Below are 53576 nucleotides of genomic sequence, written 5' to 3'. Positions count from 1 at the left end.
TGCCTGGTCTTATTGTAGCTTTGTTTTGCAGTGTTTGGCTGGTATCCCAGGAAGGCCTGCTCTTTTCTCACGGGAAGAGATGGGTAGGCCTGAGGTAGACATGAGTGGGTGGGGTGACTTGAGGAAGGGAGAGAGATTATTATATGAGAGAAAAATAAAAGATAGACTATACTTCAGGGATTCCTATGAAGGTTTTATGACACAAATTTGAAAGGATAAAGGATGATATAAAACCCCATCTGTCTTCATTTAAGGACCAGACCTGATTTAGAAGAGAAGGCCATAGGCACCAGCTGTAGGAACAGACCAGAAAATCCAGAAACAAGGTCAGAAACCCCACTTGCAAAGAACAGCCTGGGGATGATAACCACAAAAATGGGGAAATATCTAATTTCAGAATGGACCATCTGTGATGGGCAGCCCTATTTCATCCTATGTTTAAACATTCATGACATAGGAATGCAGACCACTGACCACCTGTGACCCCCGCCCTACAACCCACCAATGAGAGTTCCCCTGGTTCCCTATATGAAGGCTTGTACACCTCTCTCTGAGGTTGCCATTTTGAAGAATGGTTGACCCTTACATGCCGATTGTTTCTGCAAAATAAACACTCTTTGTCTTCGCATACTATCTGAGTCTGGGGTCTTCCTTCAGCGATTTTCGGACCCTTACAAGTTTACTCTGTCAGTAGAAAACAAAGCTTTCATCTTACAGGGAGTAAACAGTCATTTACACCAACCCAAATATGCATGATCGTGGCTGGCAGCATATTCTGGTTGTGACTAAATAACATGTTCTAACATACAAGTGTTTTAATAAGCTTTTTAGAGTTATAGAACAAAAGATAATCATAACGAAAGCATTCACCAAGTACATTGGTGGGATTGTAGAGAGCCAGGTTACAGCAAAGCAATGAAACTCAGCCGTGATCACCAAATGTTTTGTGATGGAGTCTTAGCTTTTACGTTGCTAGAAGCTAGCGGTCGGCTATGAAGATATCCCTAAGATTGACCCAAAAGTGAAAAGGATGTTAGAATATCAGTGCCAGCAATGAACGGCATAAAGAGATTAAAGGTAGTTAGAAACAAACTCGCTCCATATCTGCAACATTTCAACTCTTCGAGGCCCTTGGATCAGTCAACCCTTGAATGATCAGATACAAGTAAAAGAGGAAAGAAATTTTCAAAGTTGAATCACTTTCAAATTAAAACCCCAATTTACTCAAAGTTCAGGATTTCAGTGTCTAAAGAGGCCAGCTGTGATCCTGGAGTATCTCTAGAGAAACTTTGCTCATCTAACTGAATTGAGAAAGCTAGGCTGACCCCACGACAGGCTTCATATTGACAGTTCAAGAAAGGCCTAAATCTCTGCTTCCGCGTACTCGGCAAGTCTAGGCAAGTCCTGCCCTCAGAAGCTGCCCTGACACCTGGCCTGAGGCAAGGACAATGGGTCAGCAGCAATTTCCAGGCTTCTTCAGCTACTTTCTTAGCAACAATTCCCAGACCTCCTTAGCAAGTTTCCAGCCCCCACACTCTGGTAATGGAATGTCCCTAGAGATGGAGCAAGATAAAGGTCATCTAACCTAGTATCCCCTAAAGTACTTTAAATCAGGACTGAGCTCACTTGGTTGTCTATCTTGGTAATGAGATACCCCAGCATGCTGGACTTCTGCAGAATAAAACACCCTTTGCGTTTACATACTAATTGAGTTCGGGGTATCATGGACCCTTACACTTGGGGTCTTGTCTCAGAATTCACTGGAGACCCCCTGATCCAAATAATGATTTTTTTTTTTTCCGGATCGGTAAGTCTGAGCGCCAGGTTGGTTCTGGTCTTGTCCATATCTTTTTCTGTTTCAGGTTTAATCTGGTGGCCAAGAGGGACAAAGCAGATATGTATTTTGTCACCCAGCCAGGGGCAACAGAGGACGCTCCCAACCAGAAGCAGAAGAACTTGCTAGCTCTCATCTGGATTCTGAACTGGCTGTGGGTTTATAGGCCTCCCATCCTCAGAGAGGAAGACTGGGACAGCTTTGTGGTTTGTTTTTGTTTTCCCAGGAATGTCCTTCTGTGTCTGTCCTTGTGTATTATGTTTGTGCTTTCTTTCTGTTCTTTCATACAATTTTTCTTTGAATCTTAGGATGGTACAGGCACAAAGCACCCCGCTGGACTTGGTTCTGAACCATTTTAAGGACTTTGCCCAGCTGCAAAAGACTCCGGTCTGGTTGTTCATCCCAGTCAACTAAACCATCTTTTTCAGGAATGAATGGCCAACCTATTAAGTAGGATGGTCTGAGGAGGGGACTTTCCATCTCCCAACCATTTACAGGGTGAAGGGTTATTTATGAGGCCTGCCGCCACCCCAACAAAGTGCTCCCCATCCTTCTTTCTCTAAAGGAGGGTCAAGCCTTGCTCCACTTTCTGCTCCGGAGGAGGATCTCTGTTCCCTTATGTTCCTGTCCTTGCCCAGAAAGCACAGGAGGTGGGGAGCAGCCTCTGACTACCCCTGACTCTCCTGGCTCCACTTGGGAGTCCACTTCACACTCTGCCCTATACTGCCCAGAGAGCCAACTCTACTACACAGCCTTATCCCTCTGGGCTACAGCATCCTCAGATGCTCGGGGGAGATAATTCATGACATATGTGTCATTTGCTGGTATTAATTCTTATAACTGGAAGTTGCAGAACTCCCCAGTTTTAGAAAGACCATTGGTTCTCACAGGTCTTCTAGATTCAATCATATGGCTCACCAGCACACCTGGGACTGTCAGGAACTGCTCCAGGTCCTCTTAATGACAGAGAGAGGATTATGGGAGCCATCCAAAAATGGGTTCCAGGAGCAAATGGGCTGCCTACTCAAATCCAGGCTGATATTGATGCAGCCTTTCCTTTGACTCGACCTGACTGCGATTTTAACACTGCTGAAGGTAAAGAGAGGCTTTGGGTCTACTGCCAGATTCTGATGGTGGGCCTCCAAGAGGCAACCAGATGGCGCACAAATTTATCTAAGGTGAACCAGGTGACGCAGGGGAAGAATGAGAGCCCCAGGAAATATCTTAGACTTTTAGAATCCTATAGGGGCTTACTACACTCCTTTTGACCCAGAAGCTAGAGAGCACCAATCAGCTGTGAACCAAGCTTGGCTTTTGTTAACCAAGCTGCCCCTGCTGTCCTCTGGAAGCTTCAGCCACTGGAAAAAAAAAAAAAAAAAAAAAAAAAAAAAAAAAAAAAGGCTTTGTGGCCTGCCTCTGGCATTCAAAAGCTAGCCACTTTTTGCCTTTGAATGGCAAGACTTAGAGATTTCAAGGGACAAGTGACTTGGGCACACCTGTCTCAAGGATTCAAGAACTCACCCACCACCTTTGAGTCCTCATTGCATGAGGACTTGCAGTACCAGTGGGCCCAACCCCAAATAACTGTGCTCCAGTACGTATTGTGAGGGTGCCCCCCTACTTGGAGACTTGCCAGGAGGCCACAGGAGACCTGCTACAGGAGCTGAGTCAGCTTGGCTATTGAGTGTTTGCTAAGAAGGCCCAGCTTTGTCAATCTGAGGTCACCTATCTGGGTTACATATTCAAGGGGGAGAAGCAAATGCATGCCGTCAGATGCTCTGGAAGCTTTAAATCAGGCCTTGGAGCTCACTTAGTGTGGGGAGCCGACAGAAGGCGGCTATCATCCTTGCAACCATCTTGAGCCATGTACCCTGACAAGAGACTTGTTTTCAACAGCCTACAACAGCTGAGCACACTCTGATAACATCTTGTTTTAGATACCCAGGATTTTCCCTTGGGTGTGTGTGACTTAAAGGTGTGACTTAAGAAGTGAGACTTATAAAAGGTGAGAGGCAGAGAGAAGAGGGGACTGGAAACTTGGAGGCACTAGGGACTAGGAACTAGGGACTAGGAACTCGAGACTTGGGACTTGGACTAGGAACAAGGGACTTGGAAAGAAAGAAGAGAGAGAGACTTGAGAATAAATGGGACTGAAACACACTCTGTCTGGTCTCCATTCTTCGCGTCTGCCCTCACTCACTCTCTTGCTGAACCCTGACCTGCTGACCGGAGAAGCAGTATGAGCTGGGACAATTTAGCCCCCAAAGTTTGGGGCAGTGCAGGCTCTAACAATTTCAGTCCCCAAGCTTTTGGCATTGTGGGTTCCAACATTTGGCAGAGCGGTCCTCGACAACTTAGTAGTCTGTCTTGGTAATGGGAGACCCCAGTGCGTTGGACTTCATCAGATTAAAACACTCTTTGAGTTTACATACTAATTGAGTTTGGGGTATCATTCTTCGACAAATCATGGACTCTTACAGAATGCTTTGCCAATCAAAGATGCAATCAAAGCCAAGCACCTTGAGGTTATAATGGTTAATTTCAAGCATCAATTTGGTGAGCTCTAGAATAACCTGGGAAATGTGAAGCTGGGCATTCCTATTAGATATTACCTTGATTTTATTTAGCCACCTAAATGAAAAGACCTGCCCACTGCAGGTAGCACCATTCCCCAGGCTGGGATCTTAGACTATATACAAAGGAAAAAGTCAGCTGAGCATAAGGATTTATCATTGACCCGTGCTCCCTTAACAGTGGATAAAACAGGAGCAGCTAGACTCCTGAGTACTAAACCCAAACTTGTTTAAGTTCCCTTTATGAGGTTGTTTTGTTTTTGTTTTTGTTTTTTTTTAATTTCAGCAACACTGTGGTAGTTTGAATAGAATGGTCCCTATAGGCTCAGAGTTGAATGTTTCACCAGGGAGTTGTACTATTTTAAAGGATTAGAGGTATGGCCTTGTTGGGGTGGCCATTATTCTTTCAAAAGCCCATGCCAAGCCCAGGGTCTCTCAGCCTGCATATCAGGAATTAGAACTCTCTGCTACTTCTCCTGCACACCATCAGCATGCCACCAGGCCTCCTCCATGATGATGATGGATTAACCTCGGACACTAAAAGGAAGCCCCAATTAAATGCATTCTTTTATAAGAGTTGCCATGCTCCTGTTGTCTCTTCACAGCAACAGAACACCAACCAAGACAAACAGAAAACAGAAAACATACAGCATTCTGGGGTTACTTTATATTGTTCTCTCATATAAGACTGTAGACTTATCTTCAATCCAATATTTTGCTTTAAAATGTGCCTCAACTTATGTATAAATCAAAGATATTACTTTTCCTTTAGAAGTAGGATTACATTAAAAAAAACAATACTTTTTAAGTTGATAGACACAAATACTGTAGTCATGACAAACCAGGCTTTCACATGCATTGAACCAGTGCCAAACATCAGCTCTGAAAACATACATACAAGTGGCATGATAGGGATTTATCATACTGTATTTAGGAATACATACATACATATATGCAACCTGCATAATAATTAGTGAAGAGAGGCAATGAATTTGAAAAAGAGGAAGTAGTGGTATATGGCAGGGTTTGGAGGAAAAAGTGGAAGAGAAAAACATATTTAAATTGTAATCTCAAAATTAAAAAAAATAGTAAAAATGAATTCATTAAACAATTTAGTAACTTGTAATATATACATTTTTATTTTTACACAAAGTCATATCTAAACAGTTTATACTGACAGTAAAAACTCTGTTCCAGGTATCCATGATTGGCACAACTTTTTTTTTTTTTTTTTTTTTTTGTCTCACACTGAAAATGTTTCCTCTTACTAAAAAGGAATTCCAAGGGTATCCATTACCAGTTGAATAGCTTGCAGGGAATTTGTGATTTCTTCCATAGTATCACGCCTCAAAACCCACTGTGGTTTAAGTCTGTTCAAAAAGATAAAAAGCATTAATGAACTGTTTTAAAGTGTGGGAGAGCTTCACACCATAGCTTATAAGTATCTATATAACCTATACATTATTTTAAAAATTGATGATGGCCTCTTTGCAGCTTATGCTGTATGCCTTCACCATTGCCTTTTCTGTTCATTTACCAGCCTCTCAAGGTTAAATCCTTGGTGAAACTGGTTAACCCTTTTCTCAGATCTTGTCACCATTCTCAGTTCTTAGTAACATCACCATCAATATGACCAAAGAGTCAACAGCCTGGGCAGTGTAATCCCCCTGCCACTCCTTACACACTTTCTTTCTGGACTTCCTTAACCATTGTACTGCCCTTTCTTACAGGCACGACTAGGTTTTGTCTTCACCAGAAACCGTATGGCCATTGGATCTTAGTGTAAACCTTAAACTTCCGTTCTGAAAACTCCACTCTGATCCCATCATGTCACGTGCCTTACTGAAGCACTTGAACCAAATTTTCCATCTCACCAAGGTACTAGAGAAACTTTTGACAGTTGATACACAACATATTTTAATCTTAACATGGAAAGCAAGTGATGTCATTATAATCAGCTTCCTAGCATGCTTTTTGAGCTACTTACCATGGAATTGTTTGTGTAACCAGGCAATGCCCAAAGCCACAGCAATGATGCTTTATTATGTACATAGACCTCTTCCACTCACCCAGTGTTCTGCTCAAAATGGTCATAGTACTTTGCTTCTGGTAATGTCAGTAAATACTTATTAATCCACTGTAGATGCATTTAACTGCTTACCTTGAAACTATCCTGGTCTTCACAGATCTTTCTGGTATAAAAGGAAAGTCTATACAGGAACCCTGCTTCTGCTTATCAAATAATCCCTGTGTATTCACTTTATGCTTAGGAACTGTAAATTTGTAGAGACGATAAATACGATCAATGACTTTAGATCTACTTTGTGCATCCTAAAAAAAAAAAATTACACATGTCAAAAACTGGTAAGGATTACATTTCTCTCTCCTAGAGGAACTAAATAATGAATCATCAATACTATGCTTTTCAAGAACAATGCTTTCTAATACAGCAAGTAGACTGACTTAAATTATTACCTAACTTAATATGCAAGTCAGTTACAGGAAGACGTATACTCCAAAAGTTACACATGGAATATAGACAGAAAAGACTTCAGCCAATACACATCACGTCCAGAGATCAAATCTTGTAAATTTTTCCAAAGAGGTCCTTTTTCTATCAGTGACACAATCCCAGGTGATGTGCCATCCCATGGAGAGGTTATGGCACATCTGCAGGGAGAATGAATTTGGTAACATGGGAGAGCTGAGCATGGTGACACAATCCTATTTGAAAACAAAACACCAAAACCAAAACAACAGCAACAAACAAGCAAGCAAGCAAGCAAACACGCAAACTTCACACTGAAAATAGTCTCTGGTATAAAATCTTCAGTTGTTTGCTAATCTACTCAGAAAAAGAAAGCCAGAGTCTAGGAAACCATAGAGGCCATGGTACCTCTATGTCAACAGCTGTAACTAGAGGCTCAGTGGTCTCAGTACTGGAAAGCCTGCCATCTAAACATGGTAACAGTAGCAGGTCAGGGTTAGGGTTAGGACAGTTACACAGACCCGGTTCCTGACATGCTGGGCTGTGATATTCTTCCTACGGAGTTGCTCACAGGGACAGAATCGATTCTACTTTCATTAGCTTTCCTCCTTTTAGACTGAGCTTCAGGGCCATGTACATGCAGTGCATGTGCTCTACTAATGAACCAGTTTCCCAGTCCTAGAGTCAGATTCTTTTGATTAGAAAGATGTGTGTGTGACATTTTTATCACTGAGTAAAGCAGGACTGAGTATATATAAAGCTTTACATTAGTGTGACAATTGAAGGAAAAATACACAAGTCACAGACATTGAACATCCAGGAGAACGGGGACTGGTGGACTCACAAAGGCACACTGCTCTGTCTTCAGCAGCACTGCTAGTAAACAGCACGTTCTTGTGAAAATGCTGGCACTCTTCTCAGCAACCCTGTCGCCAGGCTTCTCGCGGTACACCTGTAAAAGCTCCAGCAGTGTGTCCACACAGTGGTCAGCATCGTAAATGGATGAGATTGTCTTATCATACTGAAAGAGAACAGAATAGAATTAAACCTTTAAACAATCCGACCATAAAATACGGTTAGAGCCACATTTCTGAAGCACGTGCAGCAAGAAAAGAGACTTACTGATGACATTTTGTTATTTCTGAACGCATTTTATACACATGTTCCCAGCTTAATCATTTTTAGAACTTTGATATGACCCAGAGCCAAACACTCTTGGGAGAGAGAGAAAGTGAAAGAGAAAAAGAGACTATCTTGAAATAGATAAAAAGCTTTAGAACTCATTGTAGTATGACCCTCACAAAGTAACTTTCTGTGATTGGCACAGGGCAGGATAACAGGAAACAGAAGATTTAGTTGGCTCCTGAGTTACTTGTTTCTTGAGAAGATGAAATTGCTATAAAATAAAATGATACTTTTAACACTGAGTCTACTTTTAACATTGAATCAGTGGCAAATTTGTCTAATTGTGTCCTTAGATTTGCATTGAAATCTGCAGGGTAACAATATTAAAATAACAAAGTCTCACTGCTGACGCCACAGTCTCCATAGAGAAGCACCTCAGGTGTAACTTGTCTTCTCAGAGACAGGATGGTGGCTCAGAACACAACTCAGGTAGAAAACCTTTCCTCTTATTGCCTCAACGGTCTCTAACTTTAGTAAGTATTATTACTATATATTCTCTGTAAAATGACACAGAAACTACTTTACGGATTATAAAAAACTAAATTCATGATTCATTAGCATGTAGACAGTAAATGGTAGTCAGTATGTTATAAACAATATAAAAACTAGCATTTTCATGTTACAAGACTGAACATCTTTTTACTCCCAGAAACATAAAATAAATTTATTTAAAATAAATACATTTAAAGTCAGAAGCAAGATCTAATAATAAACAAGCACAAAATTTCATTTGCAGGGTCACGTTTCTTGATAGTGAATGTTTTATTATTAAAACAGAAAGGTACCTTTGCCACATTCAGCAATACTTGAACTGCATATCCAACAACTTCCATACAAGGAACACTACGATTACAGCTTCGGATCAAAACAAAGATTGTAGAAACGGCTCCGCTCCCAGCCATGTTCTCACAGCAGAGTGGAGACAATCTGGTCACAACCTCTGAGGGAGAAGCAATGAGTGAACAGGGACATTCAGAGCAACAAGACTGAACTGTAGGGACCTCTGTGTCACCTACTCTTCATACACCCAGAGGCGAAGTGCGTCCCTGCTCTCAAACATGGCATTTAGAGGACACTAACCTAGGTGCTTCAACGCATCCAGAATGGCTGACAAGTGTTTGCACGTGAGCAGGTGATGAAGTGCGCGCTCAGTTCTTCTGTACAGCTTGTTTTCCTCCTCCACATTCCCGTTCACCGCTCTAAGGCTTCCTCGGATAGCTTTAATTTCTGTGCAATCATTTTTCTTCCTCCAAGAATAGCCTCTCCATAATGCCTTAACAAACAGATGTAAGGAAGTCATCTAAAGATGTCAGCCAGTAAGGTTTTGAACCTTACTTCCGACTGAAGCTCCAACTCAGATTACAATCTTGGGCTAAAACTAGACTTTGGTTTACCTGAATTCTAGTAGCGCTGCTATTGATTCTTTCCTGTCTTCTGTAAAGGAGAAAGCGGTGTACTGCCTTCTGTATCACAGATGCAGCCCTATCCTGCTGGCGCCGACATGCTTGAGCTTCACGTTCAGCTTTTATGATCTTATGAAACTGTTCAATGAACCTCTTTTGTTGTAATCTTCTTCGAAACCATCTCTATTCAAAACATAAAGGTTTTTCACTTTTACCTCAGAATATGTATATGAGTTAATAGATATATAAACATATATGTTTATGCCCTCATAAACATACGTGTATGTATATACACATTTACATACAAAACAAATATTGAATTATCTTTTGGCCCTCCATCCTACTCTGTGGCATCATTTTCCTATTCCACTTCAGCAGATCCTTCAAGCTCTTGTTGGATATGTGTGGGCACAGCTCACAGTGTGTATGAATCCTGTCAAACTTGGCAACATTTTGCAAGTTGTTTTGTGCCTATATCTTATATGTAAATATATGTCAGTATACATATAAGAAAAAATTTCCAGGGGGTAACTACTATAAATTACAATATGGATATGAAATAGAAAAATAGGCTAGGTACATTACAACATTACAAATAGTAAATAATAACACAGGTAAGAATTTATAAGACTAATAATGTGGGAGAAACTAAATAACAGTAAACAAGTATATTCAAAACAAAGAATGTAATTCTATTCCCATTCACTAGAGTGGCAAAATCAGAATGTCTTTGGAGCCACCACGGGATAAGGAAATAAAGAAACGTGTACCTCCATCGTGGGGATGTGGATGAGTAGCTCCATCAGTGGACGGTCACATTTCTGGCCCACAAAACATGGACCAGTTTCTAACTTTACCTCCTCCTATGAGCTATCACCTAACAGTTTCATTATTTTGTGACCATATGTAAACACATCTAAAAATAAGTAACATAAAAAATACTCTTGGAACTAGAGAGATGGCTCAGAGGTTAAGAGCACTGGCTGCTCTTCCAGAGGTCCTGAGTTCAATTCCCAGCAACTACATGGTGACTTACAACCATTGGTAATGGGATCTGATGCCCTCTTCTGGCACACAGGTGTACATGCAGATGGAGCACTCAGAAACTTAAGGCAAAAAAAAAAAAAAAAAAAAAAAAAAAAAAAAAAAAAAAAAAAAAAAAAAAAAACCTTGATTATTTTTCCTTTTATTTGTTTGTTTTAAGAGCACATCTATGTAGCCTTAGCTATCCTGGAACTATCTTTGCAGACCAGGCTGGACTTGAATGCCTGTTCTGCCTCCAGAGAGCCAGAATTAAGGTGTATACCACCATACCCCTGACATAAAATGTAGTATCTTTTGTTTGGATTTAGAGGAAAAGTTAACCTGAATACAGATGACTGAATTAACATGCTCCTTAGCATCCCTCAGAGCCACGTGGAGTCTATAAGCTCGCTGGATTCTAAGAGCACACATGTGACAGTATGCAGCTGCTGTAAAGTGGAAAAGTCGAATTTTGGCTTTCTGTTCTGAAACCTGAAGGACAGAGAGAATAAAAATTCAATAAGGCAAAATACATAAAAAGAACTTTTTTAAAGAAGAAAATACATAGATAAAAAGTATACATAGATAAAAAGATATATGTAGTAACTTTATTTTTTTCATTTTAATTCAAGGTAATTATAGTTTCTTTTTTTTATAATTTCTTACTATACAATAATTCTAATAGAATAAGTTATACAACAAAGTACAAAAGCAGAATTGTGGGCACTTTGCTAAAGAGAAGCAGCATTTAGGCAGGTAAACAAGCTATCCAAAGAGAGTTGTTTAAGGCATATCCGTAGTGCTAGGGAGAGGCAGGTATAAGGTTTGTAAAGGTCACAGCACTCTAAGCAGAGATGCTCAGATACAGCGGTATTAAGCCCAACAAGTTTCAGTTCTCCAGGATTAGATAACGAAGCACAAGTACAGGGGAGCCTCTTGCAGTAAAAGCTTTCTACAGTGACCTTTGGATTATAGACTTCTAATTAAGATTTAATGACAACATTTCTCCTTTTAAACTTTAAATCTAATTATTATTTTTTCTATGTCAGTTCTATATATCCTCAGCCCCAAAGTCATAGGCCTTCCTAAAAAACAAAATGAATTCTTTCTTGGTGAGGATGTGGCTGTCAGAGGTAAAGTTCTTACAGCTGCTGGGGAGTGCAGAAGGCTACTCATGTGAAAATTACCCTCCTCCACACACAAAGTGCTCACACTTGTCAGTTCTTTAGCTAAGTGTTACTACTTTAAAAATTAAAAACAAACAAACAATAAACAGAAAACACGATTAATTTTGTATCTTTGGTATGACCATCTGTGGGAAGAAATAGGGACGTGGGACAACGAAACCTACGATGACCTTGTTAAGTGGCTCTGCAGCAGTTAACAGTTGCATTAGTTTTGACAGTATTCTCCAAAATCTTATCTCCAAAAGTTTACCATTATCTAACATCAAATGCTTTCATTTTACTCTAAAATACTTACTCTTTTCCTTACTAACCAGCCACGCACCAATGCCTGTAAAACAACCATAGACTTTTTCAATTTGATATACTTTATCCTTTCCCGCTTCGCAGCCACCATGGCTCGTACATGTCTCTGTATGATTAAAATAGCACATCGCTGCTGTAGGAAGGACTGCCTTCCCTTATAGCCTCTAAAGTGGGCTTGGATCACACAAGCGGCTCGATGTCTCTGTAAGGAAAAAGGTACAAATAGCATTAATAAACAGAAGGAAGATTTTCTTGGATTTCTCACTGTAAAGTGAGAGGCTATACTCATAATATTTTTTGCTTTCATAGTTTGAGAATGTCCCACTTCTTGGACATGGGAAAGTAATACCACATTACCCGTACAGGTCCATAGTAAAGAAAAGTACAAGCTAGGGTCAGCAGTTGTGAGGGACCTTCCCTTTCCTCCTGATTCTTCTACTTGTGTGAAAGAATGGAAAGAATGCTGTTACAGGGCAAGCACACTGGACCAAAGCACAAGCTAAAGTGTGATGTGTACAGAAGCCATCAGAAATGAACCATAGCAGAAGTGGCATGTAGCTTTAGGAGCTACAATGCAGGGTGAAGAGACAACTGAGGAGTTAAGAGCACTTGCTGCTCTTACAGAAGACCTGGGTTTGCTTCCCAAGCACTGACATGGCAGCTTACAACCTTCTACAACTCCAGCTTCAAAGGATCAACATAGTTCTGTGACCTCCATAGCTCCTGCATGCACGTACTGTACATGCATACACTAGGCGCGTGTGTGTGTGTGTGTGTGTGTGTGTGTGTGCGCACACACACAGAAGAAATACTTAAAACAAGACTACACAGCATGTCAACTACATTCCTTAGATTGACCAATGATCCAACAGCTTCAGAAACATTTTTAACACACTTAAAAGGGTGTGGTTAGAATCCACTTAAGCTAAGCTGGCTTTATAAACGCCCACATACCTGTAAACAATCATGGGCAAGTGAGCACTAAACAGCTTCTAGCCCTTAAAATCATCCCAGCAATAGCAACTACCACGGAAGTTTATTATCCAGGGCCTACCTGGCATGCAGTAACTGCCAAAAGTCACAGAAAAGACAAGTGTGGTTATGTAGCTAGAATGAATATTACATGAACATAAACCATATATGCAAAACTCTAATTCTGATACATAGCAACTATTTAAAAGCTATATTTAATAATAGGCTGTGGACTTTATAGTTACTCTAAAACTATGTAATTAAACAGATCAACTATGGTTTAGAAAGCATGTTATGAAATATTTAACTTAAACTAGACAAAATATATTTATTTCCTTACATTTTCCAAGCATATATTATTTCGCCACAATCATGAAAAATTTGACTTTGAGAATATTTTACTTAATACACACATACATACAGAGAGAGGGAGAGAGAGAGAGAGAGAGAGAGAGAGAGAGAGAGAGAGAGAAAGAGACTGACTCTCATGTACTGTTAAACTAGATGTAAAATAAATGCACAGTTCCATCTTGAATATTCTTTCTGTTTTATTTCCTAACATAGGTCTGTGTTTACACTGACTGAGTTTATTTACACTGACTTTTTTTTAATTGGATAAGCAGCAACCAACAGATTAAGAAAAGATCATTACCAATCCAACATCTGATAGAGGGCTAATATCCAATATATACAAAGAACTCAAGAAATTAAACTCCGGTCAACCAAATAACCCTACTAAAAAAATGGGGTACAGAGCTAAACAAAGGATTCTCAACTCAGGAAATTCAAATGCCCGAGAAACACCTAATGAAATGTTCAACATCCTTACTCATTAAGGAAATGCAAATCAAAACAACCCTGAGATTCCACCTCACACCAGTCAGAATGGATAAGATTAAAAACTCAGGTGATAGCAGATGCTGGCAAGGGTGTGGAGAAAGAGGAACACTCCTCCATTATTGGTGGGATTGCAAGCTGGTACAACCACTCTGGAAATCAGACTGGCAGTTCCTCAGAAAACTGGACATAGTATTGTCTGAGGACCCAGCTATACCACTCCCGGGCATATACCCAGAAGATGCTCCAACATATAACAAGGACATATGCTCCACTATGTTCACAGCAGCCTTATTTATAATAGCCAGAAGCTGGAAAGAACCCAGATGTCCTTCAGCAGAGGAATGGATACAGAAAATGTGCTACATTTACACAATGGAGTATTACTCAGGTATTAAAAACAATGAATTCATGAAATTCTTAGGCAAATGTCTGGAACTAGAAAATATCATCCTGAGTGAGGACACACATCACAAAAGGACACACATGATATGCATTCACTGATAAGTGGATATTAGCCCAAAAGCTTGCAATATCCAAGATACAACTCACAGACCACATGGAAGCTCATCAAGAAACAAAACCAAAGTGTGGGTGCTTCAGTCCTTCTTAGAAGACGTAACAAAATACTCATGGGAGCAACTATGGAGACAAAGTGTGGAGCAGAGACTGAAGGAAAGGTCATCCGGAGACCACCCCACCTGCATATCCATCCCATATGCAGTCACCAAAGGCAGACTCAGTTGTGGATGCCAGGAAGTGCATGCTGACAGGAGCCTGATATAGCTCAGAGAGGCTCTGCCAGAGCCTGACATATTCAGAGGTGGATGCTCACAACCAACCATTAAACTGATCATGGGGTTAAACTGACCAATGGACAAGTTAGAGAGAAGACTGAAGAAACTGAAAGAGTTTAGGGCCCCATGGGGGAAAACAACAATACCAACAACCCAGAGCTCCCAGGGTCTAAACCTAGAACACACAGGGAGGGACCTATGGCTCCAGCTGTATATGTAGGGGGAGGATGGCCTTGTTGGGCATAGACGGGAGAGGAGATCCTTGGTCCCATGAAGGCTGGACTCCAAGTGTGGGGGAATTTGAGGATGGGGAGGTGGGAGTGGGTGGGTGGGTGTCTCTGGGGGAGGGGGAATGGGGAAAGGAGATAACATCTGAAATGTAAATAAATAAAATATCCAATTACACTTACTTTTAAATTCTCATGAGCTCCTCTTGCAGACAGTACAGCTCTCCATGTCCTTTGAATTATAATAGCTGCTGCCCTCATCTTCAAGAACCTGAGAAGTAAATTAGAGATAACTTTAAATCATTTGATCTAGTCACTGCTGTCGTTGTCCCCCAATACCAAGGAGAAGGAACACGTTAGAACAGCAGTGGTGTAAGATAAATAGTACACTTCATACTTCAGCTCCTGCAGTCAGAGGCTTACAGACAATTAAAGACAAGTGGGAAAGCAACTGTTGCGGTAAATAAGCAACCCAAATGAGACCAGTCAAAGAAAACACAACTCAGTAATTATAAATATATTCTGCAAGCCTAGATTGGGCAGATCCTCCACTTCACTACTCTATTCTCCAGCTATGAGACCGTTATAACTTGAGGGTTTTCCAGACTCTGCATTTGTCCTTCTACCTCCGGCTTCCCAGAAGTCCTCCTCCATTGTCCTCCATTGTCTTCTGTCTCCTCCCTCTCTGCTCTCTCCCACCAAACTTTATTTCTCCACCCCCCTTTCTTCTGCCCAATCACTGGCTCCAGCCTTTATTTTACAAATTAAGATGGGCAGAAGGTTCACTAGAAATCACTTGTGTAATGACTCACACCTCCTCTGCAGCCCTTCACAGGAAAGGGGAATTAGTATCAAAATACAAGGCCGAGGCTATCTGCAACAAGTAACAATATTCTACTGTATAAAAGATAAGCTCTAAAATCTAGTAGGATAAAGAAATTTGTAGAATATTTTCCAATGTCTTAGTAAGAGAAGAATTCCTGGACGATGGAGGCAGTCACTGAAATGAACTCATCAAAGAAAAAAAAGGGAAACTTACAGGAAAAGAAAGACCGGTTCTACGACATGAACCTGACACTGAACAACGACTAGCTTGTCTTAGGAGCATGATTCTTAGAAAGTAAGGCTGAGCGTCCAGAAGAGATGCTCACCACTGGTACCACCATCTACCTTCATACTGATGGTAAGCATCAACTACAACTGACCCATTCCCCAACATTATTGGGAGAGGAGCTCTTCAAACATTGGAGGTCCCCTTCAGTGAATTCTAAGCAATTACTGATGCAATAGCTCATCAATTCTGGATTAAAAAACAAAAAGAAATTCTTACACAATGGCATTAAGAACAAAAGGACAGCTAGTAAAACTTTATAAAACAGAAATTAAGTAGGAACAGGCTCTTCATCATTAAGAATAAAGTAGATACAAAATAAAACACAGTATAACAAAAACAAAACCCAGACTTCTCAATCAGCAAAGTGTCTGCTGTGCAGGCATGAGGACCTGAGTTCAGATCCTACGTGCCGATGTAGAAGGCAGATGTAGCACTGTGCTGTGGAGACAGGCAGATTCAGAACTTGCTGGGTACTCACGCTGGCTAACTGCTGAGTTCAGTGAAAGACCTCGTCTCGAAAAGTAAGTGGACAGTGGTAAGCTCTGCCTCTCGTCACTCACACATAAAAGTACCCACAACAAAATGAACAACTGTTGCCAGAAGCGAAATCAACAAAGAACATGAAAATGAAAGCCAGACCAGTTTATTCACTTTCCTTCTGTCATCCCTTTGGATCATATACATACTTTTTACTAAACTATATTATCAAAGCTATATATATACATGCACATATACATATACATGCACATATACATGCACATATACATATACATGCACATATACATATACATGCACATATACATACTATGCCCAAAAGATATATTTTGTGCCATTATCAGAGACCGAACATACACACACAAACACAATTTTTAAAACCATATAAATTGAACATAGCAATTACTTAAAGGGTAATAAGCCATGTTGCTACTTTAGCTAAGATCCTTCCTACATCCCCAGAGTTGTAATACATTACCTCGTTCTCTCCAGCTTTGCAAAGAAGTATCCTTGAATAATTTTAACAGCTTTCAATAAAGTTACATATCTCTTGCGTGTTCTCCAGCACCTATACCAAGCTTGAATTCTGCAGGCAGCTTCCACTTTGGATAAGTATTTCTTAGCTTTACACTTTCTCCATACAGCCTATATCAAGCATAGAAATTTAAGTTTATAATAATGGTCTAGGACTGCAAACTAGAAAGATCTTAAGCAGTTACTGTTATGGTAATTCTAATAGTTAATATGCAATTAATGGAAACAAAACATTAATTGTAAATATCGACTTGGTTTCTCCTCTACCAGACTGACACATAGTGAGGCTTCAGACAACTGTGTTATTATAATAGTGTATGTGTAGTAATCACTTTATCATACATACTGTGCGGCTGGTGACCAGTCCGCCTCAGTACAGCCTAATCAGAAGTTGAAAACTAAGCTATGTAGGACTTGTTGAAAGCAGATAGATGCTCACTGTCCTCACTGTGTCTGGAAGAACAGAAATAAAATAAATCCTACTTTTTGAAGAAAAAAAGCAACAGCTTCCTCTCCACATTCATTGGTCATCTGCCTGAAGCAGGATTTTGAAAGGACAGCCATTTCTCATTTTGGCAAGTTGGTGATTGTGACAACTATAACTTATTCAAATGTAAAAACTATAACTTATAAAATGTAAAAAATGATTGTTACAGTAATAAAATATACAAATTATGGACCAGAGAAATTAAATAACAGTTGATACACTGTTCAAATGATACAAGGTCTGCCATAGTTGATATTTATAAGTATCTTGTGAAATGAAATATTCCCTAAACCCTCTGCTTGTATAAAATAGAATCCAGTTGACTTTTCATGAGATTAGTTTCGCTTTTCTGTCACAGTTAATGCTACATGACATATTCTAACTAAAACCCTAAAGCAGCCGCCCATTTGGAGCTCACTCCCTGTTCTCTCCCAATCCCTGCTTGCTTGATACCAAATTTCTCAGTTTTCTTCTTTCCTAGGATCCTGTAGACTTTTCTAAATACCCTTGTATTCTTAGGGTCTTCAGATCCATGTCTTAGACCCTCTTCCTCCTATATAGCCTTTCACCACAAGGTTCGGGTATCAGTAGGTGATTCAACATATACAAATCAATCTAAAGCACTTAGTGGTCTTCTGACCTCCGGACACAGTGCGCTGCCTCAGTGGCAGTCTGTGAGACACTATGGTCTGGTGCTCCACATGGAGCTCATCACCACTTCAATCTCCTTGTATCTGCTTCCTGTAGCCAGGAAGGATGTATCTGCTGAACTGCTAACTTTTTATTTCCTCTAGAAGAATGCTGAACCAGCACAACACAAAAATGTATTTCTTTGCTCAGTAAACAGCTTTAGCGTGAGTATTTGGCAGAGTGACTCTTGTGTGGCAGCCAGGTGCATGTGTGGCACATGACTTACCTGGAAGCCTCTTTCAGATTCCATAAGCCTCCTTGCTTTAAAGGCTCTAAAATGCTTCTGTATAATCACGGCGGCCTCGTGCTGCTGCTGAACTTGTTTTGCAGTATTTAAACCCTGAAAATGCATCTGAATAAGAGGTGTTTCTTCTTTACATGCATCCGGCAGATCCTGCTGTCTCTTATTTGCTCTGTATTTTTTTTTGTATTACTTTTGCTGCCCAGAGAAGCTGCTGGTAGAAACAACGCTGCCTATGCATCCTGTATGTGCTTTGTATTCTGACAGCAGCACTGTGTTTTTCTTCTCTGATGCGTTTTTCTTTTTGTAGTTTTATAGTTGTGTATGTTCGATAATGCCGCTGAATTCTAATCGAGGCGTGCTTCCAAATGTGAAATCTAACGTAAGTTCTGTGCATTCTGAAAGTAGCCTGGATGAGAGCTGCAGCCCTATGCATTTCTTGTAACTTCTTTTGTACCATCAGTCTTCGATAAGAGGACTGGATTGTAATAGCTGCCTTTCGTAACTGCAAGAATTGGTACAAAATATGCTTGGCATAAAGGGTGGCTCGGTATTTCCTCTGCACAAATATAGCAGCTTTTCTGAGAGCAATGAATTGTTTCCTTACTATTAAAGCTCTAAACCTACTCTGAATAAGGGTTGCAGAAGAATGCATAGTCTTCAAATGATTTCTGGTTTTCATCCCCCTAAAGGCAGCCTGAAGGATCACAGCAGCATGTCTTTGCCTGAGGAAAAGCTGCCTCTGCAATTTTGTAGCTCTGTGGGCTTGGTATTGCTTTTGGATCACAACTGAGGCCCACTTCAAATGCTGGTATCTCATACAGGCTCTGTGCATTCGGAAAGTGGCCTGAATCACAGTAGCCGCCCTATGCATCCTTTGCACCCTTTTCCTTACCACCCATCCTTTGTAAGATGACTGGATCTTTGTAACTGCCTTTTCCAACAGTAACTGTTGTCGGGAATACTTGGCATGAAGTCTTGCACGGTACTGTCTCTGAATCCAAATGACAGTTTTCCTGAGACAGAGGAACTTCCTTCTCATCAGGAGAGTCCTGAATCTCCTCTGAATGAGAGTAGCAGCAAAATGCATAGCTTTTAAGTGTCTCCTAGTTCTCAGTCCTCTGAAGGCAGCCTGAAGGAGGATTACAGAATGCCTCAGTCTGCTGTACCTCTGAAACTGAGCGCTTCCTTCTTTCAGTGCTCGGTATCTCTGCTGTACCACTGTCGCCGCCTTTTTCAACTGATGAAAATATGTTTGCTGTCTGTGTCTCCTGAAATATGACTGAATGAGTGTTGCTGCGAAATGCATCTGTCTTACAGTCTGTCTAACTCTTGCTCCTCTGACACCGGCTTGAAGGGTTTTAATAGCCTTCAAAGTCATCAGGTATTTTTCATGCTGAATTTTACCTAGATAATACGCTGTGTATCTCACCTGAATTACAACAGCTGCTGTCCTCATCTTGTGGTATCTGACTCTCGCCTGATGCATCTTAAACGTGGCTTGAATAAGTGTGGCTGCCAAGTGCATGTGCTGAATGTGTTTCCTTACTCTCATGCCTCTATAAGCAGCTTGGACTTTAATTGCTGTTCTCTTTAAGTTAAGGTATTCCTGATGTTGCTGGGTTGTCATTTTAATATTCCGATACCATCTCTGGATTATAATAGCCGAAGTTCTGTAGGTCATGTATTTCTTTTGTGTTCTGTAGGCTCTAAATTTAGACTGTATAGTGACTGCTGCTTTGTGGCATTCACTTATCTGTTTTCTCACTTTCATACCACGGTAAGCTGACTGCAAAATTATAATAGCTGCTTTGGTTTTCAAGTATAAATGGCGCTGCTCTTTTCCAACTTTGTAAGCCCTATAGCACGCCTGAATCTGGCGAGCAGCCGTTTTCATGATGCTCCACTTCCTGCGCTGAACATGCATTCTGTAGTATGACTGTATAAGGGAAGCGCATTGGTGCTGCCAGGCAATCTGTCTTCTCAGTGTCTTTCCCCTCCATGTAGCCTGGAATACCAGAGCTGCATGACGGAGCTTGATGTACTCCAAGTGCTGCCTTTTTCCTGCAGCCCGTGCCCTGACATGCTGCTGGATGACTACTGCAGCTGTTCTTAGTAGTTTATACTGTTTCTGAGCCCTGGCCATTCTAAAAGCTGACTGGATCTTCACTGCAGCCTGATACTGCCTTCTGAGCTGCTGCCGAACCTGCCAGCCACGGTAGGCAGACTGGAGAGAAACCACAGCCTCTCTTGTCTTTAGAAATCGAATTCTCATGTCATAACCAATACTGTGTGCCCTGTACCATCTCTGAATCTTTACAGCGGACTGAAGCATAGTCTGGTATTTTACCCTCTGACTGTGGCCTCTAAAAACCCTCTGAATTGTAACAGCACCTGTAGACTGCTGTTTGATTTGACGACGTACTCTGCAGCCTCTGTAAGCTGCCTGCAAACAAATAGCTGCTCCTTTGACCTGCAAGAACTTCTTCCTTTGACGGACTTGTGCTCTGTAGGCACAGTAGAAACTCTGGATGACAACAGCCGCCGCGCACATCTTCAGGTAGCGCTGCCTCGCCGTCCTCATTCTGAAGTAAGACTGTAGAGAAACAGCAGCTTTGCTTTGCAACTTCATCTGCTTTCTGACCAGGTATCCTCTAAAGTATGATTGCAGTTTGATACAGGATTCACGCACCTGTATGTATTCTTTTCTCTTTTGTGCAGCTAGTTTTTGGGAACGGTACCACCGCTGGATAAGTAGCGCAGCCGCTCTTACCTGTAAATATTGCTTACGTGATTGTTTCATTTTGACAACTGACTGCAGCTTTATTGTAGCATTTCTGAAGCTCTGAAATTTCTTCCTGAATATATAAGCCCGATAATATGACTGAATCTTTATAACAGATATTACAGCATGACGAAATGTTTTCCGGGCTTGCATCCCTCTATATGCAGACTGTAGAACAATGACTGACGACCTTGTTTTCTGATAAGATGCTAGAACCTTCTTGGCTAAAATATAAGCTCGGAAGTGAGTCTGAATTGTAATAGCTGCTTTTTTAATCTTCTTATATTTCTGCAGTTGTTGGTATTTTCTTATGTGTGCTTGCAATTTGATAACAATCTTTTTAAGGTTTAAAAATCTAATTCTTTCCTGTCGCATCCTCCAACAGGACTGAAAAACACAGGCAGCTCGAATCTGCGAATTGTATGAACGGCGAGCCTTCATCCCCCTGAATGCAGCCTGCAGTCGAATGGCGGCAGCTCTTTTCTGCAAATAGTCAGTGCGGGCTAACTTCCCCTTCTGGTATGCCCTGTAGTGTTTCTGAAGAGTCAGAATGGCATCTTTTCTTCTTTTATATAACTTTTGGGCTTGAAAGCACCGAACTTCTCTCTGGATGACTACAACACAAGACCTAATATAAACATACTTCTGCAACTCCCTGTGCATTCTGTACCAGGACTGTATCACAACAGCTGATCTTTCTCGTGTTTGTTTCCTGAAATGCCATTCTCTAAAAGCTCGCTGCAATGTCACTGCAGCTTTGGTTTGTAACTGCAGCTTGCGTCGCTTCCACCTTCTGAACATACGCTGGATGACGAGGGATGAGGATTTCAGGTTTTGAAATCTTTCCTGATCTCGTTTTCTACTTAAATAGGCGCGCCAATGCCTCTGAATTGTAACTGCGGCCCAAAGATATCGTTTGTAAGATGTGAGAGCAATTTTCATTCTTATCCTAGACTGAAGGATGACTGAATAGTGTTTCAACCTCAGAAACTGTCTTCTGGTGGAGTACCTTCTCCAACAAGCCTGAAAAATGTAAGAAAGAAAACAAAGTAAAATACACATAGCTTTCTGAAGTTAACACAAAGTAAAATACACATAGCTTTCTGAAGTTAACACTTGAAAATGCTCATTCACCTAGTACTCTGCTTTAAAATAACCGTGCTAAGGGCTGGCGAGATGCCTCAGCCACCCAGATCCAGAGGACCTGAGTTTGGACCCCAGTACCCACATCAGGCAGTTCACAGTGTTCCAAATTTTGAAATGTCACAAAAGGAAAGAAAAAACAAGTGTGAACAGTTACATACTGCTCATTTGCTTGGCCAAATCCCACACCAACAGGTCATCGAAGAAATTAAGGAAGCTGAGTCTGGAGGTGAGGGAACATCCTGGGAAGGTGTGGAACGGAAGGAGTGATAGAAGAAAGTAACTAACATACAAATAGATTTGTTTTCCAATAAATGGAGAAAAAAGTAGAAGGATATCTAGGCTCGATGAAAATTAAAAGATGTGATAAACAATTTAACCAGATCGTTAACAACCAATAATATGAAAATGACATTTTAAAAAACAAATTTAGGACTGCAGAGAAGGCTCAGGAGTTCAGAGCACTGGTTACTGTTACAGAGGACCTGGTTTTGGTTCCAAGCAACCACATGGTAGCCCACCACTGTTCATAACTTAATTCCAAGGGATCTGATGTCCTCTATGGCATCCATCAACACCAGACACACACAAAGAAACATTTATCTTCTAGTTCTATAAGTTCATTAAAAGTTTAAGACAATAATTCTCATGCCATAGGTTAGCATGGTTTTGCCAAGAGACAGATCTAGTGTCTCATTAGTTTTGAAGATCTGTATTGGTAAAGCAGTCAATATTTTATTTTCTGTCCTTGCACTTACAATAAACTATCCATTCCCAGTTCATGCCCTTCAGTTATCAGAGAGAGAGAGATCTCACAACAAATCTCGAAGGAATTTTTTCCCTCATCATAAATTTGTTCCCAGCCTGATTTCTTATCCTAGTGCAATTAGCCTGTGAAACATGAAGGTTTATAGAGCCTTATTTGATGCTTTTTGGAGGCTGGAAATTACCTGAATAAATTTAGGAATTCTAAAAAATCTTTATCAGGAATTATGAAATCATCATTGGTAGATGAGAGTGCAGTTTTATTGATGCAGAAAATCTACCCAATAGGGTGGGCTAGGAATCATTAGACTATGTAATAATGACAGGAAAGGCATTATCAACAATAAGAACCAATCCTGGGATAAGATCTCTGAAGGCCCTTCAGAGTTTACCCATCGTAGCCATGCAAAATGATGGGCCATCTCCAGAAAAGTCACTTGTTAGTTTTAGCCACTTCTAGATGGCTCATGACACTCATGACCAGGGAGAAGACACAGTACACACAGCCAGCAATGTTCTAATAACTGAACTATGTAAGAAGACCTCTACTGAATCTGCAAGAAGACAAACTGAAAATTTTAGATAGTAGAAATAGCATCACACAAAATTCAATTTTCAAAATAAAAGGTGTTTACTATATGATTAATAAAATGCAAATTAAAACTGTTCTGGATGTTAGTATATAACAAAGTTACTAAGAAACTAAGTATTTACATTAGTGTAAAATTATATGTGATGTTAAGCTGCACTTTACTTTGACAAGTCTTTGGGAATATATCCTAAAAATAAAATGCAGCCACCTGACAGCTGTCCACCAAACCTCCACAGCTGGGAAGGGATGTTAGTCAGCATGGCATCAGCCAGCATGGCATCAGCCAGCATGGCACACAGGACTCTGACAGGCTTTGCCCTTCTCCTATTCCCTGTCTTGCTAAAAGCCTGCTAGATTACACTCCTAAAGCCAGCCACCAAGGCCTATTTCTCTATTTGGCCACTTGCACCTCCTGAGGCTGAATACCAGGCCCAGCTATCAAAGTCCAGCAATCAAAAGGCCCCTTTTGTCTGCCCTAATTGACATGTCTAAATAAAATTAAACACTTTATCCTAACACAGGGATTCTCCTTTTACCTTTATAACACACCATTCACCTATGTCTCCTCTCTGTCCCCTCAGGACAAATATCTCTTCTGCCTCTCCCTGTTCCTTTCTCCTTCTCTTTTGCTCTCTCTTTGTTATTTTATTCCCTTCCCTTTGTCCCTCTGGGGCAAATAAATTTCCTTGTGTAGACAGCTTGGGTGTCTTGTGCCTATATAGGTCCCTTCAAGTGCTACTTCCAGGTCACACTAAAAGGCACATTCAAACAGCCTTTACAATGGTCAGAACTTGAACATCAAACGTCCATCTACTACAGAATGAAAACTAAGCGGAAGCTTACTCAGCAGGATAATCCTCACAAATGGAATAGTAGTAAATGAAAGAGATAATAGAAATCTGAGCTCACAAATGGACACAACTAATTTATATGGCTTCAAAAAGATGTGTATGAAAAAGGTGTGATTAGTATAAAACAGCCAGTGGTCACCTGGGACTGGGGTAGAAAAGTTAACTCTGTGAAACAGCTTATAAGAGGCTGGTCATATCATGGAAAAGGAGGTAATTACATGGGTATTCATTTTCTGAGAAACCACCCAGCTCTATAATATCATTGCATGCAATTTTCTATGTGTAATATTTTTATTTTTAAAGTGATTCAAAGTGAGATAATTTATTAAACTAATCTAGCATTTGAGTAGATAGAATCAAAGCTCTGACATTTCTAGAAGAGATACATTTATAGGGTAAATCTTCAATGGTATTTACAGGGTATGAAGTGAAGTAGCACACCTCATTAATGTTAGAATTCATTACAAAACTGAATTGATACCCATGCATGGAACACTTCTGTGTTTAAACGAAAACAATACAGGCATTCTGTTAGCCAGTGATCACCACTATTTCTGAGATAAACCAAAGGAGATAGAGAGGAAAATGTCCATTTTGCTCAGAGGAGAAGTTTCCAGGATTCAAAGTAAAGGAGCACTGAATAGCCTGGCACACCAGCACTTCCCATGAAGTCAAAGATTACAAAGCTCTAACGTAAGACAAGACAGCAAGGGGCACAGAGCTCCAGCTGTGTCTCAGCCTTATGCTACCCACAGCAGCATTCAGCAGACAGCCAAGAGGTGTCAAGCGCAAGCACTTAGTTAATTAGGCAGTCGCTCTGTGTCCTTGTGTTTCACATCATTGAATTCAAGCTAATGGCAGATGGGAGATACCTGAGGAAAAGAGCAAGTGTCTGACTGAATCTGCACACACTGTTCACTGTTCTGGTTACTGTTCCCTAAGCAATACAACCTGACTAGGATCCACACAGCACTTGCATAGTACCAGGTACTACAGAGAAGCTTTAATGATTTGAAATAAACAGAGGTTGTAAAGACGTTATATGAAAATGCATCAGGATCCGGATATCTACACGGGGTTCCAGGATCAATCTTCTCTGATGCACCAAGGGTCAGTATTGGTCCCTGAAAATTCTAACACATATTTCCTTCTAGGCATAAATTTTTTAAGTTTAAATTTCATTCCAGAATAGCATACCTGAATAAGTGATGCTGATTTACTTTGAAGTCTTGCCAGTTTTTCAGTTTTCAGCATCAGCAACTTCCTTTGTGCTGAGACTCTTCGCCAACATTTCTGAATGACCAGAGCTGCACTGACTTTTTTTTGCCATCTTCGTCTACTTAAAAACTTGAAAACAACTGACTGAATAATTCTAGCAGCTTTGTCTCTTTCCTTTAACGAGGAAAAGAAAAACAGAATTGAGATAAGAACCACTTTAATAACCACTTTAATAAAGAATAACCACAGTTATTGTTTGTAAAATAATCGATTTCTACACATTAAGTTTATTAGTAATTTATCCTGTAAAACCCTCCCTTACTCTAGGCTTATGTTCATCCTGGGGCTACAAGTGCTTCTGGGCATATCAAAAAAGCAAGTGATTAGAAAAAAACAAGCACCCTATGAACTGAATTAAGATAAAATACAGACATGTTTGATATATCACAAATCATCTGCAGATTAACTATAACACAGTTCTGACATGGACTGAGTGGACTCATAGGAAAAGAGCTGTATGCATGGCACACAAAACGCTTTGCAGTGTAAGGCAGCATTGCTTTGTTACAATTTGAGCAAAGCAATACACACAAGAGGAGAAACGATATACCTCTCCCTTCATGACAGATCACGAGGAACAGGGGACACAGTCTGCACTGTGAGAACCAGAGCTGAGAGGTGCAGCAACATGAGCTATCCAGGAGAAGCTGTGTGTCCTGGGACAGAAGCCAGCATCCTGCCCACCCCTACTTGTATTACTTAGAAGAGTGACTACTATGACCAACAAACATTTCATATCACAGTTCATAAATGATCATTTAAATCTCATTAAAACAGTGACTAGATGCAGCACTTATGACCTGGACCAACGGAGGCACAGAGTCACAGGACTTGTCAGTCCACAGGCAGGCAACAGCCAGCATCTGACAGGCTGTTCCTGTGCTCGCCTTGCTATATACTTTACTCAACCTGAATTGAGCAGTGGAAAGAAATAACATAAAGCATGACTGACACCCGTTATGTTACTGACTGGAGCATCCCATGTGGAAGGGGGCTCTACACATCAGTGGGTGCCGTCTGCATGGAAGAAGCCACAATGTGTGAGAACTAGGGAACCCATCAAATTGTCAATCGAGAACATGAAAAAGCTAATTAGTAGATTGAAACAAATACCAAGGAACAGGAAAGGCCACGTACCAGACCACAGAACTGAGCTAAAAATAATAAACTAGACAACTGTAATCTTAGGACAGAGGAAGCATACCTACCAAAGTGACCAGACCATCATAGCACATTTCAGTATCTCTTCTAAGCACTTCTTTGTAAGTAGTTCAGCTAGAAGTGCACTACTAGAAATAATGGTAATTGATAAAGAAGACTTTAGAACTGACTGAGCTCAGAAATACAGAATGTTTGGGTCAGAATTAAAAAACACCAAGGACACCCTGGATGAAAGAGACCCAAGTGAAATGACACTTATCTCAAATGCAAGATCCAGTTTACTTCAGGCGACTATAATCCACAACTTTACCTGTCATTAGATAAGGTGTTGACAGAGGGAGGCAAATGCACTACACGAATTATCAAGACAACCAGCCTAAGCGAGGGCTACTGTGTTCACATCTGCAACTACTGGCCATTCTCTAAACCATGACATTATTTTAACGCCATACCTACGACTCTATGATAAAGTTTCTTTTATTTCCCCTATACATAGACCAAATACTATGATTAATTTAAAGTGTGTATCTAGTTATGGATAGGAGAAATACAACATGCTGAACTTACCAGGGGACCCAGGAAATGTTGTCTACCTGCCATTTCATTGCTACACAGCTTCAGTGACTCTATTACCAATGGAGAGTTTATACTAATTTTAACAATAGCATCAAAGCAAACTCTAAAAAGCTGAAAGGGTATCTCAGGATAATCCTTATCAGCCTGGCCGCTCAGGAAATGCGAATGAGGATCCAGGGAAAATGTTACATATGTTCTTAATAGAAAGATACAGATGGATGTCATCATCACCATGGAAGAGTGGGAATACTGCCAGCAGAAGCAACAAGGAGCGATCAGATTAACCAATAAAATGTAACCAGAACTATAAAGATTTCTTTTAAATTAGCCTTTTGTGATGGCTCATCTTGGTTGTCAACATGACTGAATCTAAGAATCATTACAAGATCCCGCACTCAAGCCTGAGCAGCACTAAAACCCAGGCAGACAAAGCACTCCCCATCTCCGGAGGCAGGGTGGACTGCAGTAAAAAGCAAAAGGTGAGGCAAGTACTCCTAGTTTAATCTTCACAGGTTTACAAGAAGGTATCTATGGCCTACAGCAGACTACGGGTAAGGGAGACAGGATGGAAGATACGTCAGGACACCATACTTCTATCTCTGCATCCCAAGACTAGATATAATTAATACTGTTATCTCAACCATCTCTGTTTGGAAAATTCATTGGAATCCTGTGCGATACTGTTCTCATTTTCCACAATTACCTGATGGTGTTTCAGGTCTCTTTTTAGTTTATATTGTCTCCATCTTGTCTGTATAAGTCGGGCAGCTCTTATTTCTTTACGGAGATCCAAAAGCCTTGCACAAAGAAATGACAAATAGGTGATAACCACCTAAGAAAATACAAGAGGAAAGGAAAGGGTCAGAACGGAGCCGTCTCTCACTAGTGCCCTCCTAGTTGCATTAAGAGCATGATAAGCCGAGTGTGGTGGCTCACGCCTTTAATGTCAGCTTTCAGGAGGCAAAGGCAGGCAAATCTCTGAATTTGAGGCCATATTGATCTACAGAGAGCAAATTCCAGGACAGTCAGGACTACTCAGACAAGCCTTGTCTGAAAAAGCAAAACAAAGAGTGATTATGAAGAAACTGTTCACTAACCTTTTCATCTGGAATTGTATTTGACATGTCTGAATGATGAATCATAGAAGGAATTCCTCCAAGATCTCTCGCTGCCGATGTCACCAAGTGAAAATTTTTCTTCTCGTTTTCTAGAAGCTCTTTGTATATTTCTGGAGTACTTTCTATTACATGCACAAGTGATAAAGAGATGACTGTAGTCAAAAATCAGACACGGCAAAGTAGCAGAAGACTTAAGCAGCCTAAAAGAACTAACCATGATCAAGTGCTTCAAGAGACAAATCCAGACAACCGCTTTCAGATTCAGATGAAGAATTCAGTACCACTGAACCAGTCTGTGTGCAGGCCACAGACTGAGTGGTGCGCTGGCATATAGCATCGAAAGGCACATAGCATGGGTGGTAATGGTGGATCAAATAGCACAGCACACGGCCATCTGAGAAAGACACTGTAAAATTCTCCACCTGAGTGCAAACATCAGAGATGCAATCAGTGCTACTCACATATTAATATAAACATACTTTAGTAAAAAAAGTAGGGTTTGATTACAGTATTACTATCCTTGGTTGGACAGCATCTCTCAAAACGGCATGACCCCTCCCAGAACCTGAGACTATGACTTTAGTTGAAGAACAGAGAGATACAGATAGAAACACAGACCACTATGTGATGGCAAAGGCAGAGACTGAACTAATGCAGCTTCAAGCCCCAAACCAAACAGGATCGCTGCCTTGTACCAGAATATAAAAGGGGATTGGGGAGAATGGCCTTTAATGAAACTATGGACCCTGCTTTTAGACCTCTGGCTTCTACAACTGTTGAGAGAATAGAATGCTAAGTCACCCAGCACACAGTAGTGTGTATGGTAGTCTTAGAAAAACTGTAAGAACTACAGTCAATCGCCAATACTCATAAGTACCAAATTTGGAAAAAATGAACCAGTCTCTTAATGGAAAACTCAGGTTAAGTTCCAACATTTCCATCAGTCATAAAGTTTGGCTTATGTGTTTTCAGGATGCAGTGACATTAATCTCACGACCAACAGCACTGGGACAAATGCCAAAATGAAGCCCATTTAACAAGTCATTAACCTGAAACAAGATGGTCTTCCTTAGGAACGCGACTCAGTGATTCAGTACTACAAGTGAGGATGATTTTAAACAAGGAAATTAAAGAAAAGCAGAAAACAGAGTAAGCATACAGACCATGAAAAGGACAGAAAGAAGGCAGTGTCATCATTCAGCCTCAGCGAAGGACGGGCCTCAACACTTGCAGTGAACAAGCAGACCAGCTGCTATGATCGACTTCTGAGACAAATCCATTTCAGCTACTTACTGAATTCACAGTAATAACCAGTCACGTCTTTGACACTTTAGAATTTGATTAAAACATAGAAGGCCACCATTATAGCTAACAATGTTTCTAGTGACAATGTCATTGAGGTGCAACAATTTGCCATATTTCTAGTAATATGCAATCTGTGCTACAGATCCTGTTTAACATTCCTTATCAAGGAGCTTACATGTATGTGGAAGCATTCTTAAAATATTTATACTTAAAAGTTCATATCATATAGAAAGTATCAACCTAACAAACTATTATAAAAACACAGCCAAGGTCTGTTACTCCATTCTGTATGATGTTTCTTTAGATATTACAATAGAGTAAAATAAGGATTTCCATGCCCTGATTTTATGTAGCATCTGCATTTTTAAAAATTTTCTTTTAATTTTGTGGACAAATGATATATATATATATATATATATATATATATATATATATTATATTATAATATATAATATAATATATAATATATATTCAGTCACTCCTTCTCCCTTACTATCTGTTTTCCTCCCTCTTGAAAGCACCCTTCTGATTTCATGTCAAATGTGTGTGAATATATATGGATGTGTATATGTAAATATACCATCGTTATGTATATTTCAATCTACATTTAGTACAGGGAGAGGACATTTGTCTTTTCTCAAAGTTTTGAATCTTTCTTAGTGATAAAAAGTTATTGTGCACTGTTCAATTGATGACAGTCTGTGTAACAGGTTATATAGACTATAAGATGATAATTGTTGATAGTTTACTAATAATGAATGTGCATAGTGTATGTGAAAACATGATATTAACTATTAAAGAAATATATAACAAGACTTCATCTATTGTTATACGTTAGCAAAGGTTTAAAATATATTAAAATCAAAAGGAAAAGTTACTAACCTTTTTATTATAGAAGGCACAAACTGCATTTACCCAATCCATCAATAACTTCACACTGTCACTGTAGTGTTCAAAGCTCCCACTAATCCTTTTGTCTTTTTGCTTATTAGTAATAGCTGGAGAAGGGCATGTTAATGCAGACATAGCTTTTTTAATATTGTATGTGTGCTTTAGAAAATCAATTTCTTCCTTTAATTGATCCAAATTAAGGGAAATATCCACCTGAAAAAATACAGAAAAGTACATTTTTGTGTGTTTTTCATATTTCATTTTTAATCCACAAAAAATAAAATAACTGTCTCTACAAAAAGAAAGTGCAAAAGGAGGGGTAGAGTGGGGACCTAATCAGAAATGTTAACAAAATGGGGGGGGGGGGAGTGAGCCAGCTGAGGCGGGAAAGGACTGACTACACAGTCAAGAACACCTGAGCACAAATCACCAGGGCCCATGTACAAACCAAGTATGCTATCACACTGTCTACGGGGACAGAGACACGTGAATCCTGGGGACTTCCTGGTCAGCCAATCTAGCCATATCAGTGAGCCATAACTTTAATAAACGGCTTTATCTCAAAGAATAAGGTGAACAGCAACGAAGAAAAAAACACTCACCATTGACTTCTTGCCTCTTCACACGCATGAACATATACACACACCACAAACACATACACAAACACACATACACACATACACACATACAATTTTTTCAATCCAACAAAACCTACCTAAAATGTATATTTTTGCACAAAAAAATATATTTTTAATTGCAAATAGTATCCACACACATGGTAAGAGATGTTTTCTGGGTAAAGCTATGAAGTTGGTCTACAGAAGCCTGGGGTGTACGTTTACCACTATTTCTTCTAAGACGGAAACTTTAGCTTCCATTCCTCTCTGAGGAAGCTGGATTTACTTTGCTGATAGTATAAAAAAAGATTTAATTGTAAAGCAAAAGCAATTGCCACAGTTCCTAGGATAGACTAAAGCCCAGAAAGTGCAACTGACAATTGCTAGTCTTCATTTGATTTAAAGTAATTTTAATAATCAGCATTCACAATTGATTAATAAAAAGAAGAAGCTAAACATACAATACCTGGAAAGCAAATGCTATTTTCCAAAGCAACCCAAGCGTTTTCTCTCTGTGCCTATCCACAATATCCTTAGACATGATAGCGTTCCCTACAAGTGAAAGGCAGCTCATTAGGACAACATATGCACACATCACGCTTCAGCAAGTACATGAAGTTTTATTCCAATTCTGTGTTTACCATGCTCATCGGTCAGTGAAACTCCTCGTGCCTTGAGAACCTGAAGAACAAGATCCACATTGTGCATCTTTTGAACTCGACTTATTGCAGGGATCCTGAGTTTGTCTGACAGATTCCAGTTCTGTGTGAGAAGCTCCACGGTTCGCCTAGCAGTAAAGGAATTTTCAATAAAACTTCTACAATGAAACTTCTCTAAGAAAAGGTTCATTTAAATAAACATATTACCCACACAAGTCACAAGACTCTAACACTCTAAGGACAAAAGGTCTCCCAGAAATGTTTTCCTTGCTTCAGTTAGCAAGTGGAATTGTTTCTCATTGTAAGTTTAGTCGTTTGAGGTCTACACATACATAAGAAAGAAAAACACAAGACATGCAAATATGAACAATTTAATAGAGTTCTCTACAGTAAGACAGAGGAGGAGGAGGAAGAGGAAGAGGAGGGGTATAAGAGGAAATATTGGGCAGGAAGATATGGCATATTCTACACAACAATCAAGTACCTGTTTCTCTTAGTCATCAGCAAATCTCATATTTAGACATTAACTGTTCCTGAGTTTCTTTTTTTTTTCTTTGTTTACAGAAGGCACTAAGACTTAGAGGACTTAAGTAAACTCAGTCACATAGCTAACAAGTAATGACAGAGGGTGAAAGCTGAAATTAACATTTTCTCAGTTTCCAAGCCAGAGTAGATCACTAGGATGACATCTGAGGACTTATCTAACACAGACACAGCAGAATTGGAAAGCCAACTCCCAATCGCATCTCTGTTACTCACATTTTATCATAGGTAAGTCAGAGGAAGCTGCTGCTGACACAGTGTTTTTAAGTATTCAGTGTTTATGCTCTTTGTAACCCTACTCTGAGACATTGGGTGTTCCCACCCACAGATCCTATTCCTCTAACAGCAGTAAACACAAAATTCTATGGCAGAACCTATACATCATTTTTGTTAAAGAGAAAACTAAATGCTTTTTAAGTTATAAATTTATTGCATCATAAAATATTTAAGTATTAATCCAGGAAAGACAAGTTTAAAAAAATGTTTTTAGCCTATCCCATTAAGTAAATCTTAAACTTATACTTACACAAGGCGAACCCCACACTGCAAGTCCACTGCAAGATTTGTAACAGCAAAATCAAATTCATCACGCGGTGTCTGAACATGACTCACAGGTAACCCCAATAAGCTAAGGTGACGAGAAAGGTCACCTTCACCACTTAGGAAATCTCGTGAAAAAGCTAGAAGAAGCTCTTTACTAGCCTGTGGACAGAGGACAAGTATGTTTTAGTATTATAGATTTCATTTCTGATAATAATCCTTTAAACCATTCTGCACTTGTAGAAATAATACAAGGAGTATAAAGAGACTATTTATAACCAAGGCAAATACAAACTCATATTTCCACTTTAAGACTTGTAAAATCTGTTCACAATTAAATACAGAAGCTAGTTTGGTAACATATAACTTAAAATAGAGAAAAAATTTCTCCTCCAAAATTAATTCTGTTCTCAGCATAACCTAATTCATTCTAGAGTCAAAATTAAGAGTAAAAATTAATAGGAAACTGTCATTCAACCAAAATCAGGTATTTTAAATCAGAGGGTTTGAGGTCTACAAGTACATCCTAAGAAGATAAAAATGAGACTCACAATCATGGATAAATTGAGTCCTATGCAAGAAAAAAGAATAAAGGAAAAGCCACTAGGCAAACTCTCATTCCTGTTCCACTTCAGAATGTGTTCACTGGAATACCAATGTATTTTATGATAGAAAATATGCCACCCAGTCAAGTAAAAGTTTAGAAAGGAAAAGATAAGACATAAAATAAAAATGGTACCTTGAATTCAGCATCTTTACAAAATAGGCAAGGATCATGATCAATAAGTCTGGAAATTTTAGCATGGTCAAGGAAACAGATCAACAACAGCAACTTTTTCAGTGTGAACTTAGACAAAGCTGCTTCGTGACCTTAAAGTACAAACAAAACAAAAAAGGAAAAAACAACAGTAAGATTATCTATGAAAGGCAATGACAACCATAAGTTAGCAAGGCTGGTAGCAAGCACCCCTAAAATCATCATGTATTTTTTCTTAGTAATTTACAGGTATGAGTCTATTAAGTATTCTATAGAACAGGTACCATTTTATGGTATGTCCAATGCATGGAAGGGACAACACAGTGGCAGCAATGAAATCTATGTGGTCTCATTCAACAGGTATTTGATGAACACCTACTATGATAAGCAAGCATCATCCTAGGTTCTGTGTAGTTAGCAGCAAAACAAAACAAATATAGTCCCCATTGGACTTACACCTACTGGGGTGAGGCAGTGGATGGAGATCACAGGAAGAAACAGTGATGGAGGAGAGGGCAAGTGAGAAGAGAAGAAAGGCTAGTCAAAAGCAGAGACCTATTTAAATTGATTTGCGAAAGTAAAATTCAAACTACCAGGGACGATGACAAGCTATATTGTAGTACTGCATTGTGCAGAGATACTCACCATCCCGAAACAGAAGAGGAACACTGGGGTGTCTGTACTCAGCTGCTATGTCAGGATTCCAAAGTAAGCGATTCAGAATGAACATTGCCAACCCTGTGGTGTCACTGTTGTCTGCCAGAGGGATCAGTTCTCCAAAAACTGTCTGCAAAGAGAAGACGAGGCTAGGCCAGGGTCCCACTAACCATAAGTGGAAGAGGAAGCTGTGGGGAGAGAAAACTGCTGTCTTCTAGGAAATGCTACCACTTTGTCACCAGGAGAACAAGGCCCTCTACATCAACTAAGCCAAGCTCATGTGAATTCAGAGACTGAAGTACCAAACACAGGGCCTAAATAGATCTACACCAGGTCCTCTGTGGATATACGATAGCTTTCAGTTCAGTATGTTTATGGGGCTCTGACTCTTTTGTCTGATCTTGGGCTCTTTGCCGTCTGTAGGTTTGCCTGGTCCAGCATCAATGTGATGGTTTTTGTTTTATCTTATTATATTTTCTTTTGTTTTGTTGTTATGTGTTAGAAGCCTGTTCTTTTCTAATGAGAGACAGAAAATAAGTGAATCAAAATGGAAGGAGAAAAGAGACCAAAATGGGAAAGGATATAAATGTGGCCAGGATATACTGTATGAGACAAGAATCTATTTTCAGTAAAAAGGTAAAGAGGTAGTAATAATAATAACAACAACAACAATAATAATAATAATAAATGTGGACCAAAATCTTCAAATAATTTATAAGCAAATTACCTTGAAATAATATGCTAATAACTTACAAGGACATGATCTATTCACCCAGTAAGTATTTACTAACTGACCTGATATTTCTATGTAGGAAGATGAATCAATTCAACCAAATGACTTAACTATTCTAAGTGAAAACCACATTTTATGAAAGAGTGTATTCTACTGGAAGCATGCAATATTAAAAATGAAGTGCTTCGAAACCTGAAAACTTACCTCCAGACCGATTCGAAGCCACAGAGGATTATATGACAAGAGCCAACTCAGGACTTTTTGGCGTTGCCCTGAAATATAGGTTAAAAAAAAAAAATTAAGTGTGGATCACTAAACAGAGAGTAAATTCACCTCAACAGGGAATATTATATATAAATTACAATTAATAATAATTAATAAACAAACCTCTACATTGCCAAACAGAAAAAAATGAGTTATATTTCCTAAACCTATGACCACAATCATATCTATGATATTTTAGGCAGCCAAGAAACGCAGCATCAAATGGGGATGTACAGGAATGAACCAAAATCAGCATCTGAATAAGGTAATTACATGCTTGTTACATCAACATTCCTGACAGCCAGCACAGGCAACCAATCTCAGTGTCTGTAAAAGACCCTGAGAATGCTTTATCCGTGTACAGACATAGACACACTGATACACAGATATACAGATACACACAGAGACATAGTAATCTATTCTAAAGAAAGGTCAATGCTGTCACTTTCTAATGACATGGGTGACCCTGAAGGACCTTAAGTAAAATAAGCCAGGCAAAGAGTCAAATTCTATTCAATCTGACTTGTATGTGTCATCTAAAATTATCGTTCCAACGGAAGCAGAGAATGATGGTTGACAGGGCCAGGAAGAGGTTGGCTAAAAAGAGTTACACAAGGTGAGTTAAGTTTTGGACATCTGCTGTATGGAATGGTGACTATATTTACTAACATTATACTAAAGAGCTGGAAGTTACTAAGTAGATCCTATATGCCCTTAGACACACACACACACACACACACACACACACACACACAAATATATACACTAAGATAACTGTGGATGTTACTTAGCTAGATTGTGACTATTATTCACTGCACAAAGTGTACATCCTTCACATTATAAATATGTACAATTTTTTGTCATTTATCCATGAATAAAAGTGATTTAAAAAAGTAGCATAATATCTTTACAGTATTTTTAAAGAATGAATCATGAGACTTCTATAATCTTACCAATATCTTTCCAGAGGTGTCGATCTTTTCGAACAAGTAACCGCCCAACCTCAATTTCAATCTCAATCTTTTTAATAGCTTTAACCATTTTTTCAGAAGTAAACAAGGAGCAAGCTGTACGACGTAATCTATTCAGCCTGCAGCTGGCTGTGTAAGCTCTGAGAGACACTTCCTCTTTTGTAGGTGCTTTCGGGACACTTATTTTATGTTGGCTCTCCGCTCCCAAAACAAGGGTGGCAGCGTTTACTAGAGAAAAACAACAGGACAATGCTTCTGATTTCACATCAGCTCCACACATTCCTAAACCCAGCAACTGAATGCAGGGTAAGATGCTTAAAAAGGACCATTCGTTATGCCCTCCAAGCTCTCGCCTCTGAGTTTATAGGTATCACTATTCACTCAGAGTCTGTCTGCAGACTGCCTAACAAGGTAAGCTCTTCTCACTAACCTCACACATGACTTTAAACATCAGCCCTTCTAAACATGAGCACTTCTAATGCAGACTAGCCAGATGGCCTCCCAACAAGTTTCTGTTTCTAAATCATTCTGAATAAAAGTTAACTTTTTAAGGAATATGATTCAGTTGAATTATAACATAATTTGAATTCTGTGTACATGCTTACATATACATGCATGTGCACACGTGTGTGTGTATGTTGGAGGCAAGAAGACAATCTTGGATGTCACTCCTGGGGTGCACTCCACCTTCTAATGTTTGGAATGGTATTCCACTGGCCTGGAACTGACCACATAGGCTAAACAGGTAGACAAGTAAGCCCTGGGGATCTGCCCATCTCGATGGCCCCAAAGATGCCCCTGGCTGCTTCTGTGAGGCTTCCGAGAACTGAACTTAAGTCGTCATATTTTTGAGGCAAGTGCTTTGTCAACTGGGCTGTCTCTCCACCTATATCTGGGATTTTCATAAAACATATTTTATCTTTTAAAAAAATAAATAAAAATTTGACTGTAATTTTTTTAAGGAAAAAAAAAAAGCATAATGGCAGAAATCATACAATTCAGAGACTGCACTAATGCAAAAATCCCATACAAGGCTCTGAGAAATACACAGCAGCAGAGTGAGGAAGTCACCACTCTACAAAGAAGCCTACAGTAGCTTAACATGTGACCGTCTCAGCCTACAACTAACCCCATAATTTCTATGTCAGGACAACAGTTAAGTTTCCTTCTCCTCCAGAAGAGATCTCTCCACCCTGTCCACTCCCATTTCTCCCTGGAAAATAAGCACTAGAATATTTTTAAATTTTCCCAAATTGGCATCCAGGTTCCTCATTATCACGTAACTTTCCTGCATACTCCTTTATTAGGACAATGTGCTAGTAAAACATCGTTAAGTTACAACATAATAGTTATGTGTAATTCAAAAACGTTTACCTTTAGAAACACTGGTTTTTACAGTGAAGTCATCAGGTGTTAATATATAATTTAGCCACCAAGTGAAGCCCTGTTCCTGCTTTTCCTTCCAGCGCTCGTCGTAGAACATGTTCTTTGCAGCAAATGGCATTGGGTGTCTAGGAATAGCTAAGAATATAATTAATTACTGCATAAGACATTTTCCTTTAAATCATTTTTGAACATCGGTCAAGAGGACTTTTGTACTCACAAAATCACCTTTAAACCACTGAACAATGTTTGCTGTCACTCTGTGCTGGAGAGTGCCGAGAACTTCTCAAGCGTGACTACAGTCAGAGCAAAGGCTAAATGCACCACTTCCCTCTCATCGTGTTATGTCAGTCTGATAAATACAACGAATACTTGCCTGCTTTTAATGGCTTTATAAAGGTCAGATGAGACTGTGCTACAGCAACAATGGATCTTCTCTTTTTCTTTGTTTTAGAAAGTGGCGTTTTTAATATTAATGAATCTAAAATAAAATGGAAAACATAGTAGCATTAAGAAATAAAATGTTTCCAAATAGGTAACAAATTTCAAATTTCAACTTGGGCTTGTTATTATATTCATTTAAGGGATATTTAATAACAACATATTCTAGGTGCTAAAGTTATAAACTTCACTAATTAAACCAACCAACCAGAACCTAGGGTCTAGAGAGATAACGTGGTGGGTAAGAGCCCTTGCTGCTCTTCCAGAGAACCTAGGTTCAATTCTCAGACCCCACAAGGTGGCTCACAACCACCTGTTAACTCCAGCCTAGGGAATCCATTGCCCTCTTTGGCTGATATGGTACTAGACACACACATCACTCATCAACATCGTCAGGCAAAACACCCATGCTCATTAAATTAAGGAACAACATCTCATCTTCAAGTTACAGACCACAAACCACTTAATGAATTCTACAAGCACCCTGTCCTGACGTAACCACAGCTTAGTGTGTGTACTCTTCCAGACTGTGCTACATGCAGGTAGCAGACTGTGCTACCTGACAGAGACTTCTCAGTCATCAGGCCACTGTCAGCCTTCAGCAGTATTAGAGGGCTTTAGAAAGGCCTTCTGACCTTCACCGAGACTTGTTTAATGAATACAGCCTGCTGACAGAGCAGTCATAAGGTTCTAAGATTACCTGTGAGCAGGAGCAAAAAGAGGGAAGTTCTACAATATTAATAACAGTTGCAACTAAAATTTAAATATACCATGTCAGGAACTATGAAATACTAAATTCAAAGTTTTATTCACACAATTATCACAGTAAATCAGAGTATTATAACTATCCATAATTTATATAATTAATATACTAGAGCATACAGCAATTTTGTAGTCAAAGTTATACAAGCTCATAAACAAAGTCTAATGTGTATAATTCTCTCGGAATCTAGCAGAGATGTCTTACTAGATTTCTGCTTCAAATAAACAGTAGATTTGAACACAAAACTTGCATGGTTATTTGCATATTTATTCATGAATTCATTGATTCTCTTAATCATTTACTGTCTATTTTGTAGAAGGTCAAAATGGGTATCTCCTTAAAAATCAAAGAATGTATTTGTTTAGAGTGTATCTGTCTACAGTGAAGCAGCAAGATATCACTAACAGGCATGTACAACTGAAGTATATTTCAATGTGTACTAAAAGGACATATTGGCCTCCAAGTTTTGATGTGCCAAGACAATTACCAATAAATGGTACTTTGACTTCCTATGCAGGAAACCTAAATGATGTCCACTGGGTGATCCTTCTGGTTACCCAGCCTCGTGGCCTTTCATTCTACAGGAAAGCAATCATGATAGTTTAGTCTTATTCAATGTCTCTTACTAATATTTGTGTTTATTGGTTTCTTGGCAATTCATGTTCCCATTTCAAGTACTAAAAACTCAACTTTTGATAATCCCACTGGCTAATGAATTTCCTTCTAGTAACATTTTCAAATATAAATATTTAGAATCAGACCTGATTTGGAATTTACATAAAAAGGATGGGGAAAGATTACCACAATTAAGGACAATTCTAAGATGTCTGTCCCAGAGCATGAGATATTTAGAAGCATCATTCACTGAGGTCTGTACTGAGTAAGTAGCAAGGACTGACTTTGTATAAAGCAAGTGAAAGACACTGTTGGATAGTCATGTAGAAACATAATATTGACTATAGGTCCACATATTAGGAGTCCATCCTAAAACCTATACACAGCAGATACATGTGCATAGTTGGCATTCAGAACTGTGACATATCATAAAGTCATAAAAAGAATATGAAAAATATTCTTATAGACCAAAGACACAAGTGCTAGTAAATATTAGCTGTTATAATCTGACACAGTGGGAGGAAAGAGGGCATCAGGAGAAAAGAGAGGGATAACATAACTTATAACAAAATAGAAGGCTAATTTTCCCAGCCAGAAAAATTCAGGCAAAAAAATGGGTAAAAGCTTAATAGTAATTAGAAGTCATGAAGGCCTATAGGTAATGTTCAGGCATAGAGTAGACAAGTGAGACTACAGTAGACCAAGGTGAGCTGGTTGGCTGCTTGGCTGGTTAGTGGGAATTTGTCTAGGTAGCACAAGGAAGAAAGGCAGATAAGTGTACTGACTATGAAGAATTAAGAAATTCAAGCTAAATAAGGAAAGGAACAGACACTGCAGGTGGGGCTATGAAAACTACTAATTAAGTAACTGTGGGTGTTAGAAAAATACAAATCCGATGCAGCCTGGCTCAGGAAGAAGGGCTGGAATCAGAGACGATGGCAACCTGCACTAAGATGCTTTTAGGAGAGCAGAGCCCATGGACACTGGAACTAAAAGGCTAGGTTCTACAAATATTTTGAATTCTTCAGATTAGTTATTGGAGAGACTTTCTGAGAGAGAGAGAGAGATGAGTGTTCGTTTTGAGACAGACAGGAGCGAATGAAGAGAGAGAGATGAGTGTTTGTTTTGAGACAGACAGGAGCGAACGGTCTGAAAGATGAGTTTCAAGCTGGTTTCAAGCTGCTCGTTGTTGGTTTCATTTCTTTATTGAAGAGAAAAAGTAGTTTAGAAATAGATAAGAAAAAAATAGCAGATACAACAATATCCCACCAGGAGGAAGCCCAAGGGCATTTGGATGCAATATTTTTGAAGTTATAATTTAAGCAGAAAACTCATGAACAAAAACATCAAACTTAAACTGGTATAGGATTAATAATTATTTCTGAACACTACATCACAAGTGTCCTGTATTTCTGTCAACAAACTGCTAAAAGTATCGATCAATACAAGGCCATCAATAGCAGATGCACTAAATCAGAGAACTCACTAAAGCAAAAGAGAAAACACATTCTTCAACCACACTTCCACTTGAAATGTTTTGGACAATTTACCTGGTTTCTTCTTCAGGCCTGATCGCTCCAAGCTGCTTACACGCTTTGAGGTGAGCCCTTCTTTCTTTGTGGTTCTTGCAACAGTTGATGGTGTAGATTCCAGAGGAGAAAAATGGATCCGTTTGATTTCACAGACGTCCATCCACTCTGCAACTGCTAGCTTTCCGTTTGCATCTCCCACTATTCCGTTGCTCTTTCTTTTACGAGCAACTACAACAGTTGAAGGTATCACTTCATTTCTGTAACTCGGAGGTTTACTTATTAATGGCTCTACAACCGGAAGAGAGGAATGAAAACCTTTCTCTCTTAGGTTATCCATTTCTTTCCCACATTCACCTACTAGACCTTCAAGACAACATTTTGCCTTTGGCTTGTTAATCTCAGGTAGCTTTTCTCTGGCATTGGTGGGCTTCCTTTTGGTAACAGTGGCAGAAAGAATTGGGCGTCTCTTTTTTGGCTGTTTGCTCTGGTTACAGAAAGCATCTTGAAGCTCAGAAATCTTGGGCTTTTCCTTTGTAAAACCGCAGTTATGTGACTTCATTTCTATAGGGTTTTGGTTTTCAAATCTACTGTTGGGAGTTTGTGCATGTTGACACTCAGGATTATATGCCAAGCCTTCATTTACTCTCCAATCCTGGGTTTTAGTTGACAATGCTGATAACTTACCCGTTTGCTGACCTATGTGGACCATGTTATCCTTTACAAATTGTGTTGGAGACAAAACGGGAATGACTGATTCTAAGTTTAGACCTTTTTTAAGTCCATAATTATCATTTAAAAAAGAATCTGGGCTTAAAATTGTTTGGCAAACTTCATGTACAATTTGAGATTCCAGACATACAGACTCTGAGGGATCTTTCCTAAATGTATCTGATAAAGCATTTTTCACTGATCTCAGGCCACTATCAGATTTATAGCTGTTGTTTATGAAAGAATCTGGACTTAAAAACTGTATTTGGGTTTGTGTAATATTCAAAGGTGAAGAACAGTTTGGGGCAAGCGTGAGTTTACTGTCCCCTTCACTTTGGTGACGAACACTAATGGGATTAATAAAAGTTTCATTTGCGACTTCCTCATTAAAATCAATTTTTTTTGAAATGCTGGCATCTTGTACTTTTAAATTTTGTGCGTTTTCAGATTCATGAAGAGATGAATAAGCAGTAGACTCGCGTAAAAACAGTGGTAAGCAAGTTTCGCTCTGGCATTCTCTAACAGGGCTAATGGATGAGGTGGGTACTTTGTTTTCTTCAAGGGGTAAAGAACTGTTTTCAGTTGGGGAACAGCACTCACTCATAGCCAGATTTTCACAAGGCTGCAGTGGGCTCCGAATTCTGTCAACTTTGTGGGAGATAGTAAATGATTCATTAAAAGTTTGGGTTTTGGAAGTCCTTTTTGTATGTTTTGAAAAGGCTGGAATCTTCTTACTGGTATTCCAAAGACTTCTCTGTAAAAATAAATGAAACAGACTAAAGAAGGTGCAAGCTGTTTTCAATTTTAGTTTTAAATAAGTGATGTTATATATGTCACTTCATGCCTCCCAACTAAAGCATTTCTACATGATAAACATTTCTTTCCAGTAAATCACACTGATTAAAATGTTACCTTTTTTTTCCTATGTTCTTCTGCATTTCCTAGTAATATAGCCTGGTGCTTCAGAAAATCATTTACAAGAAATGTCACAATCTCTCTTACTCCCCCTTCTTGCACTGGTGTCCAGGTAACAGAAATGGTAATTTTCTCTTTAGGCTGTAACCAGAAGAACACATTATAAGTTATTATGACCATATAATTAATAATAACCAAATACATAACTTAGAACAGATTGATAACTGCTACCACACCCTAGTAGAGTTAGTCATTTTTTCTATTGTTTTCCTACACTAGTTCATTATAAGAAAAAAGTCACTAGCAATATAAGACTACAACAAAATAAAATTATAAATATAATAAAAACTATAAAATTGTAATAAAATCCAATTGCACAAAAGCAAAAGAACTGCTAATCTACAAGTCATTTTAACTGAGTGGTATTTAAAATATAACCGTGGGGGCTGGGACCGAGCTCAGTAGTAAGGTGTGTGCTGTGGCACGCTTAAGGTGTGGCATGAAACTTGTTTAAGTGAAAAGAATGAGCGTTTCCTGAAAAGTAGAAATCATAGATTTTTAAACCAGCAGATTAACAATAATAACATAATTTTTCCCTCTACAAGGCAGGACTTATCCTTAAAAAGAAATCCCGGCAGCCGTTCAGGAAGGTCAATGGTTTATAAGTGGGAACTCCTGATGATGCTACCAACCAACCTCCAATTAGCCTTTCCCCTGAGGACCACCCGTACTAGTTAGTAGGCAGTGTGTGTACGCTCCCTCAGCTAACTGTTCTCATAGCTTTAGAGACTCTACTCAATGAAAAGGACACAGAAATCACAGTCAGAAGGAAATATTTTAAGAGTACAATAACATCAGAGGGAAAAAAAGTACAACAGAAACGTCGCCCACACGTCACAATTACATATCCAGTCCAATCCTGAGGATGCTTTTAGGGTTTGGGCTGTGGATATTTAAGCAAAACAATTTTTTCATTATCTCATCAGAAATGTAGTTCAACCGAGTCCAAACATGAAAAACAAAATGCATATTAAAATGGCTGAAAGGCTGCTCTATGAAGATACCTTATCCTGAACCTTCCTAGAACAACAGGTACGAACTCTCCCCCACAACCCTAAACCGCAGAGCTACAACCCACCCAAACACCATCCCTCCAGAATACCACTCCCCTTCTACCCCTTGCTTGGTCGTTTTGGCTGGGGCAGACACTTGACTGGTCTGCTCCATGAAGACACCATATCCTGAACCATCTTAGAGCAGTGGTGGAACCGCTGCACTCAGAGCAGCAGAGGAACCACTGCACTCAGAGCAGCAGGATTTCAGGAACCCAGAGGAAGCCTGAGTCCCAGGAGCTCTTCCACCCAGGAGCTCAGGATCACAGGATCTCAGAGACATCTGGAATCTGAGGAGTTCTGACACAAGCAAGACAACTGGAAAGACAGTCTCCATTCAGAGACAGTGAGTGCAGGTAGCACTAGAGTTAACCAGATGGCAAAAGGCAAGCACAAGAATATAAGTAACAAAAACCAAAGTTACATGGCATCATCAGAACCCAGTTCTCCTACCATAGCAAGTCCTGGACACCCCATCACACCAGGATTCAGATTTAAAACTCACTTCTCATGAGGATGATAGAGGACTTTAAGAAGGATATAAACAACTTCCTTAAAGAAATACAGGAGAACACAAGTAAAACAGGTAGAAGCACTTAAAGAAAGAGGAAATACAAAAATCCCTTAAAGAATTGCAAGAATACACAACCAAACAGGTGAAGGAATTAAACAAAACCATCCAGAATCTAAAAATGGAAGTAGAAACAATAAAGAAATCTCAAAAGGAGACTACCCTGGAGATAGAAAACCAAGGAAATCAGGAGTCATAAATGTAAGCATCACCACCAGAATACAAGAGATAGAAGAGAGAATCTCATGTGCAGAAGGTACCATGGAAAACATTGACACAACTGTCAAAGAAAATGCAAAATGCAAAAAGCTCCTAACCCAAAACATCCAGGAAATCCGGGACACAATGAGAAGACCAAACCTAAGGATAATAGGTATAGATGAGAGTGAAGACTCCCAACTTAAATTGCCAGTAAGTATCTTCAACAAAATTATAGAGGAAAACTTTCCTAACCTAAAGAAAGAGATGCCAATGAACATAAAAGAAGCCTACAGAACTCCAAATAGACTAGACCAGGAAACAAATTCCTCCCTTCACATAACAATCAAAACATCAAATGCACAAAACAAAGAAAAAATACCAAAAGTAGTAAGGGAAAAAGGTCAAGCAATATATAAAGGCAGACCTATTACAATTACAGCAGACTTCTCACCAGAGACTATAAAAGCCAGAAGATCCTGGAGTGATATCATACAGACCCTAAGAGAACACAAATGCCAGCCCAGACTACTATACCCAACAAAACTCTCAATTACTATAGATAAAGAAACCAAGATATTCCATGACAAAGCCAAATTTACACAATATCTTCCCACAAATCCAGCCCTACAAAGGATAACAGATGGAAAACTCCAACACAAGGAGAGAAACTACAACATAGAAAAGGCAAGAAAGTAATCTTCCAACAAACCCAAAAGAAGACAGTTACACAAACATAATTACACCTCTAATAACTAAACTAACAAGAAGAAACAATCGCTTTTCTTTAAAATCTCTTAACACCAATGGACTCAATTCCCCCCCCCCCCAAAAAGATGCAGACTAACAGACTGGATACATAAACAGCACCCAGAATTTTGCTGCATTCAGGAAACGCACCTCAGTGGCAAAGACAGACACTACCTCAGAGTAAAGGGCTGGAAAACAATTTTCCAAGCAAATGGTCCCAAGAAACAAGATGGAGTTAGCCATTCTAATTTCAAATAAAATCGACTTTCAACCAAAAGTTATCAAAAAAGATAAGCAAGGACACTTCATACTCATCAAAAGAAAAATCTACCAAGATGAACTCTCAAGTCTGAACATCTATGCTCCAAATGCCAGGGCACCCACATTTATAAAAGAAACTTTACTAAAACTCACAGCACACATTGCACCTCACACAATAATAGTGGGGGATTTCACCACCCCACTCTCAGCAATGGACAGACCATAGAAACAAAAACTAAACAGACACAGTGGAATTAACAAAAGTTATGAACCAAATGGATTTAACGGATATCCATAGAACATTTCATCCTAAAAACAAAAGAATATACCTTTTTCTCAGCACTTGATGGTACCTTCTCCAAGACAGAACATATTTGGTCACAAAGCAGGCCTCAACAGATACAAAAATAATGAAATAATGCCTTGCATCCAATCAGATCACCATGGACTAAAACTGATCTTTAATAACAAAAACAATGGAAAGCCCTCATACACATGGAAATTGAACAACGCTCTACTCAATGATGACTTGGTCAAGGAAGAAATAAAGAAAGAAATTAAAGACTTTTTAGAATTTAATGAAAATGAAGGCTCTTAATACCAAAATTTTTGGGACACAATGTAAGCAGCACTAAGGGGAAAACTCATAGCTCTAAGTGTCTACAAAAAGAAACTGGAGAGAGCATACACTAGCAACTTGACAACACACCTGAAAGCTCTAGAACAAAAAGAAGCAAATACACCCAAGAGGAGTAGAAGGCAGAAAAGAATCAAACTCAGGGCTGAAATCAACCAAGTAGAAACAAAAAGAACTATACAAAGCATCAACAAAACCAGGAGCTGATTCTTTGAGAAAATCAACAGGACAGATAAACACTTAGACAATATTCAGAAATCCATCAATGTAATCTACTATATAAACAAACTCAAAGAAAAAAAAATAATCATCTCACTAGATGCTGAGAAAACATTTGACAAAATTCAACATCCCTTCATGTTAAAAGTCTTGGAAAGATCAGAAATTCAAGGCCCATACCTAAACATAGTAAAAGCAATACACAGCAAGCCAGTAGCCAACATCAAACTAAATGGAGAGAAACTTGAAGCAATCCCACTAAGATCAGGGACTAGACAAGGCTGCCCACTCTCTCCTTACCTATTCAATATAGTACTAGAAGTCCTGGCCAGAGCAATTAGACAACAAAAGGAAGTCAAAGGGATACAAATAGGAAAGGAAGAACTCAAAATATCACTATTTGCAGATGATATGATAGTATACTTAAGTGACCCCAAAACTTCCATCAGAGAACTCCTAAACCTGATACACAACTTTAGCAAAGTGGCTGGATATAAAATCAACTCAAACAAAACAGTAGCCTTCCTCTATTCAAAGGATAAACAGGCTGAGAAAGAAATTAGGGAAATGACATCCTTCACAATAGCCACAAATAAAATAAAATATCTTGGAGTAACTCTAACCAAGAAAGTGAAAGATCTGTATGACAAGAACTTCATGTCTCTGAAGAAAGAAATTGAAGAAGATCTCAGAAGATGGAAAGATCTCCCATGCTCATGGATTGGCAGGATTAACTTAGTAAAAATGGCCATCCTACCAAAAGCAATCTACAGATTCAATGTAATCCCCATCAAAATCCCAACTCAATTCTTCACAGAGTTAGAAAGAAAAATTCTCAAATTCATTTGGAATAACAAAAACAAAACAGGATATCGAGAACTATTCTCAACAATAAAAGAACTTCTGGGGGAATCACCATCCCTGACCTCAAGCTGTACTACAGAGCAATAGTGATAAAAACTGCATGGTATTGGTACAGAGACAGGCAGGAAGATCAATGGAATAAAACTGAAGACCCAGAAATGAAACCAAACACCTATGGTCACAAAGGAGCGAAAACTGTCCAATGGAAAAAAAGACAGCATTTTCAACAAGTGGTGCTGGCTCAACCTGAGGGCAACATGTAGAAGAATGCAAATCAATCCATCCTTATCTCCTTGTACAAAGGTCAAGTCTAAATGGATAAAGGACCTTGACATAAAATCAGATACATTGAAACTAATAGAAGAGAAGGTGGGGAAGAACCTTGAATACTTGGGCACAGGGGAAACATTCCTGTACAGAACACCGATGGCTTATGCGCTAAGATCAAGAATTGACAAATGGGACCTCATAAAATTGCAAAGTTTCTGTAAAGCAAGGGACACTGTCGGACAAAATGGCAACCAACAGATTGGGAAAAGATCTTTTCCAATTCTACATCCCATAGAGGGCTAATATCCAATGTATACAAAGAATTCAAGAAATTAGACTCCAGACAACCAAATAACCCTATTAAAAAATGGGGTACAGAGCTAAACAAAGAATTCTCAACTGAGGAATCTCTAATGGTTGAGAGAAGCACCTAAAGAAATGTTCAGCATCCTTAGTCATCTGGGAAATGCAAATCAAAACAACCCTGAGATTCCACCTCACATCAGTCAGAATGAATAAGATCAAAAACTCAGGTGATAGCAGATGCTGTCGAGGATGTGGAGAAAGAGGAACACTCCTCCACTGTTGGTGGGATTGCAAGATGGTGAAACCACTCTGGAAATCAGTCTGGCAGTTCCTCAGAAAATTGGACAAAGCATTACCTGAGGATCCAGCTATATCACTCCTGGGCATATACCAGGAAGATGCTCCAACATATAACAAGGACATGTGCTCCACTATGTTCATGGCAGCCTTATTTATAATAGCCAGAAGCTGAATAGAAAGAACCCAGATGCCCTTCAACAGAGGAATGGATAGAAAAATGTGGTACATTTACACAATGGAATATTACCCAGCTATTAAAAACAATGAATTCGAGAAATTCTTAAGCAAATGGATGGAACTAGAAAATATCATCCTGAGTGAGATAAACCAATCACAAAAGAACACACATGGTATTGACTCACTGATAATTGGATATTAGCCCAAAAAATCAGAATACCCAAGATACAACTCACAGACCACATGAAGCTCATGAAGAAGACCAATCGTAGGTGCTTCAGTCCTTCTTAGAAGGAGTAAGTAACAAAATACTCAAGGGAGCAAATATGGAGACAAAGTGTGGGACAGAAACTGAAGGAGGGGCCGTCTGGAGACCACTCCACCTGGGTATCCATCCCATGTGCAGTCACCAAAAATACTGATGTGGATGGCAGGAAGTGCATTCTGACAAGAGCCTGATATAGCTGTCTCCTTAGAGGTCTGCCAGAGTCTGACTTATTCAGAGGCGGATGCTCACAGCTAACCTGATCAAGGGGTTGCCAGTGGAGGAGTTAAGAGAGAAGACTGAAGGAGCTGAGAGGGTTTGGGGCCCCATGGGGAGAGCAACAATACCAAACAACCAGAGCTCCTAGGGTCTAAACCTTCAGCCTGGAACACACAGGGAGGGACCCATGGCTCCAGCTGTATATGTAGGGGAGGATGACCTTGTTGGGCATAGGTGGGAGAGGAGACCCTTGGCCCCATGAAGGCTGGACTCCGACTGCGGGGGAATTCAAGGGTAGGGAGGTGGGAGTAGGGGTGGGCACATCCTCATAGAAGCATGAGGAGGGAGGATCGGATAGGAGGTTCCTGGGTAGGGGTGGGGAGAATGAGGTAAGGGGGTAGCATCTGAAATGTAAATAAAGTATTCAATAAAAAAATTTTAAAAACAACAAAAAATGGGTGAACGAAAGCAATTTGAAAACTTTCCTCAATGTCTTCCTACAGTCTCAAAATAAGAAATGTTAAAGAGTACCATCTTTAGAAACTCACACATATTTTGCAACACCTGCCAAAAGTCTATTAAAAACGTTTGTCTGTTTAACAGAAACTTTCTGAAATGTTCCTAGGGATGGCAGGTACGTGCGCTTTCATCCATCATCCCAAGCAAGTTACTGGCCACTTTCGCTAAACTAAAGGACACCAAAGCCCATCGACAGTAGACAGGGAGTTGACTTGGTACTGGGGTCTTGCTCTCTCCTTGTCTCACCTCTGCAGGGGGTGTCCCTTTGGTGCCCTGCCTAGCTCTTTGCCAGCCTCACCTCAGTAGAGGGAGCCCCACCCACCTCCCATCCCTAGTCAAGTCCGACAGCTGACGAGGTTTTGAGGCAAGGTCTATCCCTGTCCTACCCTAAGAGGAGAGAGTCCCAAGATCAAATCGGGAAGCTGACTTGGTGTCGGAGTCCCATTATCTCCTAGCCCCACCAGGAAGACTAGGTGCTGATTTAGATCTTCTGGGAGTGTCTTCCTATACCCCCAAGGTGACGCCACGGGGACCTGCCCCTCGCACCCACCTTTAGCTCGCAGCGGTTCCGCGACACGCTGAAGCCCTTGCCTGCGGCGCGCAGCAGCGACACTTCCACCTGCAGAGGCTCCTCGTGCGGGTTGTGCAGGACCAGAGACCGCGTCCGCGACGTGCCCACGCGGACATCCCCGAAACAGAGGAAGGGAACGGCGCAGAAGTGGCTGAGCAACAGCACCGGCGGAGACGCGTCCCCGGGCGCGGGATCCGGGCGCTCGCGCCGCCCGCTCTCCTCCCGGCTGGAAGCCGCCTGCACCGTCGCCATGGCAGCCGCCCGCGCCAGGCAGTCAAATACCCGCTGTCCACGTCCCGCGGGCTTTCCGGAAGTCAAGGACCAGGACAAAGATCAGAAGGCCAGGGATATCACCAAACTCCGGGGAAAGTAGCCTAGCCGCTTTTGCTCCGTTCAAATATCTCGCCCCCACCAATGGGGAGCTCCCGGAACCTCCTCGCTAGAGCACCAATCAGTGAGGAGAAACCCGCCTACATCATTAAAGAGCCAATGAGCGAGCGAGGGTTCCTGGCCAATGAGGAGGTTGTGCCTTGTTTAAACGTTGGCGGGGTTGTCAGGGTTACCTGGGGACAACAAAAAGGCAGCAAACTTCCGAGACTCAATGATTCAATCAATTCGAACGGAAATTGCCCTTGATGTTTTATACATGTTACGGTGAAGAAAAGGGTATCATAACTGTGTCCAACCCACGGCTGCACGCGGTCCTGAGCTGAGCGCAACTTGTGAACAAGTTCCTGGAAAGAAATGACATCTTCAACAGGTCCTAGGCAAGGCTGAGTAACTGATACCATCAGTGATGGTGGAGGGGTTAGAATGTTGGCAGTAACGTCCAATAAACAATTATTGGGGAACATAGCTAGCCAGTCTTAATAGCCATGTCTTGCTATCCTTCCTGTGATAACATCTTTGTGACCATTGTGTAAAATAGCTGTATGTCTAAATACAGCACTGGTTTCCAACCAACCAAAAATGAGTATTGCCATCATCTGAGGCTATAACAGAGTTCCCTATTGCCTTAGCACACATATCTAATGTTTCTCCTTTGTATTTAAAAAAAAGCCTTTAAGTATTGTTTTAAAAAATCCATATCGCCGGGTGGTGGTGGCGCAGGCCTTTAATCCCAGCACTTGGGAGGCAGAGGCAGGCGATTTCTGAGTTCAAGGCCAGCCGAGTCTACAGAGTGAGTTCCAGGACAGCCAGGACTACACAGAGAAACCCTGTCTCGAAAAACCAAAAAAAAAAAAAAAAAAAAAAAATCCGTATCTCCATATCATCAACTTGTTACCACCTTGGACCATGGAATTTAGAATAATCTGTGTCCATAGGCCATGGTCTTTCATATTTGACCTCTGAATAAACACTCTCATAAAATAGGACCAGGCTGAGACTTTTCATTTTGTGTCAACAAACACTGTACAGTTAATGTGATTTTTTTTTTTTAGTAACGTGTGGTTTACCAGCATTGTGTCACTATCTCAGAAAGTTTGACAGTGATTGTCACACATAAAAGACAAAACTGTTAAATAGGCAAAGAAATAATTATATAAACCATGTCTCCTTATCTGGTATGTAGGTCCAGAATTAATCAGCTTTATAAGTTTCCTTGGCTGAACAGAGATGTAAAGAAAACTGGTAGTATGCTGTTGGGTTATTTTGTGTTTTTTAGAGAAGATCTTTCTTTGTAATCATAGTCAAATAATGATAGCACATTGAAGACTGTAACAAAAATGGAGTTTGTTAGGTTGGGATGAGATTCTGTAGTCATCAACATTTTACAGCAAGGCCCCTTTCCCCATCCCCACCCCACCCCCCCAAAAAAAGAATAATTGCAGAAATGAGGAAAGAGATAGGACAGTCGGGTGGTGGTGGCGCACGCCTTTAATCCCAGCACTTGGGAGGCAGAGGCAGGTGGATTTTTGAGTTCGAGGCTCTCTCTCTACAGAGACAGTTCCAGGACAGCCAGGGCTACACAGAAAAACGCTGTCTCAAAAAACCAAAAAAGAAAAAAAGAAATAGGAATGCCCACGTTTAGTATTATATAGGATACATTCTTTCAGTAATAGAATTTTGCTACACTTTAAAATTCTCCAAAAGCAGTATGACTACTTCAAAGTCACCTCTAATACTTGAATTTATATAAAAAAAAAAAAACACTGAAAAAATTAAGGTCCATTCATCTATACATTTAACATACTTACATATAAATATATTTTAAATGATATGTAATTTATTAGAAACATGTTTCAAAAATGTCCCCAAGATACTTGGTTTTGCATTTGTTCATGGTTTTCACGTTTTACAGACACTTGAACATTGTAATCCCGTATTCTGAAAATGTAATTTAAAAAGAACCTGGATGTGCTTTACTAGGACCAAGGAACTGTTTATTTTAAATATCAAAATAACACAAAGAACTAATTTAATATGCAAGATGTCATCTACTCCTCACAAAAAACTTAAGTTTTGATATAAAGACATTCATATTTAAGAAACACCAAACAAACAAAATATCTACTAAACTCAAGACATTTTTCATACAATGGAAAATAATGAATTTTGATATTTTAGATTTTCCTTTGTAATTGCTTTTAAATTTGTCCTTAATTAAAAACAAAAATTCTGATTAGAGACAGAAAACAAAGGCATTTCTATTTCAATATATATCATTTCTCCCTTAAATAGAACAGTTACAATAGAACACAGAGCAGTTAAACACCCAGCTTTCGGCAATCACCCTCATGAACTGTAATAGTTTTACTTACAAGGACAAAAGTCTGATTGTTAAAAGGATAAAGGAAGTTCAATAATCACACCACGGTACATTATTCAACTTTACACAAGCAGGAATGTCAAACAGGCATAGAGACGAGATGTTGACATGCTCTCCATTCAAGAGACATTTCAGAATCTCCAGCAGTAATCCAAATACTGGAATTGCTTAGCTTTATGTGAGAATTCAAAAGGTTTTCATCTTTAAGTAACATCTGTTCTCCAAGTAACATCTTTAAATTCTCTCTAAATAAATGGCTTGGGGATCTTTCAAAGGTCATAGACTTAAGACCAATATACAGTAAGTTAAAACATGAGTTAGTCGATCATAAGCACAGCTTCCCTAACAAATCCTCCTCCTCTCATCTTCCGCACAATCTAATCCTATTGCTTTTTGTAATAGTGATCCACTTCCAAAGAGGAAGTGCAAAACACATGCTGATGCCATAAGGAAAAGTATCGTAAGTAAAAATGTTATAAGAAGCATGAAAAAACACCCAAAAAAAAAAAAAAAAAAAAAAAAAGAACACACAGAGATTGCTAAAAGAAAAATGGGCAAAAGAAATGAGTGTGATATGTAGAATTGTCTAGTTCCTACACGCTGTGTAGAAAATT

General features: G+C 39.6%; 1 protein-coding gene across 1 annotated transcript; it reads right to left on the bottom strand.

The window, feature by feature from the left end:
- Positions 1-5561: 5561 nt before the first annotated feature.
- Aspm (assembly factor for spindle microtubules) lies at positions 5562-50574 on the bottom strand. The gene is given in 29 exon segments (XM_034513112.2): positions 5562-5777; positions 6569-6738; positions 7740-7916; positions 8866-9020; positions 9161-9353; positions 9475-9666; positions 10849-10998; positions 11989-12198; positions 15013-15100; positions 16917-17083; positions 18376-18573; positions 18575-22198; positions 25724-25918; positions 28245-28373; positions 28639-28781; positions 28874-29081; positions 30847-31068; positions 31939-32024; positions 32114-32259; positions 33201-33376; positions 33954-34084; positions 34617-34758; positions 35566-35633; positions 36579-36824; positions 37971-38117; positions 38356-38460; positions 41349-42792; positions 42951-43094; positions 50172-50574. Coding segments are annotated over 29 exon segments (9432 nt in total). The 5' UTR covers positions 50445-50574; the 3' UTR covers positions 5562-5674.
- Positions 50575-53576: the final 3002 nt, after the last annotated feature.

Source organism: Arvicanthis niloticus, chromosome 10 (genome assembly GCF_011762505.2).
Source record: "Arvicanthis niloticus isolate mArvNil1 chromosome 10, mArvNil1.pat.X, whole genome shotgun sequence".
Lineage (NCBI taxonomy): Eukaryota > Metazoa > Chordata > Mammalia > Rodentia > Muridae > Arvicanthis > Arvicanthis niloticus.
Note: the sequence above shows the minus strand (reverse complement) of the source record. Positions and strands in the feature narration are given on the sequence as shown.